This window comes from Echeneis naucrates, chromosome 20 (genome assembly GCF_900963305.1).
Source record: "Echeneis naucrates chromosome 20, fEcheNa1.1, whole genome shotgun sequence".
Lineage (NCBI taxonomy): Eukaryota > Metazoa > Chordata > Actinopteri > Carangiformes > Echeneidae > Echeneis > Echeneis naucrates.
In genome coordinates, this window is record NC_042530.1 from 14,318,772 (window position 1) to 14,379,719 (window position 60,948).

General features: G+C 40.9%; 1 protein-coding gene across 1 annotated transcript; it reads left to right on the forward strand.

The window, feature by feature from the left end:
- The first annotated feature begins 26,243 nt into the window (after positions 1-26,243).
- On the forward strand, positions 26,244-59,428 carry snx7 (sorting nexin 7). The gene is made up of 9 exons (XM_029529217.1): positions 26,244-26,410; positions 29,251-29,439; positions 29,787-29,897; positions 30,842-31,000; positions 31,276-31,474; positions 32,833-33,032; positions 34,407-34,493; positions 38,915-39,067; positions 57,740-59,428. The coding sequence occupies exons 1-9, from the start codon at positions 26,327-26,329 to the stop codon at positions 57,818-57,820; spliced, it is 1,263 nt and encodes a 420-aa protein (XP_029385077.1). The 5' UTR covers positions 26,244-26,326; the 3' UTR covers positions 57,821-59,428.
- The last annotated feature ends 1,520 nt before the right edge of the window (positions 59,429-60,948 follow it).

Here is a 60,948-nt window from a genome sequence, read left to right on the forward strand (position 1 = left end):
TGGATTCTGGGCTGGAATTGTTGGGGGTTCCAGACTTTCTTCTGGTTGTTGTTTCCTGGTCGTTGCCAGTTGTTTTGCCTGGAACCTGGATGTTGTTGGTTCCTGCATGGTGGTCTTTGGCCTTTATTGTTGACTTGATAGATAAAGACTCCTGGACCGGTCTCCACGTAGCCAGCTGTCGTGGGTCTAAATTCCTCTTTGGGCTGGGTTTGAGTGGATACAGAAGTTGAAGCAGAAGCTCCTGCCTCCATTTTGGTGGAAGTCTGTGCTTCGTTTTCAGGCTGCATTTCAGTTGACTGGTCTTCTCTGACTCTTGTCTGGAAACTCTGGTCAAGTTGCTTTCTTTGACTTGTTGCACTCTTGTCCGCACAAGATTTCTGTTCTCGCTGGATTGTGATGTGGATTCACCTGGATGCTCTGACGAACTGCCATCGCTGGACTGGCGAGCCCTATTTATGCAAAAAAGATCAAAGACAAATAGGATGTCACAAGTTCTAAGACCCTTAAGATGTCACTTATCCAAGGCAATGATGATGTCATGATAAATAGAATCATCAGGTGCATTCTGGAATATGGGCACCATTAAGATAACAAGTGTTTCTGGAATCTCACTCATTGTTTTCACGTGACGTCACGCCATTGTGGAAACGCCACCTGCAGGGCAAAAGACGCCACTTCCTCTGCCTTTTTTTTTTTTTTACTAGTTTTGTCTTAACTTTTTCCAAAGTGTCTGATAGTTGCTGTACAATTGGCTGCACAAACTGACTGACTTTTACAGAATCCCGCCTGAGAAAGAAAACCAACCGCCATACACACGGCAACCCAAGCTGTCAACTTTGGGTAATTTAAGTGTGGGAATTGTTTACCTGACATTTGGGATCAGATTTATGTTATAAAGGACCGTGTCAACCTGACTTAAATATGAATGCATTGTCCGAGAACGCTGACACTAACGACCCATATCAACGCTAACACTAACGCTAGCACTCACCTTTGCTTTGACAGTGAAGAATTTCTTATCCTTCACCTCCCAAACGGCAGCATTATTGACCCATCCAGAAAGTCCAGACATTGCCGGCAGGGACTTCGCTGAAATACTGTGGCGGATGCCGTGTATGCGTTGAAAGTGCCTAAAACTTGCAGTTTAACCTTGATCTCGTGTTTTCCTCTTTAGAGAGATTATCTAAATATCCGTGTCTTGAAACCGTTTGGAAGGTAATAGGCTGTCATCGTTGATCCCCGCGTTTCCGATGTTAGCCGCCATCTTGGACCCGTTTTTTTTTTTTTTTCCCCTCCAGGCGTCAGCACCAGTCATGTGACTGAAAACAATGAACTGAGCGAGTCCTTTATAGACTTCAGTCTCCTACTGGACAGTTTAAAGATGGCTCTACGTCTCATCATAACTTTCACTGCAACGTCAGTGTTTAATTTGTGTTTCCCCCGAGACTATACATCACATTTTAATACTACTGTGATGCACATGGGTTAAGTTCCCGTTAAGTTCCTGTCTCTATATGCTGGCCCTGCAATGGACTGGTGATCTGTCCAGGGTGTACCCCACCCTTGCCGATGTGAGCTGAGGTTGACTCAACAACCCGGAAACAGATAAGTGGTAGAAGATGAATGAATGAATGTTCAAGAGAGGAGAAGAGGAGAAAAAATGACGGTGTTTATTTGTTTTGTTCTTGTTTTTCAATGGCGTTTGTGAAGGGAAAGGTCGGGAAAGGAAAGCCGATGTCATGATTCATTTTTCAATGACAGTTTCTCTCTTGGTTCTTGTCTCAATGTCAAAAATGTAACGATGTAAAAAAGTCCCATCAATTTTATTTGAGCCAGAGCAGCAAATTGGCCAATTTGGAGGCCTGCCCTTTGATTCCCAGAAGAAAGGTTTGATAGGGAAAGAGGGAAAACAGCATGTCATTAAAATAGAAGTGAGGAAATGGGGAACAATTACAGTTCGTACAGGAGAATAAAAGCGGTGGGGGAGTGCAGAAAAGGGAAGAATGGAATGGAAAGGGGAGATGGGAGAGGAAGGGGTAGAAGAAAAAGAGAGGAAAAATCACCCAAAGAAGAAGATAAGAAAGGATGGGAGGCGAGAAGGAAGCAGGAGAGATACAGTAAGGGATAAGGACGTCACTAGGAGGCAGGGAAAAGAAAGGAAAGAGAGAAAAAAACAGGAATGAGGAAGATAAACAAAAGTGGATGAAGATTATAAATTTAATATTACCCCACTTGGTCTTGTTTTGGAATGGAGATATCTTTATAACTGTCACTCATTAAATTCATTTGAACTCATCATCTTTATTAATGCCATCTATTCATCTGGCAGATGGAAAATAAATTCTTTGTCTGGGCGCACTGAGCCACGCTGTGCCAAGTCTTATCAGCCGACAGTCGATGCGTTCATGCAGAACTTTGTTATTAGGATCTGTGATGGTAAGAGGTGACGGTGAATCATGGGGATGAATAAATTGTCGTGTTGTTAATTATTTCCAGAGGGAATTCAGAACAAGAAGCTCGCAGGTTAGGTAAAAAATCGACAAGCTGACTCGTCGACCTGCTGTGGTGCATCCTCCCAGTGTTCCGAGTACTGGGTGAACTGTTTTTGCGCTAAAGTTAAGGTTTAACCTTTGTCTGTTAATGTAACTATATCCTCACAGCCTACTCCTTTCAACCATAATCAATGAGTCTGTCACACGAAAACCCAGTGATTGTAAGAAATTTAGAAAAAATTAGACCAGTTATAAACCTTATATACTTTTGGACCAGGTGGGGCTGTGAACTGTGGGTGTAAAAAATAAACTACATCGTATGTAGTGCGGCATTTTCAACAGCTGAGCCAAAGAAATGAGACAAAACACTCACGGCAGCACAACAGGTACATCAGCAGAAAGAAAGGGTGTGGATCCAATGAAATGCTGGGGGGCTTTGAACTTGAAACATTGCAGGTGGTGTAGTAACACATAACGCAGCTTTAACGGGGGCAAAAATGATTAAAACAACAGTGTGACCACCCCTATATATCAGCGGGGACGAAAATTTGAAGCCTGTTGCCGTCTGCGGTAAAGTCTGGTAAAGGCCAGCGTCACACTATTCCTGGAAATGGTGTCGGGGGCCGTAAGCTCTCCCTAATGATATAGTAAAAGCGGCTCAAGCCAAATCATTCTGAGAACAATGGACAAGAGGATAGCAGTCTGGCTGAGTGTGGTCCAGCCACAATGATCAGGACAACGTAAAAACACGTGTTGGAAGTTGAAGGAAATGTTGAGGTTGAGCCTGTCAGCCACATTGCTGCAATTTTATTTTGCCAGTCGAAGTGTAGTGACCACCTTACTACAGGTGTCATAATGATCTTATTATTACTAAGAATCGCTATTATAAATGTACGTGTTGCCAAATCTAACCCCTTGTGTTCCCCCTCCTGTTTTCCTCTTTTATTTCATCCTCCCGTTGCTTATAGGCACTGCGAGACAACTCCCAGTGCTACATTCACAGTCTGTGCGGCCGAACAAAGTTTTGAACATGATGGAGGGCTTCTATCCCTGAGGCTGGCAGTGTGGCAGAGAGTGTGCCAGCATCGCGCTGAGGGCGCTTTGGTATTTTTCACAGCCAGTCATTCCAGGCAGATTTGGAAACAAGGCGGGTTCAGAATGAATGCATGATTATAGGAGGTTGTGTGGATCGTGACAGTTGTGGTTTGCCACATGCCTTCATCCCCATCAAACACAGGCTTCTCACTGTCACAACTCACTGACAGTTTAAAACCCTCGTCCCCGTGGAAACGCGTGATTGTCTGAGACACGCGATGTTTGAAAATACTCAAATATACTACAGGCGCAGCTAATGACTCATGAGTTCATTCTTTCCATCTATGATAGTGCACAGTTTTCACGCTTTGATCCGTAACCATGTGTTTTTAAATACCACCTCGGTGCCAGATGTGCAGCGAAAGCAGAATTAAAATGGCTCGAGTGTTTTGTTTTGTTTTTTATGTGTGCTTCTTATTATTTTTAATGTACAATTCACTCTTCAGTCTTCTCCATCGACTTGGAAAAGTGAGAGCTGCTAATCTTCTGAAAAAATTGTTAGAAACAGTAGAAAAACACAATCCTGTTAATGGCCCTGATATAAACTTGGATTTTCTAAGGCAGCGTTTTTGCTTACAGAGTATATGCAACATGAACATCGTTAAGAAATGACATTACAGATATGCTGTTTCCATCACGGAATACTATTTATACAGTGTGTTTTTTTGTTTGTTTGTTTTGCTTTAAACGTATATAAGATGATATACCTTTTAATCTCTCAAGTACTGATACCAGCCTCAATAATCCATCATCAGTAATTGCTCTTGTTCTAGCTGAAAACTACAGCAATTACCCCAGAGCTCGCTGAGCTACTTGGCTTCATTGATCACGGTATGAGTAACAGCCCAGTACTTGCACTACTGATTTCTTACCTGATGTCGGTCCAGCAGTCCTCCGTCTGCCTCCCCTTTTCTTGTTTCATGGAGGAAATGAAGAAGACTTTGCCACTAAAATATTTCTAGGATTTTATCGTGGCTCCTTTAGTCTCTCAAAAATTTTCGATGAGTTCCAGAAGCTGTTGGATGAGGAGGCCTTCTACAGATCTTTTAGAACAGCTACAAGTAGATGAGAAGCCTGTACCTGACTGCTGATAGTCCTCCATCATGGTATCATCTCAGTTTCACTTGATTCACTTTCTACTGGCCTCTTGGGTTTTTATGGACATTTGTTGTCGTCATTGCTGAGGTTCCTCATTCACTGAGCTGATAGCTGAAAGCTGACGTGAAAACCTCAGAGATGATAACCGTCGCAGCAGCATCGTCATGGAGGACAGCGTTATCTGAACAGCTGTGACTGTATGTGGCTCGCTGCATTCTTAGAGTACCCTTTATGTTTGATGGAGGAGATACTTGTCATAGATACTCCTTCAATGTGTCACAATGAAGATGACGTCACTCTAGCTTTGTCTATCACCAAAAGAGAGAACAGGTGAGTCGGGTTGAGTTTCTAGCACATGTTCGGGGGAAAAAAAAAATTGTCACTGTTACAGTCTGAGTGTTATAAATTAGCTTACAATAAATATATTTTACTTTATTCCGTACTACTCATCTGTTCTCACCAGATTTCAGACATATTGTAGACCCCTGTAACAAACAAAGGCACTTGAACAGGATTAAAAAATCAATTTTTGTTGTACATCTCTGACACACTAATGTTTTTTGGTGAGTCATGTCCTAAGAGATAGGCTGGTGCTGAAAGCCATTTATGGGGTTATGCACCAGCTATAGGCCTTGTCCGGTACTGTAGTTAGACATCGCAAGACGGCAGAACGAACATATATGTAATTGCATTGCTTTGAAAGCTGGATAAATGCAAAGCAAGTGGGTAATGAAATTAAATACAATATAATAAAAGAGAATAAAAAATACAGGGAGATTGTGAGGATAAAAAGATTACAGTAAAAAAATAAATAAATGAAGAGACAAAAAGGTCAAGATGACCAAAAAAAAAAAAGAAGAACAACAAGAAGAACAAAAAAAGGGCCAGTGAAAATAACTGAATTTGAAATATATTCTTTAGTGAAGTTGATGATGATGTATGTTGATTGTGCCGGTAAACAGATTTGAGCCGCAGAGAAAGAGGAAAAAGCCAAAGAGAGTGACAGAGAAAGATGGAGGAAGTGGGTGGGGATAGGAGTGATGTGAGTCGGGGGATTGAATGTAATATGAGAGTGAATGTTAATATGATGGAGTGTAGGATACACAGGTTGAGGGTGGACAAATGGATTGGCCTTAGATGCTGCTTTCAAGGCCAAAGCTAATGGAGGGATTGAGGTTGAGGAGAGTCTCATTAGAGGAAACTCTCCTAATCCCCCATGCTGTTGTGTGACTTTCTTAATCCCTCCCCTGTGCTTTAAATCCCCCGTCATACTCTTCAGGTACAGAAACTGGGATTTTAAAACGTGTTAAACTACCTGAGCTTTCAATGGTGATTGAGCGCCCTGAATTAAAACTAACCACTTTCAGGACATGATAACATTAGCAATATTTAGTCCAGAAGTATGGTTGTTTTGTTTTTTTTTTCACTTTGTGCAATTTATTTGTGCCACTGATCTTTTCTTTCATTGCTCTTTCATTCATATGTACCTCTACTGTCGTTCCAGCTCCTACCTGCCCTGCAGTAACCCCAGCACTTCACCCCTTTCCCAGGCACCTACTTGTCACCAGCTCCCCATTCCCTCATTATCTCTTTAATAGTTATACCAGCACAGTTCCATTTATTCCTTCTCAATTTTTTCACATGTTCCATTTATGCACTTTACCTTCATCTTTTCCCCTAATTTCTTTTTTTTTTTTTTTTTGATTCCCTGCCAGTTGCTTCAATTGTTGGTTTGCTCAACCATGCAATTTGTCCCCGGTTTTCTCCCTTTTGTTGGGTTTTGCCAGGAAAATCAAAACCAAACAAATCAACCAATACCTTTTAGCGGGGTGGGGGGGATTCAGATCAGTTTGATCACTAGAGTTGGAAAGTGATCTGAGCTCAGTCTGAATCAAGTGAATGTTTTATTAGGAACGCCTCACATACAACTGCAGTTCTTCATGTCATGGATTCAATGATGTTGAGACTCTGCTCCATGTCGATCACTATACGATTTCAGCTATCACCATTTGGTCTGCTTCACAATAAAGCTGCCAAGCTCCAGTTGTATCACATCCCATCGGCAGTCCACTCGATTCAGGTCTGGAGACTTTTGTTAGGAGGCATGGAGCATTGTCATGCAGGAATTAGCAATTAAAAGATGGAGAAGTATAACCGTCAATAGATGAACATGGTGAGCAGCAGTACTTGTTGTTGACAGATTGTGGCATTCAAAGCATCATTACAGGTCAGTCTTTAATTGTCTTATGATAGGGAACTTGCTTCCACCGCAGCCTCAGGGTTCTGTTATTGGCTCGAGTAAGTGGAACAGCCTTGTGTGTTACGTATTCGCTTTTCTGCTCAGTACGGCAGTAAACAGCTTTTCTGTCAGCTTGAACCAGTCTGGCCTTTCTCCTATGACCTCTCTCAAACAGCGACTCATGGGAGGCTGTTGTGAGTGAGAATAACAAGGTTTCTCTTTCTGTAGTGGATCAGCTGTTTCAGAAGGCCCAAACACTAAGATCACATTTTTCTCCATTCTGATTTTTGATGCCAGCTGGGGTATTTTATACAATGGCACTGCTGCCACATAATGTACTGACTGATGAGTGAAGTGAATTCACATATCATTCAGAGATGCACTGTGGATAGCTAGAATTCTTTGCAGTGAAATGAAACCGGACAAAGAGGAAAGTGCATCAATGAACAAAATGCAGTGTTTACCCATTATTGTTGTAATTTGGACCGCAGCAAACAAACAGTAGGTTTGAAAGATCCTTTCAGGCAAACACATTTCAAAGTGCGTACCTGCTTCTATTAACACATTCCCAGAGTATTTTTTTTGTGTGTGTGTGTGTCTGCACAAATCATTTGTGGCTTCTCCAACAACAACTCCGAAATGTAGTCAAAGTATAATTCTGAGATAATTCCTTGTCCACCTTCAAAAATGTGGCCCTAGATGGCTTCCTGAGTCCAAAAACAACAGCTGGTGCCGATGCACCCACTACAAACAAGAAGAATTAATCTGGATTTCGATCCAGTTTGTGGATAGTTGAAAATGAAATTAAGTGGCAGGTTTGGAGCAGTTAGAGCGCATATCACCTCAACGCAGCGTGCTGGGTTTGAATCCAGCTCGGGACCTTTGCTGCATGTCTTCTCCATCTCTCCCTTTCCATAAGGCGCAAAGAGCCCCAAAAATATGATCAAAAATGAAATTAACCTGTTAAGGCACTACAAAGGCAGTACGGCAGAATAGTAGTTCGCACTGTTGCCCCACAACAAAAAGGTTGTGAGTTTGGTTCCTGGGCATGGGGCCATCCAAATAAAAAAATGTTTGGGTTAATAGGTGACTCTAAATTGTCAGTTTTCTTCCAGTGTGCACTGAAGATGTTGAAAAAATAATGACTGAATGAAAAGGTTGAATATGATACACTTTTTACATGTTGCAACTGGATTAGATAGTTGAGAAAAGCAATAGAATCTGTACTAAAAACATTTTTAACACTTTTAACAGCCATAAATAAACATTGCCATCAATGGCTTTATTACCTGCAACACAAAAATCGCAAATTATCTCTGTTATAAAATGTATATGGATGAAACTTAATAAGCACATGGCTGAGCATAAAGCTCGTTTAAGAGAACCAAAATGCACCATCACATTTCATCTCTAATTTTAATGCGTGTAGAAGCGATTAAACCCAATCAAAACGGTTGTAATGTGGTTTCTCTCAGGAGGAAGAGCGCAGCATTTTAGATATTTTATCTTAAAAGTTTATTTCCAGGGGGCATGAATGAGGACGTCGATTAATGAGTTTGTATAATTTTTATATTGTGTGCCTTTATAGTTTCATATAGTTCAATTATCTGGATTTTGAGTGGTTTGAATGCATTTATCCACATTTATGTTTTTTTTTTTTGTTGTTGTTTTTTTGTTTTTCAGGACAGGTGGCCATTTGGTCCCACAGTCCCACAGATAGATAAATACATATATCTTTGTCCACATACGATTTGCTGTTATATATTTGCTGTCCTGTTTATCCTTTTCCAATGTTATTTGTGATATGCTCTGTGATGACCCTGATGAAGGCCACAAGCTGAAACGCAGCAAACCTTCCAGTGAGATCCACGCCTCTTATCAACAGATAAAAAGGAAAGCTCAGTCAGGAGCACATACATTTCCATAATTTGTTTGTATTCAAAGCTACTCCTCCTTCTGTGGCCTCCATCTAGTCACCTTGACTAACTGTGTACTGACAAAAGAACCTCGACAGATTGTTGGGACTATGTAACTGCCAATGTACTTGTTTACATTTAACTGTGCCCGTATATACTTCTCATAAACATGGCTGTCTCTGCTATTGTTAGAGTCCGAGCACACGCACTGTCCCTTTGAGTTTGAGAGGAACAAGTGGGCTTGGATCATATGGGCAGGCTGCAGGATGGAAAACAGGAAGTAGTGACTCATGCACACACCATATGCTGACTTTCCGGAAAAAAGAAGAGGAACAAAACAACGTTGCTTCTCTCTACATATTTGTCTAGTTAAGTTATGGTGATGCTATTCGCTAATTTTAAAGATGATGTCAGGGGTTTGCCATAGTGTTTGCCTGGTGGTACTTCTTTTACCAAAGACTCCTCCCAGCCCCTCTTTGTGCTCATGCCAATGATCAGGTTACTTTGCAGAGGATTAACAAGGCCTGCTGCTGCCTATGCCAAAGCAGCGGTGTAGCCAGGGGAGCTCGAGCATGATGATCTAATAGCTGCAAGCCGTCATGCTCAACGACGGCACTGCCACAGCCCTCATCAACACGTGAGAATCCCTGGTCTTTCTAAGAAAACAGTCTGTTCAGAGGATGAATGACTTGCAGCAATAGACCTACTCATTCACTATGCAGCTGGTGGAGAGTTAAATACTGAATTGATTCAGTGTAATTTTATATATTAATTATTACAGCAAAGTATTAATTACAGTGCACGCATGCTTATTGACGAGAAGACACAGCAAGTTTGCAAAAGCGAAATCCAACTGATGAGGAAATGACAGTTCGAATTTTTATTGCAACGGCTGTATTTAAAGGTCCAGCCAAACTTGACACAGCTGAAAGGTCACTAATAAGGTCTGTCCACAGCAATAACCATGTAGTTACAGGAATAGCCACAGCCAATCATAGAGCCTCGGGGGAAATAAAAAAAAAAAGAAATCTCTTTCGCGTTCTCATCGACATGTGCAACTTCATAACTAATAATCCAGTCTTGGATCCAGGCTTTTCTCAACACTACTGAATACCACGTGTCTCGCTCAAATATGTTCACAAAAGAATAATAGTTTTCTGCATAATGATATTAATATTAATGTTTTGCCCTTGCCATTAATACTAACATTTATCTTCATTAATGCCATTAATGAAGATAATTTATCAAAAATCCCAAGATGTATACAGATGTAACACTTAAAAATCGAAATAAGATGACATCAGTAAACAGTGCTGGTGAGCTTTATGGGTGTGGTCAAATCAAAGATGAAGTAAGTACCCACACTGCTGTTTTTCCAATGACCGGTTGTGCTGCAATTAACTTTTGACATAATCTATGCAAAACTGAAGAACACTGAATTGGGTCAAACAGCCAGAGTATTCCCCAAGAGGGCACACATACACAGGCAAACAGATATGCATATAAAATGCAGCAGAGACATCGACCTCAGAGGAGTGACGCCACCACCGAGCCGGCTGAGGACAGAGCATTTTAGCATGTCGCCTTTCTGTTCAGTTGCTATCCCAGCAGTTCAATCCTCTATCACGTCTCTCTACATCCTCCTTTATCTTATTCTTCATTAATTGGTTGGCCATGCCTGTTTTGGTTTGTTTGTGCCAAACATAGTCTGGGACTTAATTCGATTTCACAGGTTACTGGACAAATCCCCAAAAGCTGCTGATAATTACAACCTCTTTTAATTGAAGACGAGGTTAAATAATATCGTGGACAAATGACAACTGCAGAAAACAAATGCTGGAGAAAGACTTATGTTTGAAACGTAAGAGCTAAAGAAATAGCACCTCCCCTGAGTGCTCCCTCAGAAACTCTGCCCACCGCATGCATGCACGCCGCCGCGGCAGCGACGAGTTGGCAGAACCTGGATCACCTTTTGCAGTGTGGGAGTGGAAACATGCTAGAGGCATGTGCACAAGCACAGCATCGCAGTGAAAATTAGTGCGAGTTGGTTGCTTTGATAAGTAGCAAAGCTAACATGGAAGGTAATGTTGCCTGGTGTCGCATTTGTTAAAACTACAAATAAATCTACCGCGGCTGCTGACTGGTCTAACTGCAAAAACTTTCACATGATATAGACCAAGAGAGACAGCAACAAGACGCTTCCCGACACTGATATAAAAGACAGTGATGCTCCTAGTTCTGTTGCCACCACTGTTAATATCGCAGCAACAACTAATAGAACAATTTTCACTGTCGCCAAGTGGGAGGGATTTGTTCTGTCTCTTTAAATATTCCTATAAAGACCTCGGTCTATGTGTGTTTCGACTATGGAGCACATCAGCATAGCTGCATGGTTTTGGCATAGCGCTGTTGCCTGACAGCAAGAAGGTTGGAGGTTTGAATCCGGGGCCTAGGGCTTTTCTGTGCCGATATACCCCGGTTTCCTCCCGCAGTCCAAAGACATGCACGTCTAGGTTAATTGTTGACTGTCTGTCTGTCTCTGTGTGTCGGCCCTGTGATGGACTGGCGACCTGTCCAGGATGTACCCCGGCTGGGATTGGCTCCAGTCCCGGAGACAGGTAAGTGGTAGAAGATGAGAGAGTGTTTGAGCTCTCAAAGACCTCGCTACGACAGTCAGACTAGCCATCAGTTATGACGAAAAAGCAGCGGATCGTCAGTAAGCAACTGTTTCATTTGCGGGCTAGACCATGAAGACGTCCGTAAAGTTTTTACCAGCCCCATCAGTCTATTGAAGCGCTACACACCGAATCTGAGAGTGAATCCGGTTAGAATCATCCATTCCACCGACTCACTTTGAGATATTTTATATATACCTCACCTCTGCCTCACCCTCAGTGCATATTTATAATCTAATAACATAAAAATATTTGAGCAAACATGCTGCACATATTCAACCATGTTGGCAGGAGTTATATTTGGGACATTCAAGAGAAAAAACAACAACAACAACAACAACAACAACAAAAAAACAACTAACACACACTAACAAACACATTTACTGGCTTCTACCATCTGTCTATTCCGACTCCCAAACCCACACTCTCTTCAAATTCGAGTGAGGAATGATGCACTCTATATACTGACATGGCTCTGCAAACATACTTAGAGAATACATTTCTGCATAAATATGCTGTTATTATGCTTTAGAGTGCACATGTTGTGGATTTTATCGCATCTAAAAAATGCTATCGAAAAAATACAAGGGAACAGGGTACTGCATGGGGAGAAATTTGAAAGCAGTAATAACGAAATCATCTGTTTTACCACCGACACAAACTTTTTACGTCAAGTGATGCGCCATTGGTTTCTTCTTATCGACAAGTCCCATGTGCAGACCCCAAACAAACAATGCCATGCTCGTGTGTATCTTAATGCTCCGTGCCATAGGGCTCAATGTTTTACAAAAGCTATTAAAAAACATCAGCAAGCCTCGCTGTGATGTTGCCAACACACACTCTGACGCTTGTTTTGACTCAAGTGCACACACACACGCACACACACTCAATAAAAGCACCAAGTGTGGATTAATCCCCAGCAAATGAACCCTTTGAGCAGCACTGTTTTTAAATATTTATATATTCAATAGAAAACACCGGGCTTGGGCCTGAGGGCCAGAAGCAGGTAGGGAAGCCAGAGTTGTTGTTTTTTTTTTTTTGTTTTTTTTTTGTTTGTTTTTTTTTGTGTCGTTTCTCTTTTTTGTGTATAAAATAATGAATAATGCCTGCCTTTAAAGTGAGATCATGGCATTGTTATTATACCTGGGCCACTGGGATAGTTACAGGATAGTGTTCAATATTTAACCATGTGCAGTGGCAGCCGTAGAGTCAGAGAATTATACCTAGATTATATAAAATGTACTGGCAGAAGTGACTATAAGCCGCTGCAGTATTCACACGGACAGTCGAGTGCCACTGTTATGGTCTATCCAGGAGTATTTACGCTGACTCTTTGTTTGGACGTTTGTCCATTTCCTGTTTTATTGTGTAACCGCCTCATGTATGTTATAGTTATTGCACTTCCCTTCTTTGTTTTTTTAAGGCCCACCCCTCAGGTATTTCACCTGTGCCTAACTGACTTCCCCTCCCAGTGTTTTTAGTTTTTGATTCTGACCCTGTTTCCCTCGTGGCTTTAGGTTTTCTGTCTGTTGCTGATCCTGCCTTCCCTAAGTTCGACTTTTAGCTTCCGAGCAGCATTCAGGTGAACTTTGGTTTTAGAACGTGGTATATGGCCTTATTTATCGCATGGCACCTTCCGTCCTGGTTTATTGCTTGCTTTTGGGTTCATCTATCCAAACATGTTGTGTTTGGGAAGAAGGGCACATGTAACTTCCAGGCTGTTTCCATACTGTTTCTGTGTTTCTGTACTGCTCACAGTAGGCATATTTGGAGGGAATTAAATGGTCATTGGATATATGGAAAGTGCTTATATGGGGCAAGGATGTTGTGGAATCAGACCCTAAAGAAATTGCCTCAGGGATCAAAACCTATTTACATAGACATGTTGGAATGGGAGTGCTGTAAGAATCTGATCCTCTGATCCTCTGCTTTAAAACCTGGATTAAAATGCCCATGAACTCAGAGACGCACTGTCCATCCTAATGAGTAGTTATTAAACTGTATAAACTGTCCCCAGATTGAAAAACAAAGATCTCTTGGAAGCAAATTATTTCAATTTGTGCAAATCTATTCCATGCCCCCACTGCACTCTGCCATGCAGCAAGTGGGCGGCTCAGAAAGTCTCTGCAGTCTGACGGACAGACTTCTTCCTCTAGGATTGTTTCTCAAAAGTCAATCTGGTGGGCAGAACAGAAGTAAAATGCTGATGCCCAGACAGGTGTGCTCGTTGCAGTGTGTCACTGAGATGGAATGAAAAAATGGATAAATCAGCATTAAATAAGGCTAGACGCTCCAATAAGCATCATATAGTTTGAATGCTGGAGCATGTTTAATGTTGACGATTGTGATATCTTCCACAGACACTATTATAAAGCTAAACATGCAGCAGGGAAGATCATGAGGCCATTGAAAGTTCATCCATTAGGGACTAGAACTGTGCTCAGCTAATTTCACGCTGACATTTCTAAATCCATAGTTTACAAATTTAGCACCTGGTTTTCCTACTGGTACTTTTTATCGCAGCTAGGAACCGGTCAGAGTTCAATCTTTTAATAACGTGTGGTAATAAACACATTTGTCGGTTTTCTGGCTCAGTTCAGCAGGTGACATATTCCTGTCCATTCCTCTTCCAGGTATCCGTTGAATTTCTACAAACAAACACTGTGAGAGCGTCAGCAGTATCCTTGTGCAAATTGGTCTGTCAAAGACAAAGCAGCAACTTTTTACTTCAATAAAAATCAAACATATTCCAGATGGAACCGTCAGAAAGGGATGTCTTTTTTTTTTTGACCTGTTTCTTTCTTTGATCTTTCTCTTTTTAACACCTCACACATTAAAATTTGCCATGGACACAATCTTGTACTCTAAATTAGACTAAGACAGCCCTTTTTTTGGAGCACATTTATCACAGTTTGACTTTAATCCAAGACAAAGCTGTGAATGACTTTAAAACAAAAACGAAATTGGAAAAAAAAAAAAAGAGAAAGTTTTAGCCTTCTGTTGAGTAGATGATTTGTGAACACATATGTGGACCACAGATTGTTTAACATGGCTCCAGTGGTTTCGCTTGCTGTTCATTAGTAACTGCGGAAAGGGGCATGTACATTTATCCACATATAAATACACTACCAGTCAAAAGTTTGGACACACATTCTCATTCGAATGAAAAGGAAAGTGTGTCCAATCTTTTGACTGGTAGTGTATTTATCAATTGTATTGTGTGATATAAAAGTAAGTAAATTGTCCAATTTTATCTCATTTAAGGCCAAACTGGCTGTACCCTTTGAACACTCGCCCCCTTACAGTAGGCCCGTCTCTATGTTTGTGACTGTTGATATTACCTTTGGAAAGCTTGTATCAATCTTTTGTCACTCACATTCCAGGGAATACGCTTCATTTGTTTCTCCCCATTAAATGCCAGTTGTTAAGATGTGTAATAAGAAGCGTATGACCAACCATGAAATAATGAAACAGTTTTGCTTGCTCAGTTTATGACGTAGTTGATGTCTTTAATAATAAATTAAGATTCTCTTGAGCACCAATAAATACATAAATAAATAAGGGACCGATCTGAAAATCACCATGGAAAATTGCTGCAATTTGTCAGCTGAAAAGAATTTGGATAGCTGAAAGACGACACAGATTAGAAGAAAATTACTCATTGAAATCTTAAAAGACAACGTTATAATTAACAATGATGCAGCCAGGAAAGAAAGACAAGCTCATTTCTCAAAGATTATTCCAGAAGATCCTGAAGTGATTTTAAAGCAGTGATGGTCCCTGAAATGCATCACCAGTTCTTGGTCAACAAATATTTCATCAATAAAAAAAAAAAAAGAAAAAGAAAAAAGGAAAAAGAATGTCCCACAGTTTGTGAAGAAATGTTAATTTATTTATAACGGTGGCACTTAAAGGCCTCAGGCTCCCCCCCCCGAGCCTCCATCAGTAAACTTATTAGCAGTGCTCCAGACCACATCCCCACCCAGTGCTTTAAATCCTATTCTCAAAGCCCCTCACGTTGTAAGCGATGATGTAATGAACGCCTCTCTTCATTAAAGCATCTCTCCCACACCTTTCAAGTGTCCTGTGATAAAACTTCATGGCAAATCCAGCCCAGGTGATTCAGAGCTGAACGATTACAGGCCTGTTTCTAATCTGCCCTTCCTTGATAAACTTTTAGAGGAGATTGTTTTTAATCAATCAAGTGTTAATTTAACCGACAACAGCATTTCCAATCTGGTTATCTGGCACAAATGAAGCCCCAGTGAAAGTGCGAAATGACCTGAGAGTCACTGCAAAAAGAATAAAAGAAAATAAGAGGTGGCTGTCTTTGAACATGGTCATTAAAACATGAGTTCTCTAAAAGAAAAGTCAGTGCGTAAACTGAAACTAGTCTGTAAATCTGCAGCCAGAATTCTGACCAAAACAGAGAAAATGGATCATATTACTCCACTGCACTGACTAACGGAAGTTCATAGAGCTGAAGTTTTGCCTCCTTACATCTAAGATCTTTCATTTTCTGCTTCAGCCAGGTCCCCTATACCTTTTTTTTTTTTTTTTTTTTTTTTTTTTCATGTGTCCTATAAACGGAGCCATGAGCCTTCTGTATGTTTTAACAGCTTAGCACTTCCTCCGAATATGGCAGTGTATGGAAAATCTTGTTTCAACGATTGTTTTCATATTTATCTTTCACTCTTCAGCAGCTTTTAACATTGTGGTGTTCTATCTTTCTGTGGTGCACATTTCGCCCCATTTTTGTGTGGAAGGGCTTTACAAATAAAGTTAAGCCCCCAGAATCTTTCTGTCCGCATCTTCTAAGGACATGGGTGACAGTGCACATGCACTAAAACACTAATATATTGATGAAGACATTGCATTGTTGCCCCAAATTAGCATGGGGCTAATGTATCGCCATGGTAAAACAAACGCGGTCCTGGAGACACCTACTCTGGTGGGAACCATCCCTTTCGTAGATCATGATAGCGCTGTAGGTGTGTAGCTAGGATGAAAATGAAAGATGGGTCTGGTCTGACCAATTAGTAATTGCATTGTCATATTGACCACCAAAATTCTGTACAGTGCAAACCGCAAGTCCTCACATCAATATCACAAATCAGGTGCAATTAGAAGTTTCTGACTGCCGCCCTCAGTACCGTGTTCTCATGTAATTATGTTGATACAACTACTGAGTGATCAAGGGTCAGCTCATCAACTTCCAGCTGGTTCTCTGCGACTCTGTAGTTGTTTTGTATATATATAACCTTTATTTATAAGATACTGGGGAGTGAGATAAAATGAGACAGAGAGGAGGCCAATGACGTGCATCTAGGAGTCTAAGCTGGGAGATGGCTACACTAGCCATACAGTTGATGGAAGTCATATCAATGCCACCATCTTATCTTAACTCAACTTATTAAAGACATAACAATGAATTGTGACGACACATGTTGGCTTGAAAATCTGTTCCCCTTGTGCATAAGTGGGAGCAGCTGACATAAAAATGTTTCAAACTCAATAAAACACTGCTGCTTGTCATTCCTATTTACACATAAAACAAAGTGGTTAAATCGATCAAAACATAGCCCTCCATCACTGTGACACGATCAACAACATGGCTGCCACGCAACCATCCAAATTGCCAGGCGAAGAGACAAATCTTTCGTCTCCGAAGATCGCGCCGAAAGTGCTTTTATTTGTTTTCCGCCAACATTCATGCATTTGTTGCCACATTTGCTCCGAGTCCTGTGCCGTACAACACGCCGCAGATATTCACGCTCTATGGGAAATTGTCATCTCTATCAGAATAAAGACTGGTCCAAACACTGCACACCTGCTGAGAATCAAAACAGACGTCTCACCATTTTGGCAGACGCATTTAGGCCTATTGTACTTGTCTGCGTCTGAATAATACACTATTTACCGCTGCATTATCATTATGTGGGCATGTAAGCAGAGGATGAAAAACAATGAGATAGTTTTTTCGCAAATATGAAAAAATGTGCGAGGAGAGAGACAGGAAAAAAAAAAAAAAAAAACACGCCGCTCTTCAACAGAAAAGCCCCTCTGGCCTACAGGCGGTCCTAATTAGAAGGCAAAGCTTTTTGACTGTAAATTGATTTTTAATTGTTCAGCCTCTGCATTCATCCAGGTGGCCAAGTTCCCCCATTTAATCCTTTCTCTGTGTCTGTCTCTCTCCCGCTCTTAAAGTGGAATATGTTTGGAGCTGCCTGCCACCGTTAACGGCAGTTTCCTGAATGAGAGCAATTCATTGAACGTTAGAGAGAGAGAGAGAGTGGATGGAGGGAGAGAGGGAGGGAAACACACACACACACACACACACACACACACACACAAAAAACATTAGGAAACTGACACAAGAGCTGTGCCATAATTGTCAGTAATGCTTTTCTACTTTAGTCATTTTGGACATGGTACAGGGCAAACAGTCACAGTGAGTGTTTTTCCATTTGCCTTTATTTATTTTTTATTTTTCCTTTTTTTTTCCCTTCTGTCTTAGTGAGAAGCCACTCAGGTCTGTGCAGGCTAATGGCCATGACAGTGTGTAAAAGCAGTTTGACAGCAGTGATCTACATAAAGCCATTGTTGTAAGAGGAATTGGACTTGGCGGTTCTGATTATTATGCTGCTTGTGGCTGTGAGCAGATCCTCGCACTGTGCCAGTTGTCTTATGAGAGAAGAGCCTGTTTTAGCAGGGGTACACCAATACATCCATTTGTCAACACTCGTGTTTCATTAAGACACAGCTGTGGCCCAGTCTGCCTCTCACATGATGAGCTCCCTCTGTCATATCGACAGGAAGCCGATATGTTTATTATTGTGGCTCCGCATAAGTCACATCCAACAATTTTATTGTTGTCTTGTGGGAGGATTTAACTGTAGACACCTGTAAAGACACCGCCCTCAGCTTCGCCACTCAATATAAACAATATAAATGATCATCACTCTCAGTAAACATACAGAGAAGATGTGCTTTTTATTATTATTCAAGATGAATGACCAGGACTGAGCAGTTCTGTACGTCAGCGCCACTTAAACCAGGCTTGAACCAGATTTACTTGAGCAAATGTGACTCATCCTTTAGGAAACTCCATTTGACTCGTTAGAATTTCAAATTTCTTCTGTAAGACTGCAAATCTTGTGGCACTGGTGGAAAGGTCATAAGGTTGTAACTGGTATAATGAATTCCTCGCTTCATTAAAGCATCTTCCCCGCACCTTTCAAGTGTCCAGTAATAACATTTCTTGACAAATTCAGTCTAGATGATTCAGAGCTGAACGGTTACGGACCCATTTCTAATCTGGCCTTCCTTGATAAACTCACAGATCGCTGGGACCAGGAATGCACTGCAGAAATTAGATGGATATCTGGCCAGTAGATTCTGAAATATATTTTTCTCAGTCATCTTCAAATCACTGAAAATCTAGGCTGATGTCATCTGGTCAAGCTGTTATGAAAGATAACAAATCTAAACACAACCAGAGGGTAAACTGAACTGCAGGCATAAAAAAATATTTTTGTGCTGAACTCAAAATATGATATGTATGAAAATTGTCTAATGAGCCAGCAGATTTCCACCCTCGCAGATACCAGGCTGCACCATGCACCACAGACACATCTTTGCTCTTAACACTCCCATAGTAAAGCTAGAGCGCGCGGCATCATAATGAACCCAGGCGACACCTTGTCGGGACGACCAGACGTCTAGCTCATCAGGTCTGAGACTTGGACGGGGTGAAGCTTTATAAAAAAAAAAAAAAAAAAAAATCAATCAGACAGACTGAACTGGTATGAAATGGCAGGGAGATAATACGATGGTGTGGCGTAGTGACCTTTAAACGGAGTCTCCGTGTGAGAGTGGTGATTTTATTTCACCATCAACGGCCTACTGCTACATCCCAACCGCTGAAAAACCCTGACCTTTGTAGAACCATTAGAGAAGCCTCTAATCTGAAAGGTGGTAGGGGTGGGGGGATGGGGGTGCGCGCACACATGCACAAACACAGACACACATGCATGTAATTTGCACAAGCACTTGCATTACATACAGGCTTGTTTTGCATCTAGGTCCTGCGTACGTACCTATACAGACTCACGCAGCGTGCAACCATGCAGATAGCTTTCTCTAATATGAGCACAAAACGACTCACGCACACGCACAGGGTTAGAAAGTATGCAACAAGACTGAAGCATGCACCCAAAGGCACAGACACGTGCACGTGCTCAGCAGCCTTCCTGTTGGCTGCAAAGGCCAGATGCGATAATGGCTTCCTGTATGTTAATGCTGCTGGCTGGAGCGCCTCATTCGGCTCCTCAGTATTCTGCTCAGGCAATGCTCGCGTCATTTTGAATTGCAAAATGCCAGAAGTGGAACGACATATTGTTTGTAATGCCATTGGCAGTGTGCATTTCGAGAAAATACAGAAAAAAAAATAACCTGTGGAGTGTTTGAATAGATAATTACGTGTGACGCTGTGCGTGTGTGTGTGCATGCACTGGCTGCAGACTGAGCAATCTGACTCAGGCGAGTGAAATAGAAGCATTAATTGTTACTGTAGAGGAGAGAATTGATCAATAGGTATAGATTATCTGTTGTCCATTAGGAATAATTGGTGATGTTTGAGCGAGCAACGTGATGACACATCGACGCAAGTAAGCTCGGAGTAAAACATCATCGATTGCAAGGAAAATGCACAATTTGACAGTCAGTTTAGTTTAGTGTGTCACAATTTGATCATCCACAGCTTTGCTTCATTGGGATCAATCGATGCAAGTGGAGGCTCATTGCAGCCCCCCCATGAATAAAATATCCAAGGCCTTTCTCCTTGATAAAATGTTTGCTAACATTTAAGGCATTTGTATTTTTGTTGTTTGCCCAGTATGGAAATCTGTCCCTCAGAGGAAATGAAAATAATGCTACGACGAAAGAACACTGTTTCCTGATCCCATTATTCCTCTTCAAACCACCTGATTAATATTTCTATGAAAAGAAAAAGCAGCAATGTGCACTCCCCTTCTCTCCCTTGCTTATCTGGCCCAAGCCAATCAATATCCATCTCCAAATAATCAAACCATTGTCCCCACCCAGCCTCACAAACAAAGACTGACCAGGATAATATAACACCTAAGACAAATAAAGAAAATCACTATTATCTACACAAATACATCTTAATGCCAGTGTACTGACATGTCATATCCATATGTCATTATGAGGTGTTATCAAATGCACAAGAGGCGAGACGCTTCATGTGTAACAAAAATAAATGTACAGAATATTTAGGCAGCTTAGGCATTACTCAACTTTTAATATCTGATACAGTCCAGCCCCCGAAATGGTGATATTTGTGAATAGCAGTCCAAGCTGACCTGGTGTACATGATTTATCTCTGGATAAGATACAGCAATACCTATTCAGCAGTTATGTTATTTGGTTTGAGCAGGAAACTGGAAAGCGTGGAGGTAAACGCCGTTTATGTGCGGCTGATGAGGTGAAATGTCTGTTAGCAAGCTGATTGATTGGTTTTGCCTTTGTGCGTTTTTGAATTGTAGGCACTCGAGGAGGACTCGAGTTCATGGCTCTTGGTGTTTTATTATATATTTCCTTTTCCCCACAGTAATCTTGGTTTTCTTCTTTTCTGTGTTTTTAAGCATTGGAAAGATGGGAGGTGGGGATAGGGTTGCTTTAGAAAAATCTCTCTCTGGTGGGAATACAGCTGTTGATGTACAGCTATGCTACGGTTTTGCTGCACTCTCACAGTGTGGATGCATAAAAGAAATAAATAAACAAATACAAATCGACAAAAAAAAAAAATCTTGCTTTTCAAGAGACCATTTTATTCTACTTATTTTACGATAGTATTTTTCCTGGAGGGAATAAACAAACAAGTTGTGAGGAATCTCTACCAGAAAAGCTTTTTTTTCTTTAAAAATATGTAACAAAAAAGAAAAGTCAATTTTTGCTCCTGCAAGATTTTCTCCTCTTCTTTCAAGATCTGCGTTTGAATGAAGGAATGGTGAATGTGTGAGGCAGCAGCAGCAGCTGTGGCGATGAACGCGGAGCAGGGAAGTGCTGCCTGTGATCATTCGCCGGGATGCGGTCTATCAGGGACAGACTGAAGCGTGACACACAGCATGGCTTGTGCAACAGTGACATCTTTTGGTTTGCGCCTGGCTGGTGGAGCTGAGGTTTGCCAACTCTGGCCCGGCGCAGTGTGAGTGAAGGCCAGCCACTACAGTAAATAAAGATTATGATCACATTATGCAAACGATGGTTCCATCTGTACACAGCTCCCTCGTGTTAGCTCTGCACTCTCTCTTCCTGTTCTGACAGCTATCTGAGTCCTCGAGGCGACAGAGAGTTTGACTGCGCAACCGTGTGTTGACAAGGCTGAAGGTGATAGGAAGTCTTGCTCTGACAAATACAAGGGAATATATTATATTGTTACAGGTGCAGCGTGTTGGCTGGGCATGAAATGAGCTTTCAGAGGTGAGCCGTCGGCAGCCAGAAAATAAAAACTCGGAATCAGAAATATTCTTTATTTTCAGGCCAACTTGTAGTTTTCTGAGAGCTTTCATTTTCGAGCATTGGAGGCAAATTTGAGGGCATCACGTTAAGAGTAATTCGACCTGACTTTGACCTCTGGTGTCAAATAATTGATGAAACAAAGAAGTGAATGTGAGCAGGATTCTCTGCAGGGGGATACTTGCTCCACAACATACCTGTGTTTTAACTCCTTCCTCGCTTTCTGATGTATTGAAGAAATCCCTGTTCTTATACATGTTACCATGGCAACAAAATAATCTTTCCCAGATCAATATGCCTCTCAGATCACTACTTTGACAGCTCCTGTAATAAGCGTATGGCGCTAAAAGTAGGTTATCTTGGCAATTGCTCTTAAAATCACATGCATATATGTATATTTGTATATAAGTATAGATATTTTTTTTATTTATTTATTTATTTTTTTGCTCAGAGGACAAGCACGCAGAGAGAGTCAGCAGCTTTTCTGGATGTCTCAATCTCAGTCCAAGAGTTCGATTGATTTTCTTCCCTCTGGCCGTGAACTGGTCCGGTGTGAACACAGCCCAATGCTTTTGTCACTAAATGGGAGAAAATCTCTGCAGCCAGGCTAAACATCTGCTGGCAAAATTGAAATCAAACAACGTCGGCTGATTTGACAGTGGACGTGTTTGAGGTCACATGTTAAACGATCCAGCTTTGGGCTTGAAAGTCAGAATCTGAAAAAATGCAATCAAGTTACTTCCTTTAGTACTCCACACACATGCACACACAGACGTTTTTTATTTTTATTTTATTTTTAGCAAGCCGTTGCAGTTTAACAAGCAGGCGTTGATGTAATTTCGATGGATTTGCTAACCATTCAGGAGATACATCAGCTTGAAAATTCTCATCACATAGCTTCACACATCCGACTGTGAAAAGAAATCTCTCTGTACGTGTATCTGTGGCTTATATTTGCCACATCAGCCAACAAAATATAAATAAGATACCCTAAACTGCCTCTTTGCACTTGGCTACTTGTTCTTCAGAAGATTAAAAAAAAAAAGAAAAAAAGCCTATTTTCTTGTTCAGGTTGAAGGAGTTTGTTGCATAAACTAGTCACACACTCACATTCACAACAATGGCAGAGGTCTATGACTCAAGGTCCCGTATTTGAACACTTCTCCTTTGTTATTTCTGCAGTACCAATAAATCCATCTTATTATAGTGTGACATCTCCTCCTCCTGAACTGCAGTCTGAGTACAGACTCTGAACCTCTCGCTTGATTGGCTCACCATTTTCGGAGTGGTCCAATAATAATAAAAAAAAAAAAAAAAAAAAGATCATATTTCAGGTCAACATGATGATGGTGGGCCCATGCTGGGTCTGGGCTAGGGGGTATGACTGAGAGTGTTGCCTTGTGGTTGTGACATCACAACGGGCCCAGTTTCTGAATGTAACGCTTTGTGCATTTCCCTGTGGACTGAGCATTTTAATATTTTCACAGTGTTAATGATAAACCTAGACTTGATAAACACAGGACCCTATGTCTTTGGATTGTTAAAAAAAAAAAAAAAAAGAGTTTTCGTGTTGAAACAACAGATATTCTGATACATTAGATTTAAAACGGAAGACAACAGAAGGGACAAAACTACAATTAAAGGTTCTCGCGTTAACTCGACTTTAATTATAAAGCACTTCATCCTCAACACAGTTGGTCCAAATTGTTTTACTAAAAGAAATTTAGGAGTACATGTATGTTAAGGCAATTCCGTGAATTTCCATGGTCGGCGTGAATCCAAATGTGGGAAGAAGAACGATAGTTTTGGGGGCTATGCCCTGCTGTTTGGGTGTGAGTCTGTTTGTGTGTGGGTGTGAGGGCATAAATACTGTGGATGTAAAGTAGTGTGACAAACTCATCTTAAAATCATTTAATGTGTAGCTTCTCTGGCTTGGTTTTTTGGTTACAATACACGAAATGGTTTTCTGACAGGGCCACCCTAGAATGGATAAAGATATATTTATATATTTATTTATGTTTTGTTTTGTTTTTTTTTTACTCGATCATGTTGTGAATCTTTCTGAACAAGTGTGTGCCATTTCAGCCGCACCAACACTGCAAATTTGAGCTGCTTTTTTTTCTGGATATAGTTTCATAATTTTCATGATACATTTATCAACATTTAGCATCAAACTTTGGTTAAAAGTTAGCCAATCATGTGCCTCCTTCCAGTAATAAATTACACGGCTTGGACGTCTCCACTTTTGTTTACACATGTCATTTGTCTACCTTTAACATAGCCTGCTCTGTGTGTGATTTCAATCACCATGTGAAGTTTGAATTCTTCCTTTTTTATGTGCATTTAAAAACATATATGTGGGGCACTCTGTGGGTTTCTCTTTCCCCTGGAAGCAGGAGTGTTGCCTGCAGACCATCCATTCATGAAACATGGAATCTTGATACCTTTACTTTTCGATGTTTTGCTTTGTTTTGTTTTGTTTTCCCTTTAAGACACTGTCAAAGTCTAAGTTGCGAGTTAGGAGCGTCTGATTGGTTGGAGTGTTGTGGGAAAGTGAAGTGGTGGAGCCTGCAGCCGGCCCAGCTCAGCTGAATCATGAAGGGAGTGATTCTCGCTCTGATTCTTCCGCATCTGCGCGCTGCGGATTTCAGATGCGTCAAGTGCAACAATCATCACTAACACTGCACCTGAAGTAGTATTCGCCAAAATAAAAGCCTGCTGTACTCCGGCTGTTAATTATTATTATTATTATTATTATTATTATTATTATTATTATTATTATTATTATTATTATTATTATTATTATTATTATTATCATCATCATCATTATTTTTATCAATCACTTCACTACATAAATAATAGCAGTGAGAGCATTTTTCTTCCCTATCTTGAAATGTGGCAATAATGTGTGCGTGTTTGTGTATGTGCTTGTGTGCATTGATTACAAAATCTAATATAATTTGTCACTTTATAAATATAAGACAACAAGCCGAGACGACCCTATGTTCCGACAATAACGTGCTTAACATGGTGTAATTTCAGTTTGAACTTGAGCTAATTTCTACTGAGAACTGGAGGAAACCAGCTGCAAACTATCTTGTGGTAAAAATATTAAAACATAGTAGATGAGGGCTTTTTTTTTTCTTTTCAGATGAACATCAACACAAAAGTAAAACAAAAATGAACAAAAATAATTCCCAGAAAACGTATTATCAGCATAAAGTCAGGGAGGTTCAAGATAAATTATTTATACACAGGGGGCAAAAGGCAATTAAAAAACAAGAACAACACAAGAAAAGACAAAGCAGTATCACCAATTTATTAATTTTTTTAGTCTGGACTTCCTCTACGTGCAGAATAAGATCATTTGAAATCATTAATGAAATAAGCAAAAGAGGGCTTACCATTCCTCCATTCAATTGCAATGATTGTGGTTAAGCCTTTCCTAAAAAGAAGAATCACATTTATAATAACCAAAGCTGTCGTGTTGAGATTGTCTTACAAAAGAATATAAGACCTGACAAACATAGGGATACTATCTGTTTTTAATAAAAAGTCAATCCCTTCTGTTACACCAAAAGACGCAGAGAATGGACAAAAAAAAAGTTCTAAGGTTACATCAAACATCTTACAAAAAAAAATAAAAAATTACAACAAGATGGTTCCTCTTCAAATGATGTTCTTTTAAGCAAGATATTCTATTTCCATTGATATTTTCAGATAGTCTACCATAATTATGAACGATTTGGGATTTAAAGTAATGCTGATATATCTGGTTTTGTGTTTTCTGTCATTCAAGTTACAGCCTTTAATTGGTTGGGTAATGTTGGATTAAAATTAGAGTACAGGCACTGCTCTTCTTTATGGCAGAAGCAAATAAAGATCCTACGCTGCTTGTAAGGAGATCAAGGAAAAGGGGCTGAAAAAACAACAGGATGTCCAGTCAGTGAACTCATACATTTTACAGAATAAAGTACAACCAATGGGAAAAACAAATAATTTCATTGATCAATATTTCTATCCCGACCCACTGTACCACAAATATAGGTCGTCAGACAAAAAATAAATAAATAAATAAAAAAAACATAAACGTATTCATACCTCAAGGTAGTCGCGTAAATGTGCGCGTTATTTTGAAAGGTGTGACAGGAAGCGCAGCGGCCCGCTTTTCGGCTCTTGCTGTGTTTGCGCCTCTCCGAAGTTGTGGAAGTTTGAGTTGGGCGCTCAGATCTGTCCGATGATTTCGGTCCTTCCAGAAAGTCTGAGAGTGAGATGAGCGGACAGACGGTCCCTGCGGACTTCTCAGGACACATGTTGGACCTGGACGAGGACGAAGACCTGGAGGTTTTCAGCAAGGTAAAGAAAACGATGGAAGTGTCGCCGCGATCCGGACACCTAACCGCTCCAAGCTGCTGCTACGTGGATTTGATCATTTTCCCGACTTTAACTCGGCCATGTCCAACACCCAAGTGTCTTCACTTTGGGTCCTGTGGGTGCAGAAAAGGGACACCCCCCCCCCCCCTGTTAGAGACCACACTGTCCCACAGACCAGGCAGGAAACCAAACGTCCTGGATCAGCTGATGAGCTGAACTTAGGACCCGACTGTCCCAAGATCCTTTATGGGAAGACTAGCACCAAACTCCGTCCGCCTTTTTAAATCTTTTAATATTACTCAACAAGCAGCCCGATTTAACACAAACAGAACAGCACTTAAAGCCACCTAACTAATCTACAGGCTCTCCTCTTTAATCCGGCATCAATGCATTAGTCGGCACTAATGCGTGTTTAACCCTTAGACGCGAATAATCTGTTAGTTGGGAGTTTTTAACGTTTCATTCCAACTACCTGTGTCTGACTCTAAAGCTCTCACACACTTCCAGCTGGGGCCCAACAGCCCAAACGTTGGGGGAAGATGAATCACGGAGCTGTTGAGAAGGTGGCTCTCATCCTGTCAGAGGTTTGATTCTCTGCAGTTGAATTAATAAATCCACATTAACATGGTAGGAAAGAAAAACAACATGGAGGATAAGGGTGTGTGTTTCTGCTGGGCTTGATTTAGGCCAACAAGTGAACAAAGGGAGGTCTCAAATTAATCTGGCTGCCTCTGTCCACCTAACACCTGCAAATCAAGAGAGCCGGCCTCAGTCGTAGAGATGCAGGAGATGCCTGGCTGTTTGAGGTGTCGCCTCACCTGTGAAGCTGCTCTGTGATTTGTCAGGGAACCAAGTATTTATCATTTTCCATCAAAATTGCTCTATTGCATTACCCTCTCTGCACAAGGTTGCTGCAGTTCTATGGAAAATGTGTATCTATTTTTTTGTGGCGTTATTAAGACAGACTGGCAATAGATAACCTGCAGTATGCAAGACATGATCGGTCCTAACAGCACCTGAGGTTGAGCTCAACTGCAGCTGATATGATCCAAATGTAAATGTAAAGTAAAATATGTGGTCAGGAAGCCAAATATAGTTATGAGCGGCTTTATCTGCGACACCACAGAGCAATATCTGCGGTACCTGATCATCACAAACCTGTAGATACTTCAGTATAACTTGATCTTTGGTTGTTTCCATCAGTAGAGTATAAGGCAGAGATTTCTCTGTGTTTGCGATTCCTGAGGGGGGAGAAAAAGGAAAGGGGAAAAAAAAAAGTTATGTATGGTCACATGGTAACCAGACTATCTGCAGGGGAAGAGGCATGATGTGTTTGTGTCACTGTTTTGTTTGGTGGAGTTGCGCAGAGTGGTCAGGCTCTGCTGACCTCGGCAGCTTTTCAGCTGTTGTTGCAGGAAACAGACATGCATACAGCTCAAGGTGCGCGTGTTTGCATAAACTAGATCATTTGAATGGGACAACTGGGAGCAAAGGCCTGTGTTCACAGGGGAATCACACAGACCTCACTTTGTTGACAGCCTGTCCATTTCATTATCAGTTTGAGACCTGTAGTGATGCGTTCAGGTCCCTGGTGTTTCTGTGGGGTTTTGTCAAGCTTTGTCAGCTGCTGGAAACGGACAGTCTACAAAAGCAAATAGGGAAATGTCTTCCTTTTCTTGAAGTTTCACAAGCATCACTGATCAGAAATGAAACCGTGATACTTTGTGGTGATATGCTATCAAAACAATGCTCAGTTGTGGGTCGACATAAAATCAAAATAAAAAATATCTGTGTGGCCTTAGAGTCATCACCCACGCTGTTGGTTATTTGGGACCGACATTTCTCTGATCCAAATTATATGTGTTTCAGTCTTACTGTGATGCTCTCACCCCAAGGTTCATAGTGCACCTGTACAGGGGCTTCATTGCCAGCGGAAGTGGCCTATATGTCATGGAGGTTTCATGGAGGATCATTTCTTTCTGGAATTTGATCACAAACGTTTGGTGGAGGTCACAAGATCACAGTCACCTCGCAAAACAAGTATTTGGTTATAACTTTGAACCTGTAGTGGGAGGCAGTGGAACGTTAAGGAGGAATGATAGTTTTTGTAACAAATTACAAGATAGCATGTTCCAGCTGGGGTCAGTAACAGAGGCTAACAGTCCCTGGAGTGAACCTGTGGAGTGGTGGTGGAGATTGTTGTGTTCAGAGGAGGTGAATTGTGCCGGAAAGGTTCAGGAGGTTGAAACATCAGATGTGCAGCAGCCCTCCATTAGCTGTAGAGGTCTGAGGGCAGATGCAGAAGCTCCCAGGAGAGAGGAGTTGCAGTGGGTTGGTGGGGGGGCGATGGTGAAATACCTGAAAGAGAACCTGGACTGTCTCTGTGTTGAGGAGGGGATGGATCCTCCTGGTACTCCAGTGTTTTCAGCAGCAACCCGGCAAAGGTCATACCTGCACACACACAAAAATGCCCGGTTGGCAATTCCACTTAACCTTAGCTATCTGCCGTGCGACACCATCTAGAGAGACACCGCAGTGGGTAATCACAGACAGGACCTGAAGCCTACATTCCTGCTGAATTACTGATTGGTGCGAATTTGCTTTGTAATTTTTCTTACAGCTGTGACAAAAACAAAAACATTTACCTTTGTATTAACCGTCAAACCTTCAAACCTTAATTTCTGTTTTAAATGACTGAGATGAAAAGTCTCTTGCCATAGAGACATGTTGACTTACACAAACGGGGAGAGTGGTGACAGTGTCAGAACATGTAGGACTTGCGTTTGTCCTGACACCAGTGTCTCATCATTTCATTGGTCTAGAACACATCCCTAGCAGATGGAAGCTCCATGCCCAACTCTCCCAGCTCCTTGGTCAATCAGTACAGACTGGAGGAGGATGAGGAAGACCAGCAGTACGCCAGCACCAAAGACATCTTCATCACTGTCGACAACCCGGAGAGCCATGTCACTGCCATCGAGACCTTCATCATGTACAGGGTCCTGACCAAGGTGAGGAGCTTCATGTTAAAGCAGCATGGTAAAATGACCATGATTATTGAGCCCTTCAAATCAGAGAAACCAGTGACGATGGGTTGAAAAGGGAGCAAAAGCTGGAACAGGACAGGACAGGACAGGAGGGTAAGGCAGAGCAGACCTGTGGGAGGAGAGATGTTTTGCAAGCACAAAATGAGGAGGAGCATATTGAAAAGCTGCCGTTCCGACATTGACAATAGCTCTTTTTCTTACATTGGGTGAAAATGAGCATTTTTCACCTCAGATGTTAATGTAATAAGTAACAACGCCACGTGTTAAAAGTGCGCAGTGGCTCGACATTGATTTGCAAATCCTGTGTCCAGACCACAAGGAGTGAGTTCGATTCCAGCGAGTATGAGGTCCGCCGGCGCTACCAGGACTTCCTGTGGCTCCGAGGTCGGCTGGAGGAAAACCACCCAACGCTCATCGTGCATGTACGTTATTGCCCGACCACATCATCTGTTTAACACATCTGTGGGCTACCTCAGGGGTTGCTTGGACCGACCATAGCAGAGATTTGGATGTTTCAGCTCATTTACCACAAGTTACACATATACCATGTTACTAATATTTTCCAAAGGACTCAGTGGATTTTTAGATTTTTGAAGGTCTGAGTCTGACAATGCTGAATTCCTTTATTTTCTCATTGACAACACACACAACCTAACATATGCACGTGCAATTATTAATATATATAGTGGTTACATTAAATTAATAGCAGAAACAATGGGCAGGTTTTTCACTCCTCACTGTAATGACAGAGTAACTAGATTGATGTGGTGCCTTCATGTCCATTGATCCCATGTGTTACAGGCACAGTGCTGCCATCCCATATTAAAAGAGTCACATCAAAGCATAGTTTGGATTCTGCTTAGTTTGAAATCAGGGTCTCAAACACGTCGGTCGATAGAAATATTCTTATAGGAGTTTGTCAGAAAAGCTAACAATCAGGACTATAAGTTACTCTATTCCAGAAAGTTGAAACACTTTTATTCTTTTGTATTTTTGTTTCTTTAAATTAAATGAGAGGTAATGACAATCCTTTGAAACATGCAGTATGAAAAATAGATTTAAAAAAAAAAATCCTCTGGAACTTATCTGTTTTTATAGATAGATAAGATTTTAAATATACAGATAATTTATCTTTATCTGTGGCATACTTTGAATTCTCACAAGTGACAGACTTAAAAAAAAAAAAAATAAATAAAATAAAAGGTAGGAGGAACAGGAAGAGAACCGCATTGTCCAAGTGCACCTTTCCTACATGCAGAGGAGCAAAACGTGCTCTGTCCATGCAGATGTGCATCACCTCTATGACTCTTCCTGCCCTTAATTGTTGAGCTCTATGACTGAACGGGATACTGCGGTGTTTCCTCAGCCGCTGCCAGAGAAATTTGTGATGAAAGGCATGGTTGAGCGTTTCAACGACGACTTCATCGAGACCAGGAGGAAAGCTCTGCACCGCTTCCTCAACAAGATCTCTGAGCATCCCATCCTCTCCTGCAGCCCGCACTTCAAAGTCTTCCTCACTGCACAGGTCTCCCATACACACACACACACACACACACACACAGTCGTGTACAGCACTTCCTCTTTAGAAAGAACCAGACTAGTCACTTCGCCTCTACTTCCAGTGTTTATGCTAATCTAGGCCAACTCGGTCTGTCTGTCATTTGACTTTACTTGCCAGTCAGGCAGATAATTTATGGTGTAAGTCTCCTCGCATATAATACACTCAGAGCAGTCCGAACATTTACCTAATGGCTCTGCATCAGTGCACAGTTTGATGCCTTGCGGTACGGCATCCTGCAGGAGCTGACGTCTCACAAGAAACAGGGCCCAGGCTTCTTGAGCAGGATGGGAGAGACGGTGAGGGCGGTGGCCAACTCGGTACGAGGCCTGAGGAGTCGCCCAGAGGAGTTTGTCGTGATGCAGGAGTACGTGGAAGACTTTAGCAACAAGGTCAGCTCTGTGGACAAAGTCACCCAGAGGATCATCAAGGAGCAGAGAGGTACTGCAGCAATCACTTTCACAGGAGTTATGATCTGTACAGAGGATGAGATCACAAATACAGTTGCCATGGATACAACACTGTATCTATAGAAACAGAGCACACTTTCTGGTAAGCTTTTTTTAAAGCACATAAGTTTTACATTCTTTACTATTTTCAATACATAATTGTTCTCTTCCCTAATTTTGTTCTTTTATTTGTAACTTTTAGATTGCAGTAAGGGAGTTTTGCAAAAAGGGATGCTGCACTGTTTGACTCAGTTAGTACTTCATTAACCGTAATAGGCCAGTTAAAGCAAAAAGTAAAATGAATAAGAAGAAACTAAAGTAACTGGAATAAAAAGGCTTTGATCATTTTTTTAAATGAAAAAGTGTGAACTAGATTCTCCATCCATCCATCATCCTTCCATCTATGTTTCCCTTTATCTTTCTATCTCTCATCCTTCCATCTTTCCAACTATCCATCCATCCCTCTGCATCTCCATAAACGGATGTGATTTATCATGAGCCCTTTTAATTTGAGGTGCACATGCAGTGTACTTGCCGTCTATTGGCCACATAAATCATCATGCTCGTGACACATCTATGGATTAAACTCAGATGACCCAGGTTGGCTCCCTTCCATGCTTACCTGCGATTCCATCTTGTTCAGACCTCTGTGTGGCTTTTAAAGTCCCAGGAAACCAGCCTTGAAACCACAAAGTGGACCAATTTTGCCCATCAGTATACACTTCAGGGGTAGGCAGGGTTGATTCTGAAAGCTTGTTTTGAGAGTATATAATATCGCTCATTCTCTCATCTATTATTATTATTATTATTATTATTATTATTGTCGTGTTTTGGCTGTTAATAATGAGTCTGACAGTATTATGGCGGTGTAGCGGTGAATTAATGTAGCATTATATAACATTGAAAAGCTGTATAAATAAGTGAGCATCAACATTATTACAAACATCCAACAACTCAGCTCTGATGTTTCATGGAGACTGTGTGGGGGTGGTTGATTGATGGTGACCAAACAACCCACCAACTGTCACCACACTTTGGTTCAGACATTGCTGAACAGAAGTTTGAGATATTGTCCTCCATCCAAGTCCGGCCCTCTTCAAACTTTAGACAAGATTCCAGAAAGGAGGGGGGAAAAAAAAAAAAAATCTGCTCTTACTTTGGCTCCAGATAGTGTTTTCGCATAGGATCCCATCTTTCAGAGGAACAAGAATAAAAATGTTCCAAGCTAATCAAAACAGATTGAGCACTGTGTGATTTATATTTCATCTGTAATCCTAAACTTAAAAGTTTTGTTGATCAATGGAGTCTTTAATTGGGCTGGACGTTAAACGTGTCCTCTATGCTTCCCAGAGTATGTGGATGAGCTGAAACAGTACAGCCCCACATACATCCAGTGGGCGGGGTCAGAGGAGATGCTGGCTGAACCGCTGAAGGGCGTGGCCAGCTGTGTGGAGCGCTGCGGCAAGGAAACGGAGGACCAGATCCAGCACATGTCCGAGGTCCTAGTCCCTGCCCTGCACGAGTATGTCCTCTGTGCTGAGACACTGAAGGTGAGTCCAGACCACACTGCTCACGTCTCAAATCCCCCTGGCAGCAGCAACCGCGAGACACACATCCTCTTTTATTGAGGCATTATTCTTTGAGTAGGAGTTTTTTTTTTTTTTCTATGTGTGACATTAAGCGAAATTGCAAAGCCACACGATGAATGAAGTAAGGGGAATAGATGTTGATATATGCAATGGATAATAATAAATCTAGAAAATAGAATTGACATTTAGGATGGGCTGCATCAGGCAGCTTCAGCAGCTGGACACACATTATCCCGTTTAAGCCCCTTTTCTACTGTCAAAAAAACACCAAGACCTGCTAACATCTGGCCTTTGTCAGCAAATGGAAACAATCTGCATTCAGAACTGGGCCAGAAGTCTCTGCAGTAGACAGAAGTGCTTATCTAACTGCTTATGGATTTTCCCCCAGAGCTGTAAGACGCTGTAAACAAACTTGCCACCTGTCCAGCACAACAGTGTTTGGGGCAAAAGAGTTAGGCACAGCCCTGACGTATGTTTTAAAAACACCACCCGAAGCATTTCACATGGAGGTTCTGACACTGGAAAGAGCAACAACCTGATAAGATGGGCAAATATGTTCCACTGGTTCACATTCTCCCTACTGTTTTTGTGTGTGTGTGTGTGTGCATGCATGCACACATCATAACTGCTTGGGGTGACAATGTGTGTGTCCTCTCCATAAAATTAGTCAGTCACCATTTGTAGCAGGTTTATACATGTCAAATTGTTGAAGCCTGGGGCAGACTCAGTGAATCAAGCCACTGTGCTCCCTCCACACTGTTGTACTTAAGAATAATGTTTTCATGTCGGTGTGTAGAGCTGTTTACACCACACATATAGCTGTGTGTTTTTCCCAAACAACTCACCCTCAGTTTGATCAGTCTATTAAACATCATGTCAGTCATACTCTGGAGTCTCAGGCTGTTATTTGACAGAGAAAAAGACGACTGACAGGACTGGGAGTTTGTGCCTAAGCTGTTAACACAACGCTTCCATTTTCACAGTAAGGTCTTCGAGCTGATGTCGTGTACTTACAGTAAGAGAACACGTTGGTTAGCAGGTGAAAAGCCTCAAAGACACTTTTCTTGTGCTCACTGTCAGGTTCTGTAGACACACTGATGTCATTGAAAATCCCAACAGTTCAACTGTTGACTGTTGACTTCACTTATATACTTTAAATCAATTCCTGTTCAGCACGGTGTAGACCGATGTTTGGACAATTACAACAGCTGCTTGAGTGCTAAAAAAACCCACAGTTTTATATTCACATTCACCAAGAAATGTTTTTTTTTTTTTAGGGTCTTGTGGGGGCTGAGGAAGTTTTATCCTAAGTAAAAGTGTCTTTGTGTGTCCTAGGCTGTGATGAGACGTAGAGACAACATCCAGGCGGAGTTTGAAGCCAAGAACGAAGCTCTGGCTTCCAGAAAAGTTGACCAAGAAGCAGTAAGTCTGATTTTTGCATCCACACACACAGACACACGCATGCACACATTCCTCTCCTCCCTCACCGAGTGTCTCTGAGCCAGCCTCCATTCATTTTCCCAGAGATTAGGTGTAATAAAGTGAAGCATGGAGTGGGGCCTCTCTCGCAGGGCCACCCTCAGCTCATATTGGGGAGGAAGAAAAAGAACTTCCCAACAGGATTATCTAAATATCCAGGCTTGTCGACTAGAAGTCATCCCTCAGCTCAGTGGGAGTAAGAGCTGTCAATATTATTTCATGCCGTAAGCCCGGCAGCTAATCGCCGTGTAATGAAAATTCCCATATCCTTTTTAGACAACAGCACTCTTCAAAATGTCAGGAGACAAAGACCGAAGATGGAAAGTTAGGAGAGCAAAGGACAGCACTATTTTTAAACACTTTACTCGAGGTGGTTTGCATCCTTGAGAATATTGTATGCAAGTGTACATGTGCAGGTGTGTGTGTCCTCCCCTAGCTGATATCAAAATCCATCTGTGAAATTTTAATTAAGAAGCAGGCCCAAGATATTCCCCCAAAGACTCGTATCCTATTCTAGCTTTAATTAGCTATGGGTGTGTGTTTGTGAATGGACTGGCTTTAATTCAGTCGTCCAGCTTTTAATGCGCATCAGTCGGATTTGTGCTGATGAGAAGGGGAAAGTCAAATGGCGTCTTGTTACCATTTACGAAAAAGCTCAAAAGCTGGTATCCATTGTGATAGCTCTCCTGTTTCTGTGTTAATGTTTTATTCTATTTAATTCTTGTTTTGTTTTTATTTTTTTTCTCCCCCCGAAGGAAGTTTCATTATCAGTCTTGTCTTCACAGTGGACAACACAGCACCTTTGTCCATGTGACAGTAAGGCAAAGTGACACAAAGTATTGAAAAATATTTTTTTAAACAAGAACAGAAAGAATGAGCCCCTTTATTTTATTTCAGTGGCTGTGTGGTCTTTTAGACTCTGGTCAATTTAGTTTAGAAAAATAAATGTAATTTTGTGTTGGTTTTCCAACTTTGGTCCAAAGTCATAGAGGTTTATGTTTGAGTTTGTGAAACAGACCATCTGTATTCTAATGTGACCAGCAATTAGCTGAGTGTACCTTTTTAGTTGTGCTTTGTGAAGCCAGCTTCAGTCAGTGAGGCAGAGCAGCAGGAAGCTGATTGCACTGGTGTCTGATATTGGTTCAGTCATAACTGGAAGGTACGTTCCATGAAGCATAAAGCATGCAACATCTTGTGTTATCATGCCTGCATGTGCCAATACGGGTCACTATTGCTTCGCTGTCGGTCCCTTTTGCCATCGGATCTTGATCAGAGAGACTGGGGAAGGATGTGTACAGTTGTTCAGAAATGTCAGGTGTGAGCAGTAATTCAGAGCCCCTCTGATCAGTCTGATGAGAATCTGTCTGAACTTCAAACAGCACGGAATAAAATTCCCCTCCTCTGTAAACATTTACTTGACCTTTACAGGAGAGAAAATACTGAGCCTTTATTTGAGTGAAACTTTACTAGAGACGGTGAGCATAGTTTTATGCTTCTTCCGTGCCAGAAGGGGTCAGTGTTGCTCCACTATTAACAGCACAACGTTCCATCAAAGTCTGAGCCGTTAATGCGTGTGTGAACTTGAGTAAATGCCACTGTCAGTCTAAATGTCAGACAGGTAATCTCTGGTTAGAGTCGGTGAATCCACCTGCATCCAGCAACACAGCAACTGGTTGTTTTCATTGTGTACTGTGTGCATTTATTTATGCTAGAATAGGTGGTATTCATTCATTCATCTTCTACAGTTTATCCATTTCCAGGTTGTGGGGGGTGCAGGAGCCAATCTGAGCTCACATTGGTTAGGGCGGGGTACACCCTGGACATGTCGCCAGTCCATCACAGGGCCAACGCACAAACAAACAGAGACCAACAACCACTCACACTCAGACCGACAGACAATTTAGAGTCACCAATTAACCTGAGCATGATGTCTTTGGATGGTGGGAGGAAACCAGAGTACTAAATAAATGCAATAAAACATAATGCGTACCTAATCATAACTGCGACCTGTTGTACGTCTGTAGGGTGCTAACTTTCTACAGAAGCATCACTCATGGGAAAAAAAGAAATTTGCATGCACTCAGTCTAAGTGGAATCTGTTTCTGCTGCAAATACCTGAATGTGAAGAATGGTAGAATGCATTAAAGTTATTGTAAAACCTGAGGGTCTCATGATAATCACTTTAGATAGGAAGGAAATAAGATTTTACTGCTGCCACACACCAAAGGAAATAAACCTTTTACATTTTAATCTTTTCATTAAATTGCCCAATATGTGTTATTTATTCATTAAGGACTAAATGAGCAGGCTCCTCTGGTTCAAGTGTCCTTATGAATTCTCTAAAGGTCTCTGATTTAGTAGCTAGGTAGAATGATAAAGGTAACCTTTAGGAAAACCTAGGGTGGCGCTGAGGGCTCAACACATTGCGATTCATGTAAACATCATTGGCATTTTGACAACAAATGCCAAAAATTGTGGCAACACAACAGAATACACAAACCATTCTCCCTCTCCCCGCTCTGCTTTCTGAAGCTGCAGTGTGTCGGGCCCTCAAGGCCAATGTACAATTATGTTCAGAGAGATTCCTCTGTGCTGTGTATGCAATCAATCTATGAAGCTTTTTGGGCCACAGATGTCCATAACAGGTTTTGGCAAAAGTTAAAATTATTTATAAGGCAGAACTCATTGATTTTATTTATTTATTTTTTTTAAGTTGATGAGGAGGCAGGGGGAAAAAAGGGATATAACCACATAAAGCTCACAGTGTTTATGAGAGCGACGCAAACCAATAGAGAGGATAAATATCTACACCAATGGGGGAAAAAAAACGCATGGCCATTAGCTTCATGATTCATATGAAATGCCAGCTAGTGTGGTTTTAAACTTTGATTTCTCAGGTAGTATATTTTTATTGTATTTTGTATGCTGTACATTGCTCTGCATGAGTTTTCTTTTGTATCTGTGTAAATGAATCTTACAAACTTGCACACTTAACATTTATGATTTGTTCTCTCTCTGTTCTTTGGGTTTATGTGTTGGATTTATCACTCCTGTCATTTCACCTTAGCAAAGCTCTAAAAAAAAAACAAAAAAAAAAACAAAACCCTGCATCAATAATTAAAGAGCCAATAATGGACATTAATAGGGATTGTGTGCTCAGAATAAAGTAATAGAATGAAGACTTTGGTCCTTTATTTAAACAGGACTTCTTGCCTTTTTGCATTTACACTTGGAATAACTTCTTATCTTTCCAATGCAATGAAACAATTCAGCAGATTAACTCTTGGTGTGTTGGTGCGACTTCCACATGATTTAAGCTGTGTCCCAGAAGAGGCAGACCAACTCACACCTCAGAGTATTTTCTATAAATCACTCTAAAGATTCAAAGTACAAAACGCAAACAACTTCACGCCACAAAAACTCCTTGTAACTTGTATGAAGTTTTGACTCCAGCCCACACACAACCCTGATGCATAAGCGGGAAACAATGGATGAACTGTTTTTTGTGTTTTGTCTTTCTTCTTTCTCCAGAATGATCATAAAAACCACATGCAGAGTTTTTCTGAAACAATTTGCACTTGATGTGGGATGAACAATTTATTTCTACATCTACATCCTCTGCTTCTCTGTCCCTTTGATCATCTCTCATGTTAGTACTATGCTGCTTCATGTCAGTCTGGATTTTTAGTGCTGTGATGACATATTGTTGACAGTTGCAGTACTCATGTTTCATCACTCTCTCCAATGCTGCTGCTGCTGACACTGCTACAGTCTGCGGATTTCCAAAAGTGGGGATTACAAGCTGCACAGTTTGAGATGTTATTTGTGCCTCTGTAACAGCTAGAGCAGGAGGCATGTTGTGGTTGCTCCATTGGAGTTGTCCATGCATATGTGCGTCCCTTCGTCCCATTTTTGTGGATGCTAAATCTTAGTAAAGCCTTCAAAATTGGTGTTGATTGTCAAAGTTAAAGGTCAGCGTGACCTGACAAAGTACCTTTTCTCCATTATTCTAATGTTTTATGTGACTGGACAAACAGGGCTGTAATGTGATTATCGGAGGCCGACGACCACACAGCAGTAACTCAGGTTTTCAACTGTTTCTTTGAATGAAACTTCACCAAAAAACAGACCAGTGAGTGCTATATAAGGGTTATGGTTTATGCTTGTGAACAAGTAGTATTCATTTTTGCATGAAACAAGCCATCAGAGAGAAAGTCAGAGCCTATGATTTTAATGGATGTGGTGGCTCACCTGGTAAAGCTCCTCACTCATCATTTCATATTCATATTTGTGGCTTTACATTTGTCAGATGATGTTGTTGTTGTTCTCTTGTTCATCTGGGGGTCTGTGTGTTTCACTGGCAGCTGCAGGAAGAAGTGGATGCTCTGGCAGATCGGGTGGAGCTGGCCAACAACGCCTTGAAGGGAGACTGGTCGCGCTGGCAAAGCAGCATGAGACATGATCTCAGATCAGCCTTCATATCTACTGCCGAGAAGAACGTGGAATACTATGAGAAGGTGAGAAGCATGAGATTCAGTCACAGAGATTTGTTTTCTAGATGTAGATGCATTGTCGAACAAGAAATGATCAGATCAGATAGCACTTAGCACCTAGTTAGTACCTCAGTAGGGAAATTTGTAGTGTTACAGCATCAAGTAAGTGGAAAGCCAGTTTTAAATAGTCACTTTTAAAAAAATGAATAATTGTACAGCTTTGGCCGTAGTGTGTGTGTGGCCTACTGAGTGTAGTATTTATAAGACAGTTGCCATTTCCCAAATCTGGGACCGCAATTTCAGAGAAACCTCTGAGGGATTCAAACTGAGGTGTGGTGAACCTCTAGCTGTCACAGACTGACGACTGAACCAAAAGTACATGGCCCGGCCGACGGTGGATTTCCATCGATGTCACGCGTTTACTTTCAGAGCAAGGCTCCTCACCAAACACCCTTTCACAAAAACCTGAGCTGAGACTGTTGCTTGTATTGGCTGTGCCATTTGCTGTTGAGCTCAGCTGAAACCAAATCGTTTTCATTCCCAGTACCCGGGCCATGAAGGAGCCACCTATTGTGTCCTATTTTGCAAAATAGGACACATTTCTTTCCTGAGATCCTTTGAATCGGTCTTTAAATGAACCTCCCAATGATACGGCACAACGGGCCTGTTGCTGAAGGAGCTGCACATTTGGGGGAGTGAGAACTCTGACAGGAATGAAAGTCAAGTCATCCTCCTGTCACCCACGACCTCCACAGTGGGACTGTAGCAGCACATCAGCATAGAGAACTGGACAAAGGTTGCAGGCACAGGGGCAGCTGAATGGATATTCAAGAGGGCACTGATTCATGACATATTGTCGGAAATGACCACTGAGAGCTATCAACCGGTCACATAGTCCATCAGAAAATGTTATATACAATTGTGGCCTGGAGACTAAAAATACCATTATTAGCAGAAGTTCAGCACTGAGTTCCAGAGCAGCACTCACCTCCAGAGAGTGTTGGACCTCAGCTCTGACAGAGGTGTCAGGTCAGAAGATGTGTTTGTTTTATTTAGCAGGACAGCACAAAAGGAGGAGGCGGTTATTTGAAAAATATGAGTCCAGTCTCATGCTCCTGTTTATTATTCGTATTGCTCACAGCCAGTAGAGCCCTCAAGCTACAGCAAGGGTATGCTGTAATTAGCCTAAAGAAAGCCCGGGGGGTGAAGGCCGACATAAAGAACGGGCAATGACTTGACTGATACACTGGAAAGTGAAGGTTTAGCTCAACAATGTCTGTTTATACCAGTTATTTTTAGGCATAGAGGAGAAACTCAGCTAAACATTAGAAGAGTTGGCGATATACTCTGTCTTCTTCTGTTCAATGCTCCTTCTCTTTTCCGTGTAGCTGAGCTTGTACACCTGAGTCAGCTCACCCGACAAACCCAACAGCCACCAGCTACTGCCATAAAGCTGGAGGCATGCCAGATCAGTCTCATATATTCCTTCAGTAGAGTTCAGGAAGTAGATTACGTTTGATGTAATCTGTGAAGTCATGATGACATTTCCAAACATTCCTGGAGTATAGTGTAAAGGCTTCATTGCCTCCAGTCGCTTCCTACCCAAAAATTAGAGCTACTCGAAGGGAATTAACGGAAATGTTGAAATTTCGTGTGAGCTACAAAAAAGAACGAATGCGTTCTACCAAACACGGGATCGGCCATTGTTATGTTGAATGAAATACGGAGTCATGGGCTATCAATTATGAGTTTGTATCTGTACGCAATAAAAGTGTAAAGATGTCAAAAAAGTACCAAGCTAATGAAAATGCCCAGTACATGGAGGTTACAGACATTTACTACTTCGTTGCTACGGGCGAGGCCCCTACAGATGTGAATCATTCATGTGCCTTTAAGTACAATATATTTCAGAAGTGTTCTGGCCGTCATCCATTTTCTTTTGATGGAGAAAGGCAAGCATGTCCTAGAGCACGTTACATCCATACCCCCTCCAAATGAATGAAGGGTCCCTCCACAGCTGCAGGTACAGTTACACATCACAAGAGTGGAATAACGTTGAATATTGTGCCCACATCTCTGTCGTCTTCATCAGGAGGTGAAATTTACTTGGTCGAAGTTGACAAGTTAGTGACATGATGACAGATGACGCGTTCCGTGTGCGAAATCAGTCTCGCATTTACTCCCTTGTATTACGCCCAGTATAAACAATGCAGCTGAGATTTCACGCCCTGCTCATCATTTGTATTGCATATACACTGCCAGGTGCAGAGTTCTGCAACTGTTGTTTTGCATAGATAAAATGTTGAGCATCGCATTGTGGGATTGCTGGCCGATGCCACAGACAAGTCTCAGCGCCCCTGGCTGATTTATGAATTTAGTTGGTTTTCGAAGTGAAAAGGAAGGAATAAAACCCTGCAGCAAAAACACCTTTTTTTTTTTATTTCTTGACCTTTAAAAATACCTCATGTAATAAACAAACTGGACTGATTTTGAGCACAGGCAATATTTGAACAAAAACCATATAACAATAAATGTAATTTATACATGTTATGCAATAATAACCAGCAAATATGATGAGATTCATTTTCAAGTTTCTCATTCAGGACTTAGACTCGGATCCTGATCTTGATTTAGATAAGCAGGTAACACAGAAAGGACTCCTTTCTATCAACTACTAAAGATATTAAATGGCATCAAGAAGCTGAGTCTTTTTTTTTTTTTTCTTAGATACAAAGGATGTGATGTATCTAAAAGAGGGAGAAAACTGCAATGCACAGGAGACAATCCTTTATCCAGATTAAGGAGCACGCAGCTCATCTGAGACAGCATAGATTTGGAACAAAGGAGCGAGCTGGATGGAGGGAAAGCTAAACAGCAGGGGTAGAATGACACAATGAAGCTGTTACGGTAACAATCATTTGTTTTGTTATAGGTTTAGGTGGTCATGCTTGAGTCAACCCAGTTAGAAAAGAAACATGCTGCCATTTGCATTTGATGTATTTTGGTCCTGGTGACTGGATCTCTGCCAGCAGGGGGTAGCATCACTTCAGAGTTACTTCTCCTCTTGGCTATGATTGCCATCCTGTATCACCTGTGCAAGCTGCTGTTGCTTATCGGTGAAAGCTTTTTTTAAAGTCTGCACATATTAATAAACACTTATTAGATCTGTTACATGTGACGACGTGGCTGTTTTTCTTAACAGATTGTGGCAGTTAAAGGTCTTGGCTGGGATTTGTTGACAGTTGGCAGCTATGGATTTAGAAATCTGAGAAATAACCACTGTTGAATATCTCATGATGAAACTGTGAGCAAATAATATATTAGATAATATGTAGCCAGTTGACAAATTCAAGCTGAGTCAAATCAGATTTCCCAGATTGGATAACCACATACATTTTTCTTATTTAATGCGCAAGACACAAAGGAGACACAAAACAGGATGCTGTTTAAAAGGAAGCATATTTGGGTAGCCAAAAGTCGGCTCCATCAGTGTATGAATGTACCACATATTTTGGAACACTGCCAGTGGTTGTCAGAAAAAAAGCATAATATAGCGTGCAATTTCGAAGAATCTCACTGAACATTTCTTTTTTTTAAGACCGAGTGTAGTAATAGGAGAATTGCATATCTGTGAGTGTGAGCATGTCCCTGTCCTATTGGTGTTTTCTCTCCGGTGCTCTCTGTGCAGTGGCAGGCCTCCCCCTGCAGCAGCTCTGACAAAAACACTTATCACCTTGCACAGTCACCCTGATGCCATATAACTAATGAATGCTGGTGTGTGTACGTGTATATCTGTGTGTGCACGTGCCAGAATGTGGTGTACAAATGCGTGAATAGAAACAGCCAAAGGGCACTCAGCCTCTGAATATGAAAGCATTTCTAGTATAGTTGGTGAAACTTTTTGTGAGAAACTCAACTTTTTCTGTTTATTTTTTATGTGTGATTTATGAGCAATCACACACAACGTGGACATACAGTTCTCTGTATTTCTGTCATATGACACACACAAACTTCAATTCTACTTCGTATCTCAAAAAGGTTCCCGACTCATGTATCCTTTATTAGAGGTAATGATAGGAATAACGAAAATAAATAACAAGTATTTCCAGTTGTCACTTTAATGACTTGAATCCATGTAGTCCATACAAAAATGGAATGTGAAAGTTGTTTGTGGGATAAATGTTTGGAATAGAAAGTCTGTGGCAATCTCGTCTGTTTCTATAGTGATTGGTTGAATAGATCTTTTATTTATTTTTTATTTTTATAATTTCCATTTATGGCTTGGCACACCAGTACAAGGCAATGCAGCAACTGAGCACAGCAGCTCTGTCAAGCTTTGAATGCTCACTAGACATAGACATTCAAGCGTTGCAGAACTTTTTTTAAACTTTGCTACAGTACATTGGCGTCTCTCAAAACATTCTTCCAAATGATCAATGTCAGTGTAAAACAAGGGCCAACATATTATTATCTGAATATCTTTTTGAGGTCAAGAGAGTGTACACTGTGCTTGGGTCATATCCAGAAGAAAAGAGCAGTATGGAGTGTGTCACATGCCAAAATAAAATGTACGTGGGTTTCCTCTGGGTGCTCCGGTTTCGGTTGCGTTTTTCAAGAACATATCTACAAGCCCTTTCTCATGTAGAAGTCACAAGAGTAATTTATGCATGTGTTCATATAATGTTTTTTCATTTATGATATCATGGTAAATCAAAATAGCAATATTTCAGTATTCCAAATGCTAAAATTCTATAATGAGGGTGAACAGAGTTGGTTTGCCTGTGACTGTGTAGCTTTAGCCTCTGTCATAATGTAATTTCTGTAGACATCAATTGTGTAAACATAAGCCAAGGTAGACTCGAGGAAACCAAAGTGGAGTGGAACAAGCTATAAACTCAACATTGATTTATGTTTTTTTCAATGGCACTTTTTATTTGTCACAGTCAGGAGGGGACTAATAACATTAAAGTTGGCTCACATTCTGACAGTGATCTAATACACATTACGAGGACCCCAAAACTGACTCTGGACGTCATTTATTATCATTTACACCTTTGTTTTTTGTTTGTTTATTTATTTATTTATTTTACCGCAGCATACCAGAAAGTTTTTGTCGGAAAGATTTTTGAAAGGACCAGCACAGTTTTTCTAGCAACATTCAAAAATGTTAAGGGAAAACAGTAGTACTGACCAATTGATGGATGTATTTGTGCATGATTGTGATATTGTGATAGTGATTTTAAACTTGACTACTAAGTGATTTTTACCTGGCATCTAATTGGAAACCAATCTCTTGTACCTGCCATCCAGAATAGTGAACCAATCACCCCAGCCTCAAAAAGAAACTCTGCAATGCCTGTACATATTGATGGCTGACGAAGGTCATCGTTAATTCATTTTCCTCAGATAGCGTCAGAGCTACGTGAGTTTTTTTTTTTTGTTTTTTTTTTTTTTTGCGCACTGCAAGCGACTTCTTCATAATTCAGATAATTAGATGTCTTTACAGCCCAGTCACTACATCAAGTTGACAGAGTTTAGCCCCTCACTTATCTTGTTAGCACTGCGTTGTCTTTATTATTTATTAAGCTGCAGTGGAGTCTCCAACATAATTCCTCTGTCAGTGGGAAGGGAGAGGAACTCCATTACAAGACAAGGTGATAAACCCTCTGTGGTTAATGGTAGGAGGCAAGTTAGGGACTTTCTGAGCTTTTGCCTTGCTTTTTGAAGTCCAAGTTTTTTTTTGTTTTTTTTTTCCCCAATGTTATTATTCATTTTTTATGCAGATTTCATATACATACACCATATTTGCAAATAGCAATCATGTAACTGTTCTGTAATTAGCTGACAGACACCAGAAGACTGTAACCAGATTTAGCTCTCTTGCTAATATGCAAAAAATTAACAGGTGTTGCTACATGTGATAGTGCACTGCTAATTATAGTCGCATATAATTGTGACTAAGTCACATATGAATTTTCTTTTAATAATGTCACCTTTCCAGATCTGTCGACAGTGCAGAAGTTGAAATCTTATTGAGCAGTTGACCATAGAAAGGCAGCTAATCAGACTCAGTCTAAACCCAAGAATTAGAGCAAAAGCTGGTTTGTGAGATCAAGCTGTGGTTAGCCTTAACCTTACTTGTTCAAATATACCACACCAAGACTTGCTTATGCTAACAAACCTAGTAGATCTCAGTTGCTGCCAAAGTTATGACTCAAATTTCACTAAATTTATACTAGTTAAGCAGCATTTGACTGTGTCTGATTGTAGTATGGAGGTAATAGCTGGATAAACATTAATAGTGCTTGCTAATTTACTCATTTACTCATTTGAGAACTTGTTTGTTCATGTTCATGGCTAAAAACATTTAAATTGAAGGCCTATTTGCATTTTACCATCCAGGGTAAAAGCCTATTTTCTTGCACTTCATCTCTTCTGTTGTCACTGCACTCTGACGTTTGTTGACTGAAAAGCTTAATAAATGCCCTTGCAAAATGTCAACATTAATAAGTTTAGATGGTTTGGTACTAACCCACATTTTCACAGATAAGTACATAACTCTTTAGAAACAGCAGGAGGCCATTCATTGTGAATGCAACCTCATCTTAGCACGACGCTTCAGAAACTTCACAAGCAAAGGTCAAACAGTTCGAATACACAACTTTCCCATTTTATATGATGGAACCCAGGGCTTGAATATGAAAAACCATTGCTCAGGAAATAATTTGGATTTTTCTGTTGTTGTTATTGTCAGTGTATTAGCACTGTAAAAAAAAAAAAAATCATCTGTTTTATAGAGATGAATGTGTAAAAGAGAACATCTTGGGCTATGTCTTGCTTTTAAGCTGCAGGTAATAGCACAAAATTGTTTACATGGTCTCTCCATGCCCCTTTGGGCTCACCCTTCAATCAAATTCCAAAGCGCCCACATCCAGCCTCGGAGGCTAAAGGAGAATGTGCGATGTGTCAACAAACACATTTTTATATATGCATGTGAATGTATATGGGCGAGTCCAAAATTCTGCGACCACATTGGAAAGCACCAATATTTACAGCTAAAGCAAGAAATAATCAGAACGTTTAAGGCACATTGAAAAACACAAAGCGTAAAGTTACATTATGTCAAATAAGTAATGCTGATTCTGCTAAGTATTATTATTAAAGAGGTAAATTTGCATCAGAATTAAACGAAAATGTCCTTTTTTCTGAGTCAATCGGGGCTTAACTAAAGGTTTGTAGGAGGGCATTTTTTCTAGTTTCAAAGTACTCTATGGCTATTAAAACAACAGAAAAATCACAATCTGCATAAGCGATGGGCTATGGTCAGATCAGGAGCCCATTATAAAAAGATTGCTCTAATGTGGTGTTAGCTGTTACATCCACAGCGTGTAATGGGATGTTGTAACCCCCAATCTAAGTTATTAGGTAACGTGCTGCCTTCCAGTTGTTTTCAGGTTCCAATGGTGCATGTGTAATATTTTCCCACACTCAGCTGGAGTATATTAAGAAAGTCTTTATTTCACAAATGGGGCCTATAACCAATAACTACTTCAAATTAATATCGTCTCAGGAACTCATTTGGCAGAAAAGCCAAACAAGTTCAAGACTATAGAGCAAAACAGCAGCAGTGGATTTAAAATATATTTCGCACCCCAAATGCTTTCCAGGCCTTCCATGGTACATGGTGACCAAACAGTAACTCATTCCTGCTGAGACTGATCTAAAAGGATGAACTCACTTGCTCCTATGTGCTGATATTGTTATTCAGATGCAGATGTGGGTCGTTGTAGCCACAGGGCCTGTGAATGATTTATTGGACTGGAGCGCAGAGAGACAACCTATAAGAATCTAATAAGACACCTGCACCTGGGAGGGATTTATAACACCTAGTTGAGGTGTAGAGGAAGACAGGGAAATAGGAGGCGGAGGAAGAATGTTGGTTCGATGGGGAAATTGAGAAAAAGAGCAATGTGAGGAAAGAAGGAGACATAAAAAGCACAAAGAGACAATAATGGGTGAACAGTGTTGGTGAGGGATAGCTAAGATAAAGAGACTCAAAGACACAAGGAGCAGTAGATAGGAGGAAGGTTCAAATGTAGAAGTGAGACAGCATTGAACACGTATCGTCTACACTACCGAGAAAGTAGTAGAGACTAGAGTGCCAACCAGTGCTTAAGTTTTTCATTAACTGGTCTTGGTAATATTAAACTGAAAAAATAAAAATATTAGTGGATAACAGGAAAAAAAAAAAGCTTCTTTCAGCACTCCTGTCACCAAAGAACTTTCATCATGGCGTCTTAAGGGATTCAGACATTTTTTTTTAACGCTCGAATGCCACCAAATCATCACTTAAACTGTCGATTCCTCCTGACAGTTATTCCCGGATGATATCCATGCGCCATTAACACAGGCTGACAGAGGAGTGGGCAGAGGAGGACTGGTGTGAAGTGGATGACAGTACAAACTTACCTGTACTGTACCTTAGATAACCATTTTCTTTTCTTTTATTGTGGCTTTAAGTCAATATCATAAGACAGCAGGGATGGCACGAAACAGCAGCCACTGAGGTCAGCCCCAATATGGTCAACTTGTCCATGGGACGTTTTGAGCAGACCACTCTGACAATAACCATTTGCATTTCAGCAATAGAAGTAGCTTGTAATGATGGTTACCACCCTTTAATGAGTTTTGGGAAGGTGATCAAACAAGGAGAGAAAGGAACAGTGTTTGCTCTGAGAAGACGATCAATTAATTGCTTTAGTCATTCACCACTCACAGTCGGACAAAGTAAACTCCCTCCTCATCTTGGACCCTGTCAATATTTTCTGGCACCAGAAATAATCACATTGGATTATTAAAAATGCTAATAAGAGAACAAATAATTTAGCATATATTCATATGCCATGCATCAATTAATAATATTCATTAAAATCATTTGCAGCCTCTGACTGCATCTAAATGACACACAAGTAGCTGCAAATAGACCATTTTAAATTTGAGCCCTTTTTTGCCAACTTATCCCAGGAGTCATTGTTTAATCATCAGTCATTTATGAAATTAATATGACACTAAAAAAAAAAGGATAAGAGTCTGGGGGATTAGTATCTTCGATCACTTTTGGGTTTTATTTTAGAGTAAAACAAGTCCACATGACTTGTTGTCAAGTGTTGCTAGTGTTCAGTGGACAAAGCCTTACTGTGTCCAAATCCAGTACACAGGCATGAAAGTGGCGCTGCACAGCAGGGTGTGAATTTATTTCAAATTGATCTTTCTCTGGAGTGTCTGGAGTCTTGTCCCTTAGATAATGTAGAAAAACATCTCCAGGATGCTGTTGCGCAAACATATTGAAAACATATTGGACACCTACAGACTTGCTCGCTTGGTGTTAATGCAGTCGCACAAAGAGACCACCTCAATGGTTCACCTGGTACTGCATGAGGTAATTACCTTCATTGCAGGTACAGATGTCATGGGCCTCTTGCTCACTGTTAAAGAACTTTTTATCTCTGTGCTGTCAGTATGAATAACCTTATGTTGACGTGTTGAAATAAACCCCGGTTGGTAGAAATATATGTGCTTCAGTGTATTAGTTTCTTCAAGCCATGCTGTCATCAGACTGTTGTGTGGGCGTACCAGGATGGGGCTGCGATGATATTTGCAATTCTATTAGGACATCTACACGCAGCTTTCATGACACTTTTTCCATCCTGCACAACCTGCATTTAGTCTTACGGCAAAGTCCATCGCTAGCATGAGAAATATTCGACAAGCACTACAGAATTTCACAATAACGCTCAGGACTCACTATAACCAAAGTTTTTTTTTTTTTTAATGATTTTATGATTTTTTTTATTTTTTTTATGATTTCCAGTAATACTGAGTGATTGATTGATTGGTGCTTTGTGATTTCATAAATGCCTGCTAGATAGAATCAAGTTAAAGTTGATAACCAAATCAACAGCAGGATAACACACTGGAGACCAGTCTCATTTTCAAACATCACATTTGAACATATGCCCAGATCAACAGCACAGACCAAGAATACAATAAACATGAATCATTTCATGATTTTGGAGGCAGAATAATTTGCTGTAAACCCCGGTGATTATTCAAACATCAGTGACAGCAGCTGTGGCCAAATTCAAACTGTTCTCAACATCATGAAACTTGGGCTCCCCAGAACCAGATCCTGTGATTATTATTCAGATGCCGGTTTGTGATGAGCCGAGTGTCCTATTCTTTCTTCACCATAAAATGCAAAGGGGGAGCTTAGTCAGTATTGCCATGGTTACCTCATAGCAACAGGGTCTGTGCTGTAGAATGGCACTGATGTAAATATGGTGGTCATATTTTTTTTTTCTTCATCAACTCAGACTTTAATACTTCTATTTGGGAATAGCTATAGCAGTATGTTTATTAGGAAATCCCTCAAAAAGAATAATTGAGCGACAACTAACAAATTTTAATTCAGGGAATTTGGATTCCCTGACATTGCGACAAATGAGAGCTGTGAGCAGAGAGGCAGATGGAGCAGAGCCACTCTTCAAGTTGAAAAATTTAAAGAAGGGAAAAAAAAAAAATCAGATCAGGAAACAAAGCCCAGTGCTTGTAACTTAACTATTAAAAAGGAACTGATAACTTGATGAAAGTTATCATTCCTGCCTACACCCCCCACATGCCTCTCTCACTCTCTCTCCAACTCTTAACCCAACCAGTCGAGGCAGATGCCCCCCCCGAGCCTTTACAAATAAATCTGATTTGATTTAAAAGTGGTTTTGGAACTGGAGAGGAAATGAAGGAAAGAAACGGGCTGAGGCCTGAAGGCTGGACAGAGTAAACGGGTAAACAGTGGATCAGCTGGCAACGTCAGAGGCTGAGGAGGCAGAATGTGGCAGGTGTGGTGGAAAGGGTGAGAGATCTAGCAAAGAAAAGGGAGAGAATTTGACTGCAGGGTCTGAAGCTCATCTGTGACTCAGAGATTTGGTGGCATCTGCACGGGGTTTATGCCGCAGTGGTTTGTTGAGTTGATTAGTTGATTAGCTGTTTGTGCTCTGCCAGTGACTGTTAATGAGTTTCCTCTGAGAATTGCCAACCGCAAATTGGCTGCATTTTTGCAATCCCATTGATTCCAGTGAATTGATGTTGTCTTTCCTCAATATCAGGAATTAAAGTTGATCAACTCAGTTAAGTAGTGAAATTCGGGCCTTTACGATTACTGAGTCTGTCGTTGCTTGTGATCTTGTTTTTAAAGTAATATTTTGGAAACCAAATGTAGCGATAAAGACTCAGACTTGGTATCAGCAGGTAGCCTGTATTAAAGGATTTGTATTGGGATCATGGCATCACCTTCTTAATGCTGTGATTGGCGATGGAGGTATGCTAAGGCTGTAAATGGAGGTAGGGTTTGAAATTCTCCATCAAACTCCTGTCCCCCCTAAAACCGTTTCTCATGTGAGAACCTGTCAATGCCACTGATGAAAGGCTCCATTTTAACCTGTGTGTGATTCATTGCAGACCAGAGAGAGAGAGAGAGAGAGAGAGGAGGCTTTGATGGCCGATTTCAACCCCTTCTTCAGGTGGAACACGCTTTGACATATGTCGCGTTCAAGTAATGTTGGATTCATGTCGCATTCAAGTAATGTTGGATTCCACAGTTTTTCACAGCAGTAGCAGCTTTGTGAAGCAACAGGCGAATAGCTCTTCTGTACACGGTGGGACTTGATATAGCTTGTGAATGGACAAATCAAATTGAATTCTGACATGATACATTGTGTCTATGTGCGTGTGTCCCCTCATTCTCTGTGTTTACCTGTTCAGCCCCAGTGGGGCCTGGAGAACAGCTGTCAGCTAATCAGGCGCCTACTTTCCTAATGAACCATGAAATTAGTCTTGCTTCAGCCCCGTTTGTGTGCATGTTTGTTTTTCTGCATGTAACTGATTGAAGGCGTGTTTGTGTCTGCTGCTGTTCCTTGGTGTTTTTTGTTTACTGCACACGTGTTGTGTTCACATGTGCTCCTGTGCTTGTTCCATGCAAGAGAAATGTGTTCAAATGTTTGTTTTCCTGTCTTTTTTTTTTTTTTTTTTTTTTGTGTATCATGCATCCAAGTCAGTATACTGCATTTAACTCAGTCTAACAAAATTTGATGAATTACCATAATACACCTAGTTAGCATCTTTTAAATACAGCATGGCTCCTAATAGGTTTTGATTAGAAACTGTGAGTTCGCTGCACACAAGTGGCTCACGGTTTAGATTCCCACAGTCCCAGATGAGTTTCACAGCTTTACTTTAAGTGTCTCTCTGAAAGTGAGTGCATGATGGCGTTATCTCTTATTGCAGCCAGGGTACACCTGTTGTTCAGTTGCTAGGTCTGTAAACAGTGATTGATGTTCAATAGACAGAGTTTTGGTCGTATTTTGCTGTCAAATACTTTTGGGCAAGTTTTGTTTATGGTCCTGCATTTCTCCTAAGGTCACTCCATCCAAGTGTAAGTTGCTCAATAAATAGTTTGTGTTGTTATTATGACAAGATATTGGTAACTACAACAAAGAAGCATCGACCCGCAAAAGCATTTACAGTGCTGTGACAAAGTATTTGCCCCCTTACCGACTTTTTTTGCACCTTTGTCACTCTTAGTCATTTCTTATCAAGCAAACGTAAATATAAGTTTATAAGATAACTCACAACTAAACACAAAATGCAGATTTAAGTGCCAATTTTATTTATTATGGGAAAAACCTACATGGCCCATGTGAAAAAGTCATTGCCCCCTAAACCTAATAACTGGTTGAACCACCCTTAGCAGCAACAACTGCAGTCAAGCGTTGCGATAACTGGCAATGAGTCTTTCACGTTGCTGTGGAGGAATTTTGCCCAATCTTCTTTGCAGAATTGTTTAAAATCAGCCACATTTGAGGGTTTCCGAGCATGAACCGCCTTTTTAAGGTCATGCCGCAGCATCTCAATTGGATTCAGCTCTGGACTTTGACGAGGCCACTCCAAAACCCTCATTTTGTTTTAAGCCATTCAGAAGTGGACTTGCTGGTGTGCTTTGGATCATTGTCCTGCTGCAGAACCAAAGTGCACCAACTGATGGCTGGGCATTCTCCTTCAGGATCTGTTGGCAGAGAGCAGAGTTTGTGGTTCCTTCAATCACAGCAAGTCATCCAGGTCCTGAAGCAGCAAAGCAGCCCCAAGCCATGACACTGCCACCACCATGTTTCACTGTCGGCATGATGTTCTTTTTAATCAAATGCTGTGTTCATTTTACACCAGATGTAACGGGATGCACTCCTTCCAAGAAGTTCAGCTTTTGTTTCATCAGTCCACAGAATAAGATGTTTTTTGGCAAAAGTGAGACCAGCCTTTATGCTCTTTTGTCAGCAGTGGCTTTCGCCTCGTAACTCTGCCATGCATGCCATTTTGCCTAGTCTCGTTCTTATGGTTGAGTCATGAACACGGACCTTTTCTGAGGCAAGCGAGGCCTGCAGTTGTTCAGATGTTGTTCCGGGTTCCTTTGTGACCTCTTGGATCAGTCGTCGCCGTGCCGTGCCATGCCATGTACCATGCTTTTTCCATTTGTGGATAATGGCTCTCACCGTGGTTTTCTAGAGTCCCAAAGACTTAGAAATGGTTTTGTAACCTTTTCCAGACTGACATGTCAATTACTTTTCTTCTCCTCTTCTCCTGAATTTCTTTGGATCGCAGCATGATGTCCTGGGTTCAGTAAGACCTACTTCACCTTGTCAGACAGGTTCTATTTAAGTGATTTCTTGATTTGAAAGGTCTGGGTGTGTCTATGAAATTGAGCTCAGCTTTCCGCACTAATTTGATTAATCACAGTTACCTGATCATTTAACAAGGGGGGCATTTCCTTTTTCAGGAGCATGTAGGGTTGGGTAGTATTTTTCGCTTAACAAATAAAATCATCACAGAGAAACTGCATTGTATGTTTACTTGGGTTATTTTTGATTAATATTTAAATTTGTTTGATGACCTGAAACAGATGAGTGTGACACATGCACAAAAGTAAGAAATCAGGAAGGGGGCAAATACTTTTTCACAGCACTGTACATCTTGCTTGGTTGGCTTCATTGATAAACACAGTGCATAAATTTCGCAAGTGGTTTGAAATCTCTGTTAACTTAAAACTTGTCACAGTCCAACAACTCAAAGCAGCCAAACACGTAGCTGTGACGCAGAGTGGCAGAAAAAATGTGAACAGACGACTCGCAGGAGCGTTGTTCTGAATCGAGAGAAAACATACAGTTCGTCCGATGCTGTTGCAACAGCATATTGAATATCAGCTGCAGCCATCTTGGCTGTTAACAACCGTGCATGACCATCAGTCATCACATCAAACCTGCCCCATTTTGGATAAATGGTTGAGATTTGCAGGACACATACTGTATGGAAATCTGAACGACAGGTTGGTATAAGCTGATGAGTTGGTCAGGCTTCCATGCCAAAGGCTCACACCAGCTGACATAACTAATTTGTTCATGCACTGAAGGGGCTAATCACAACCTAAAAAAGAATCAATGCCTGTCCAGGCTTCTTACAGCTCAGGTCCTTGGAGGACCTGCTGAGTTTTTGAAGTAGCAGCATGCCGCTTTTCTGCCCTCGATTCTCTGCAACCCGTGAAACAGACCCTCCTCTTGATTTACGGAGGTGTTTGCATGAACATCTGAATATTTAGAAGCATTTCATCGTCACCTGCTGTGAGACGGTCGACTTCCGGCTGTTTTCAACTTCCTCATGCTTAATTAATCATGGTTGGCTTTTGCACATGAATACCAGCCATATTTACCCACTTTTGCAGCATAATATTAGAGCAGCTTCATATGTGTGAAGCTGCTTGGATGCTTTTTATACATGTCCCAGAGTTCATCATGAAAAATATTTGAATATTTGAATACAAGAACAAAGGAAGCGACTTTGATGTATAAATGATCAAAATGTGAAACTCTTTATTTTAAACACAAACAATCAACACGGGGGTACAGGATTAAAATTTGGAAATTGGATTTCATTTTTAATATACCACTGTTTTAGAGAGCCATCCAATAAACTGAAACTTTAAAGCTTTAGTACAAAACTCTGAATTCCTTTCTGCTTGTAAACTGGAAATGAATCAATCCAGTTTCGTTTTCCAGCCCTTTCTTGTTGTTGTCAGATTAATGTGCTACAATTTCCTCGTCTGTGGTCTTCCTCTGTAGTCCTCCTTAAGGAAGGCTGTGCTGAGTCGACAGCCTGGTAAATCCAGGCTCCGTGGACAGATTTAGAGCTCCACTGGAACATCTGAATGTGCTTTGTTAGAAACACCCTTGCTGTTGCATCTGCCTCAGGAGCCACTTCTTTAGAATTTTAAACTATGCTGCAAAGAATGCAATTGTTTCTAAGTTTAAACACATTGCTTTGTAGATTAGCCCATTCAAAGATTTCAAACTCATTATCTGCAGTGTTGAAAATACAAATCGTCCCAGAAAGGATAAATACCTGAACTCTTTATGAGGACTTATGAGGCAGCGAGTGTGGTAATGCCAGTCTCTTATGTCACCTAAAGTGCGGTTTTTTGTTTTGCTGAGGTGTAGAACAGAAGCTTTAACTGGCACTGACACAAATCCCTTTTCGAAACCTCTCCTTTTCTAACCAATTACCCAGCTTTTCTACCTCTCACCTATTACTGTTACTTTACCCGTCAGTTCACAGCAAGGAAACAACGGCTCTCTGCTCTGTCCTAATGCCTTGCTGCAAGAAAACACTCTGGCTCAAGTAAATCTGTATTTTTGTGAAAGGACAGATTGACATAATTCTGTAACATCACCTAAAAATGGATACAGACTAAAGACAGATGCTGCCACTTCCTGTTTAGCAGTTTGTTTGAAACATAACTTTGACATTACACTTTTTGAAATGTTTTTGTAAATCGAACTGGCCTGAAAACTGTTTGGAATGAGAGACATTAAGTTTTTACTGCAGTGGAGGAAAACATTTGTAGCTGAACTGCTATAGCTCTCACAAAGGAGGCGGTGAGTTGTAGGGCACACGTTTTTATAGAGGTGAGCTACAGCTGACAACTTGGCAAGAACAGTTTTAATAAGTCTTGGCAATTAAAAATTAACTGTGGTGAAACTCTGTTCAACCTTGGACATCAGCGTGGGCAGTGTGCAGTGAGCAAATCCTACGGCTGGTCAGCTAGCAGCTCCTAATTTTTTGGCTGGAGGGAAGTGGGCCGGTGGTGGATGCCTAAACCTCATGGTTCAGATAATTGTTGAAAGTATACAGCTTTGTCCTATTTTATGATACTATGTCATGTTTTACTGTTAGTTCTTTGCTGGGCGTTTTGGCTTGTAGTCTTAAAAAGCCAAGAGTGGTTAAAATTCCCAAATCCTGACAAAGATGAAGCCGACCCAGTCCCCCTGTGTTGCATTACAGCCAAACATTTGACGAATAAAAAAAAAAAAAAAAAAAAAAAAAAAAATATATATATATATATATATATATACAAAAATAATAATGCAAAAATACCTTGGTAGTTTGGTGTGTGCTCCCTCCTGGTTAAGGTAGTCCTTCCTTTTTGTCAGGGGAGGAGTGTGAATGTATACGCCCTCTTTCTCGCCATCATATTTTACCAGCATAAGTTCCAGACCTGGATTCTTTGCCTCCTCCCATGGGAGGCTTAACATTTCCTTGAAATCATTTCTATGACCAGGCGGTGCTGCCTCAGCGCCACAGAGATGCTGTGGGTGCCGCTGAGAGAAATTGACTATTAAACGGAGAGGTGGCAGGCCGAGGCACTGACTTATCGCCACCTCTAAACGAACTGCTATTACCTTGGAAAAACTGACTGGCTTTATTGATGCATGCTGACAGAGTGGAACCCAAGCTCACAGATTGGCTTTTGAGTGTGTCTGTGCCTGTTGGTGTAGGCTTGTCATTTTCGCTCTCTGGTTGCATGGCTTCCTGTTCCTTCCTGCTATCCAGATAACTGCTTTTTTGTCATAAAAGTGAGATTTGCTTTGTCCAGTTCTTCTCTGCCTCATAACACATGTGCTGGACAGACACACACACGCTGGCGCCTTTCAGTGCTTGTGTACAACAGTAATGTGCTTTCACTGATGAGATGGCAGGGGAGTTGGGGGGGTGGGGGCAGGGGAGATGGATCAAAAGAAAAGGTGGAGAGAAGTGGGGAGGCTGCTCAAACAATGAGAGAACAATATTTCCCATCTGATGACAACCAAGCTGGTAAAAGTAGAGCAGCAAATCAAAGAATTTATTACAGAAACTCAATAACAACAAGAGTGAAGTCCGTGTCAGTCATATACACATCAGCCTCCTTTATGATGAATATCAAACTGCAAATTTGAATCAAAGTAGTTCCCTGTTTTTATGTTTTTGGGGTGTTCATCTTTGCAATATGTGTCTGATATCTCATAAGATCTTCACTGAACTTCTTTGGCTTTAGCAAAAGCATTCAATGAGTCTCATATGAAGGGATTAGATTTGTGAGGTTAAAGGTCAAAGTCATAGTGACCTCCCTTGTGAACGTTGTTACGCCGTGATGGAGCTGATTAGATTTTGGCAGTGGAAGGCTGTCCAGCCATTACTCATGACTTCACACAGCAATTACACAATGAGTTAATGTTTTACATATAATTAGACTGTAATTTGATTGAATGAATAATAAATAACAGTAAGAGACAGGATGAATAAGCCATTTTCCACAACAACACAGGCCGTTTATCGGCTTAATGTTCTGTCAGGATACAGAGAAGAGCAATAAATACTGCAGTCTTACCGATTCAGATCTACATAAATTGTTAGCAAATTATTTGCATAAATGTATATCACAGAACTTATTCCCAAACAGTTATGATTGGTTTGTTTGCCAACTTTTTTTTTTTTTTTCCCAAGTGTTATTTTTTTGTTTTTCATCTGTTTAGGAGGGGAGAAAAAGCTTTTAGCAGGCAACGGATTTTTCTTTTTTTTTTATTTTCCCTGTGAAGACAGAAAAAGATTAGAATTTTTGACAGAATTTGGACCAAGGGACTTGTGCACTTCTCTATAAAAAAAAATCTTCCCCTTGGGTCCTATTTTCAAAGATGGAGACAACACAAACTGGAAAATATGCCACATATTCACAAAACAATAGAAGTCCTTCAGGGAGACACTAAAATGATCAGGAGGTACCCCCAAACAACCACAGTTTCAAGCTCGCTTGCTTTTTGCTGCACGTCTTCTCTCCCCCTCTCATCCTCCCTGTCTCTCTCTTAAGTGATGACCCGGGTTGTGATATTACACATGTGCACGTTTATTACATCCGCATACGCATTTTGTTCAGTAATACAAAAGTCACACGGCAGCGAGAAGTGCGTGTGAGCAGTTTCTTTAGTTTTAGTATCCCCCGAAACGCTTCAGTTGTGTTGTGAGGATTTACATGACGTGTATTTGTTTGTGTTGTGTGCATTTGCTGTGCACCTATTGTCAAATTGATAACAATTTGTGGTGTGTTGAACCCTCAGGGACATACAGGCCTCAGAAAGCTTCATACAAATTAGGTCATTTAACATCACCTTAAATCAGGATCTCACATGCTGTTAGACAACTGGTGAGCACTTTATCAGTGAAGGAAAACTGCAAAACCTCTATATGATGATGGTGATGATGATGGTGATGGTCTGGCCTCTCTTTCAGTGCCTGGCTGTGTGGGAGTCATTCCTCTTGTCTCAGCGGGTGGAGCCGATGGAGCAGAGAGATGGAGAAGATGTCTCTTAAGAACAACAGAAGCGTTTTTAGCATCCAGCGGAACCTCCAAACATAGACTTTGAACCAATATCCATTTGTGGGAACACGTATCATGCACAAAAAAAAGCACACTATGTCTCTCTCTCTCTGTCTCTGTCTATGTCTATCTGTCTGTCTTTCTCCGTTTCCTTCTCCTTGGCCAAAGAGATTAATCCCAGTTTCACCATTCCAGTGATGATTGTGCATCACCAAGACCAACACTGTGCCCCAAATTACCAAGAATATAAGCGTTTACACAGCTTCATGTGCATGGCCAAAAAGTTTAAAGACTCCTGGCTCTTTTGGAGCTTTGGTTGTCACCGATATGGGCCATAGTTGTGTATGGCCCTTGATCATGGATGGAGAACAGCTGGGGATGAAGATGCTAAGATCCTGAAAGCATCAACAATAATTTTGTCTAATAGATCCAAAGTAATGTGGCCTGTATTGATTTGAAACCATAGATAAAGGAGTGGTAGAAAAAAGCGAGGCTGTTTACTGCCTTTTAAAATTGCTGCTGACTTGCAGTTAATGTGTCCAACAAATCTTGAGTTTGGAAGCTTTTTAGCAGCAGACAGTTTTTGTTTTGCTCAGAGTAAAGGTCTAATACCTCTGATGTGCTCATATTAAAATGCCAATCTTGATAACAGCATTGACTGGATCATTACTATTGATACTGATCCATTGCAGCAGTAACAACCACGCCGAGGAGCCATGTGACAACTGTGATGATTTTAAACCATCTCACAGCATTTTCTACATGACCACTATTTTTTTTTCCCCACCAAGCTACCTTCCTGAACCTTCTCTGGTTTGATGTTTTTGATGACCATTGAATTCTGGTTGAACGACCATGAGTTAAAGATATTTCAGGTTATTTGATGTGTAATTATGTAAGGTATTGGTGTATATCTTTTCACTACATTCTGAGTGTGTTCATCTCTTTATCTCGCTGCCAAGAACAGACAACATGATACCTGCCTGGTCATTGTCTGGCCCAAATGGACCAGTACAACAATTTCTTATGACATCCTGAGTAGGAAGACAAGCGGTGCAACATCTGTGACACATCGCAGCATCCCCGCAAAAGCCAGGCATGAGTGCGTTGCCTTCTTTCATTATTTCGAAGTAGAATTTAAGTTTGCTTTTGGCTCTTATTGGCTGGGAGCCTCTGTAAAGTCACAGTCAGGTTTAGGGACCCAACCCAACCTCCTGCAGTGACCATCTGAAATTGTAGTCTGATTGTGAAAGGAAAGTTAACAATCAAACTTTCTTTGTCATACATCTACATCCAGCCCATGATTTAGTTTTTTTTTCCCCAGACTCTACACACTGAGGGAAATTCTTGAATGAGTGAACATTTGTGCCAATAAAAGATTTCATGTTTACATGTCTGATGAGGACCTCTAAAATGTCTTTGTAACAGGCTGCTTAAATAATCTTTATATATATATATATATATATATATAGATCTTTTCTAATCTTTCTGATCTTGCTTTCTTTCTGCTTTTATCTTTAATGATTAAGTCTGAATAAAATTGCTTTGGGAGATGTTGCCGTAATAATAATGATGATAACAATAATAAAAGACAGACCTCACCCTCTGTATGTTGTAAATGTGTAAAATCATGATCACCAAGGTATTTGGTCAGAAAGTGAATCAAACATGCCAGGTTGAATAACAAGGTTTTTGCCGGCTCTTTATCTGCTTCCAGTTTTATCTTCATTCCTGAAAGCAGCCACCGTGTTCAACTTTGTCTTCACCATTAATCTTAATTTACAACAGAATATAGATTGAAACATCTGTCTTTGTGGAGCACATGTAATGATTATTGGTCAAGGTTTTTTTTTTTTTTTTCCTTCTCCTTCTTTAAAAAAAGGGGGGTGGGGGTTAAAGCTTTTCAAGCATTCTTTGTTCTGCTGCACACAGAAATTAATGCTTACAATATCAGACAATCCTGAAGGAGTGAGGATACGTGTGTAGCTTTGTTACAAACTGCTGTCTTGTAAGTATAAACTCACCCCCTGTTCACCTGTAAAGTGGTTGCATGCAATATATATATTGATCAAATGTAAACAGGGGAATTATAACTCCCCCCAGTTGTTGTAAGAAGGAAATCAGCCATAGACACAAAAACCGTGTTTTTCCCCAAAGTGGGTTAATTTTGCATTTTTAACATTTTAGTCTGTGGGGACCTACACCCAGTGGTTTAGCCAAAAAGCCTTTATATGCACAATTTTCCTTTAGCATTCAAAATAATCTTGAAGGTAACACAAATTAGAACTAATTAATATTGTTCCAGTATGAATGAGTCATATAAAGCTTATATATATATCACAGCCCAACCATATTTGTTGTACTGCAGGGACACATAACAGCCGGTGTAACTGCAGGATGTGATCGGGATTCACGAGCATAACAAACGGTGAAAGGCCGTTCAGTTTGTTGTGCTATTTCTGCTCCTTCATGACACTCAAATGTCTGTGCAAGGTGGCGGAAAGATTTCAGACAGTCTGAAGTTGGTCCCAGCTTTGAGTGAGTGCTGCACCAGAATTGTGGTTTAGTTGCTGGAAAAACCGACGTCAGCTCAGCTGGGATGTCAAAAAATGTACAAAAAAGTACACACCTATGACATATCTCTGTCGCAGATAGGTGACTGCTGAGCTGCTGAGCTCATGAGCTCATGAACAGACCCTGCAGCACGTGCGGCTCAGTGTCTTATTCAGTAACACAATGCATTACAGCCTGATTCCCACATAATTAAAAGACATGTTAGAACACACATAGTGGAGCTGCAGGCCAAAGGAGAGAGGGGATATGAAAAGAATATCATAAAGCAGCCTACGGAAGATCAGATTGTGAAGCATGTCATTTAAAATAATGAGCTGATCACTGTATAATTTGTTGGCAACTGTTTACAGCGCAGGGTTTTTGTGGAAGCTGGATCACATAACACTCAATGTTGGTTTGGTTCTTCAGTCTTTACATGTCCAAATTCAAAACAAGAAAGGTATATTTTTCTCTCTGTGTGTCTTCGGGGACCGCAGCACAGCAGTCATCAGCACACACACCACCAATGTTGGGCTCTCATGCATGTACATGTGCAATCTTGTTCTTG

What these genes read in the sequence shown, in the direction of transcription:
- snx7 (XM_029529217.1), top strand. Translation starts at nt 26,327, where the DNA reads ATGAGCGGACAGACGGTCCCTGCGGACTTCTCAGGACACATGTTGGAC. An exon ending in AAGTCTTCCTCACTGCACAG is followed by an intron (nt 31,001 to 31,275) that starts GTCTCCCATACA and finishes GGCATCCTGCAG; the next exon opens with GAGCTGACGTCTCACAAGAA. An exon ending in ACGTGGAATACTATGAGAAG is followed by an intron (nt 39,068 to 57,739) that starts GTGAGAAGCATG and finishes CCTCTCTTTCAG; the next exon opens with TGCCTGGCTGTGTGGGAGTC.